Here is a 72,089-nt window from a genome sequence, read left to right as displayed (position 1 = left end):
CTAGTGGTCCTAGTGACGTCATGTCAGATGTAAGGTTTTACGATTTTAACCCTAAGCCAAAAGCCACCATCAACAGTTATACAAGTTTATTTGCAGTTTTAATTATTTTATCGTTTTATTTCACTATATCTAAAAGTTTATGATTGATTTCTAGATTGTTTGGAGTGAAAGATAGATTAATCTATTGATGTTTCTATTGCTAGTAGAGAGTTGTGAGATAAGTGTAATAGTCGAACACCTTATACACAAGTAGAGAACGCAAGACCTTGTGGAGGGATTCTGTGGAGCAATAGAGTGTGAATGCAACACTAGTAAATGGACCAAACCTATATGTTTGATGTTAGGATCAACCTAAATTCACAAACCATAATGCATCCAATTGGGCTTGAGAGCTTATTCATGGTGGCTCAGATAGATAAAATCTGATAATCGAGCACTTCCGTCCAGTGACACAAGGAGTTTTGGGGACAGTAGAGCTTGTTGCTATCTTACGGTTGGTGATATTTGATTATAACGAAAAAGAAATATTTATGTTAATTGAGTTAATGTTTAGTAACGACGAAGGATTCTGTAATCATCTCTTTATTCTTATTGCTTTAATGAAAATCAATTAATCCCCCCTTTTTAGTGCTTGCTTTTATTATAGTTCTGTTAATCCAAATAACATACCAATTAAACAGATCTCTACGGGAACGATCCTTACTACCGCTATAGTACTAGTTAATTAGTAGGTATCTTGATTAATTTAATTGCACCTGCGACACCCATCAAATTTTGGCGCAGCTTCCGGGGAGCAGTTGTCAATTTCTTTGTTATTTTTTTTAGCTTGTATTTATTTTTATGTTTATTTATTTAGTGTTTTTAGGTTTTCTTGGTGTTAACAACTAGTTGAAGGTAATAGACAATCGTCAAAAGCGGGAGGTAAATTCGGAAAACAGGTTGTAATTATCACTTTTAATTTATTTTCGTTTTTATATTTAGCTTTTTTTTTGGATAGTTCATAAACAAGTAAAAAAAATCAAGATCGGCATACATCCTTGGTTGGTAGCGTAGCAACAATATTGGCACCAACCCCTTTTTGAATAGCAATCCCTAATCTATGAAAAATAAAACTACCAAAACCACTACTAGCATCGTTGCTAATTAAACAGTTTTTCAAACTCTTAAAAAAACACAAAGTATCTTCTCCGAGTTCCACAAAGGTAGAGAAGGCTAGAACACCCAGATCATAACCATGTGAAACACATTTGTCCAAGTACTTAGTGCGTTTACGCGAAACAACACTAGAAAAGGGCGAGACATCTGTGACATCCATACAAACATCCTGAACATTTTCCCAATTAAGAACAAGGATATCAGCAGGTCTGGGACAAAGGAGCGAATACCTTCACCAGTAAAGGGAGAGACATCTGTGACATCCATACAAACATCCTGACCATTTTCCCAATTAAGAACAAGGATATCAGCAGGTCGTAAGTCTTTATCATCATCCGACAAAAACCCCAAATAAACTTTCTTACGCGCAAGCACATTATGTTTGTAACAAATGTCAGCGATTACATCACATACATGGTCATGTCGGAACTTACTTCCCACATCCTTAGCACAATTAAGTGCATGATCCCCAAAGACATCCATAGATCTGTTACAACTCGAGAATAGACCATTCTCAACAAACATCGGGATACCAAGGCGACAAAAAAGAACAACACGGAACTGTCTTGGTCCAAGGCATTGATTAAGCCCAATAATTTGTACAGCCAAAAAATAATCATGTGCATGCTTAATACGGTTGCACTGCCATAAAATGGAGTCTCTTGCAGACATAGAAAATTGGTCTGGGATTTGCTTCTTAACCGCATCAAAATAAGTACTACCAGGGAGTACATGGAAGGGGGTAAGTATCATCGACACAATAAGAAGAAGGTAGTCCACATACCTGGATAAAGTTCTGAAGAGCCAACTGATAGGCAGAACCTTTGTCTGTTGGGAATAAGCTACCAAGGATCACCTTTTGCACGGAAGCAGTCTAGCTCTATGAAGCAAGATAACAGTAGGTGCGGGTGTCTGCCATGGTATAAATGCCAAGGACACCATATTTTATAGGCAAGGTGGCTAATCTCTGTTGTAAAGGGCCAAAACCCGCGCCATCACCAGTGAATAGGAGTCTCAGATACTTGAGCAAATGATCATCGAAAAGATCAGTGGCTTGTTTAAGTGCAGCAGGATTGGTAGTTCGCATTGAAAAATATAATCTTGACACACCAGTAAAATTACGAAGTAACATCATCTCACTTTGAGGGTCCCTGAGTTTTTTTTTATAGCGGACATTAGTTGAACAGTCTTGTTCACCTTGCTCAACATCATATCACTAATAATGTTCAAATCAAGACTCACAGTTCAACCCAAAAGTTTAACCCCATTAGACGGTTTACTAATATCAGAAGGGAAAACACCATCAGAAATACCTCTGGGATCAATGCAAGGCCAAAAGACTTCCGTTTTATTTATATTTAGGTACAAACCTTTACCTGACCCTTCAGTTTCTAATATGCGCAAGGCCTTGTCCACCTCAAGTGTATCACCAACAATTGTGCCATAATCAAGGTACCAGGCGCGTAAATCTAGTTTACAACTGGAAGCAATAATCTTCACTAGGGGGTGAAGTGCCAAGGAAAACAACAAGGGACCGAGAGGGTCACCCTGATGGACTCCAAGTGTAGATGACAAAATATATTGGTCGTAGTAAAGTTAAGCCGGTCGCATATAACAAAATTCCATCCAGCGAGAAATACCTGGACAGTGAAGACGAACCTCCTTGATGAGTTGAGATATGCTCACCATGTTTAACGCGTTGGAAAAGTCAATGAGTAGCATTGAAATCTTGTCAAAGTGACCTTTCAGCTCCAGTAGGCTATTTACAGCATGTAAAATACTTTCCCCTCCAGCAGGCAAACCAACACTAAACTGGTAATCCCCCAAATATGAAGTCATGTCCTTTCCGACGGCGAAAGCAGCCACTTTAGAGACCAACCTACGCAAACCGTGCCAACTACAATGGGCCTAAGACCGCCTCTAGGTTTAAGTAACGGTGTCAAAGGCGCACTGGCAACGAACCCTCCTAAACAATCAGGGAATTTTCCGGCCAACCAAAGGTTGATGACCCCCGTGATTGAAGATAGTAAGTCATCAGAGACAGCTGTTGATGCCCCAATCATCGCATCAACCAAATGCTGCGCACATAAACCATCTCGTCCACACGAAGTGCCTTTCAGAAATCCCTTAATAGCTCCCAAAACTGCCCGGTTCTCAACTGTGATAGGGTCCACCGTAACATCCTCATTAAGAACATCAGGGGGACACGCAGATGGATGTTTGTCATGCATCTCGGAGTAGGTACTATAATTGCATGGAGCCACTCCATTAGAAGACAAAACTCTGATGGCAGCAGCAAAATGGCCATAACCCAGTTTTTTGTGGCATACTGTCAAGGTAGCTGCCTGCTTCTTCGACTCCGTTTGCTTGGCCCCAGTATGGACATGTAATTGTAGCAGCTTGTTTACCAGTGCAAAACACCCATTAGGCTCCTTCCAAGTCGATAGACTTTGATGTATAGATGCAACATGTAGACGTTTACGATTCCCAAACTTAGCTTCAGTGGAGCTTCTCGGCCTGTACAAATTTAAGGTGCAGATAGGAAGGAGAAAAAATTGTAGCCAAGCAGACAAGCTGGTTGGATTGATAATGACCTTGTCCAGGCAGGCCTTCAGCGCCCTTGAAAAAGAGAGCCTCCACTGATATGGGATGCATGATACTGTGGTGAATTGTCTTTGAAGAACATCATTGAGCAAATATGTAGATATCAATCCTTCTACAACGTCATCACAAGCTTCTCCTATGGAATCATCACGTACATTAACACTAATATTTCAAAACAAACCTCAGTTACCTCAACAGGCTTAGTTATCCCGTGAAGAAGAAAGTCTGGAACTGCGCCATGGAGAGGACCTGCAATGACGTCTCTATGAACCCCTTCACTACCTTTGCACGACATCTTCCAGGCATGAATATGCATGCATCTACAGCATAACCACATACGAAGACAGTAAAGTACCTTCTCCCAGGCGGTGTAGTTATGCAAACTGTTGGCGATCAATTCTCTGCAGATGGACATGTCATCGTCAGAAAAGAGGTGCATGTCATGTGTTTTAGAAATGAACCTTTGGCATAACCCCTGTCATTAATACCGTTCTGACATCCATCATGATTCTTGAAAAGGCAACGACAATAGCCATTGTCGGATGTAGCATCTGCTGAAGAGGAAGAGCATGGAGTTGAGGATACCTGGGAAGAGGGTGTAGTGATCAAAGTGTTACGGAAAGAAGAATCCCTAGACAATCTAACCATGGGAACAACAGGGAAACCCTAAAATGGAAAATAAAAGTTCGAACCCTAAAAAACTTAAAAACCACGAACAAAGAGTCGAGAAAAGAAAAAAGAAAGCAAAACTCGTGAAACCGTGGGAAGGAAATCAAAAGGAAAATAAAAATGAAAGGAAAACGAGTAGAAACCATGTTAAATCCGGTGAAAAAAATCTGGTTTTCAATCACCAGAATAGTCGCCGGAGAAGAAACCATGGTAGAGTTCAATAAATATCATGTTTCCTTACGGAAATAACATGTATGGAGCACAAGATTACACATTCAACAGTAGTAGTCAGTATGGTTTTCAATCTCAATCTTATGATAACTACCAACCATACCATGGGTATAATCAAAACCAATCTTTTGGATACGATCAATATCCTATGGAACCTTATGGTTATTTTCATGCATATCAACAACCTTATGGTAGGTGTGTAACCGAACAACCAAAAGGATGGGAAAGTAGTTATATTCTAACGTGGTTCAATATACAAGTTACACGCAAATTTTTGAAGACTTAGAAGATATGAAGCATATATTGTACCAGACTAATCCAATACCTAGTTTGAAGAATGTTGCAACAACCGAATATTATTACGGTATGCCTAACCATTCTGATCGTATTTATGATTTTTCACCTATTTAAAGTGATGAAATTTGGGATAGAAATACTATAGTAATTGAGGGAAGAGCACAACCTATCTTGGAAGATGTTGAAATCAGATTCACTCAATTGTTTATGCAGCAAAAGTTACAGAATTCACTCCGAGATCTTCAAAGTACTATGAACAACTTAAGAAGAGACATGGATCAAATTAAGGAGGAAATAAAAGAAGAAGTTTGGCCTCAAAACCAAACCAGTTCTGAAGTTCCCATGATCACTATTGAATATATGATTTGTGAATATCTTGAAGATGAGCAATATCTTGAAAGCCCTTGCAACAATGATACAACTATTCCAACTCTGGATATTTATAATGATCATTCTCCTATTCAAAAGGAGGAGATTGGGTATGACATATCTATTGTTATAAATTGTGTAACGTACTCAAACATATATATTATGAGTTGCATCAATGAACTAGACTTTTTAGTAGAGGATTCTGATTCCGATGACGAGATTGTTGAAGAGATGAAGATTGAGAATGAAACCAAATTGATTGATTTTGTGGAAGTCCCAATTGAATTAGTTAATAATAGTTCAATAGAGGACCACAATACTCATGAGGCAAATAATTCACTGGAGTTAATTAAAAATGATAAGGATCACGTACAAGGTTTGTTTAATCCTTTACATGGTTCGATATATGTTGATACTTTCCATCCAATTGAAGTAGCTTCTCAAAGAGTTGTTAACCCAACTTTTAATAAAAAATATCACTTAGGATTGGAGTTGTGTGCTTCAAAAGTTTTAATAGATTATTTTGTTTCTAAGTATTTACCACTTGATGTGTGTGATTCGAGTATTATACAGGTTTACCAAGATGAGGAACCTTTTGAGGTTCCCGAATTCTATGTTCTCTATCCACTTCCGAGTGTATAAAGGACTAAGCGTGTGGGAAACTTCAATAAAGTGAAGCTTCAATATTTATATTTTGTGCTAATAATTTTATGAAGCTGTTATTGAAATTTCGATTATTGTCTGGACGGACTACCAAATTTAAGATTATCGGTGTATGAACGATAACAATAACGTGGGCTGACGACGTTAAACCAAGCACTACATGGGAGGAAACTCATCGGTTTGTCTCTTATCTTTTAATTTTTGTTATATTTTGCATATCATATTAAATTTCTCATCTTAATTTTACTTTGGATGAGTTACATTGAGGACAATGTAAAATTAAGTGTGTGGGAGTATTTAACAGAGATTTCAGAATTATTGAAATTCTAGATACAGGGGCAGTACGTATACCGGCGTAACTGTTACAGTCCCAGAATCTAGAATGGTACATGTACCTATTATGCATACCGTCGAGCTCATGTTTGGGTATTATATTTGCATGCATAAAAAAAAAAGAAAAAAGAAAAGAAAAGAAATTTCTTCGATTTCATGGCTACTTGAGACTTCAATTTTTGGATTTTGTGAGCTATTTAGGATGACACTAAACCTTCTAGGTTGAAACAGTTCTTAGGCTATAGCTTGATTCCCACTTTGTCATTCTACAATCCTTAATTATAAATACGTTCATAATTGAATGCAAAATTCAGGTGCTAGCAATAGCATGGTAGTCGTTGGAAAAATAGTTCTCCCTATGATTATTGAGTCACTTTCTTTTTTATTTTTGCAGTTATATGTTCTCTAAGTGATTTGATGGGATCCTAGTACTTCCATGATGTTGTAACAAGGATATAATCATTGGTTGAGTATATAAAATCCCCATAGACAATTGTCTTACACTCAGAAGAGTGAGACAAAAATAAAAATAAAAGGCTCGCCTTCATATATCGATATTATTAACAATACAAAGAGAACGTTTTCCCCGTCTCCATCGCCTAAACAAGCGTGGAATGCAGGATCCATCAGAACTAATCATGTAGACTATGAAATTAGTAAAACCTATCATCATTATGTATCAAGTCAAAAAAGACTCGATGAGGTTCTCGACACTTGGATAGCGATATGTGTGCGTTTTCCCCGTATCCTTCGCCTAAACAAGTGTGGAACGCAGGATTCATGGAAATTATCACATATTTGCTGATAGGAGACATGCGCTTAGAATATCTAATCATGTTGTCGAGTAAGATGGGTGCTTATCTCAATTATTGTGCTAAAATGTTGTCGAGTAGGATTCATGGGAACTATCACCTTAGTCAACATTAGCAAACTTCTCTATTCTATTTCCATTGTCTTATCTATCCATGTGATTTCAGTATGCGAGTGTTGCATCAAAAATGTTGAAAAACATTGCAACAAGTTTTCAATGACTATTTGAGTAAAGTTGTGCAATCAGGTTGAATGTCACATGTAAGTAATTGCTTATGTGTGATTATTGGAATTCATGTGGGATATGGATGCAACTAAAGAACGTACGTAGGAGGATTATTTGATTATCTTCTATTTTGTGTCTACCCTTAGTAGTTTCTCCAACGCTAGAAATTGGGGTAGGTTTTGTGGGTATACCTCTTGTAAACCCTCACGAGACAATAACTCGTACATTAGGGACATCTAGGGGTTTAAAGGTTTTAGAGTACTACTCGGTCGAACTCGCAAGCGTTGCTATCTCAAGCTTGTTTGTCAAGTTTAGTTGTCAAACTATAAGTCTTGATTTCTAGTCTACTTATAGTTAAGTCTCGGATTAGGATAGTAACTGTAGTTGAGCATTAGTCTTCACGGCGTTCATCGATTGAAGATGAAGAACTACTAAGGGGAGCTTGTGGAACTTCATCAACAAAAGGTATGTGGAGACTTGAACTCATCCATCACTAAAAAGTCTATCTACTCTATCTCCTATTTGAGACAAAAGTCGTATAGCTATATAGACTTCGATTATACACATTTGATATTTCGAGTTGAGTTTAACTCGCTTACATATTTCTCAAAATATGTGTTGGTAAGCTTTCACTTTAAACAAGTTCATCTTATATTCTTGACGGAAGTCAAAAGATGATCATGTGAAAATCTCCTTGTAACATCTTACATGATTTGCGTGAGACAGTCATTTTATGTAGACTCAGAATGTTTTGTATTAATCATTTGATCACTTGAAAATTGCTTTGAATCTAATAGTTTGTGTGACACATCTATTTTCGTCTTCTAAGAATGTTTCAATGATTGAAATGGGAGATTAGAACAAATAACCATGATTGGATATAACACAATATGCCTACTTGTATGCTAATTTTTGCAAGTTATTCCAAGTCTGGAACCATAGTATGCATACCCGTATGCGTACTGGTTGGTTAATGAAAGTCCGGGAATTTAGTATGCATACCGGTATGCATACTGGCGTGAGTTTCAAGTTCCGGAAATTTAACTAAGTTTGGAGGGTATGCGTACCCGTCCGCATACTGGCAAACACAAACTTAGTCTGGGCACTTAGGTATGCATACCCGTTTGCATACTTGAGTAGGTTATGTTCTAAAATCGATTTGTTTATGAACCAATACATTTATAAAATAAGGAGTGCAATCTTTTGCAAACCGTGGCTATAATGTTCATGAATTGATTCGAGTGAATCAAAATCGATTTTGCTTCAATTGTTTGTTGTATACTTCTATGAGAATATAAAAAATTGAAAAACTCTAGAACTGGTTTCATTTGAGTCATTTGAACTAATTATGGTTAAGATGAATATGGTTGATATGAAAGTGTTCATATGGCTAACTTCGGTTAACTATTGTTGAGCCACCAAAGGTGCACATGTTTAGGTATGGTTATTCATATCTAAATGAAGTCACTTTTCATTTTTGTATAACAAGATAAGTTCTATCTAATGGTTGAAATATATTAGCTTGAGTATAATCAGGTTTTCATCTAACGGTGAATATTAAATGCTTTGTTACCAAGGTAGCATTGATTGAAAACCCTGATTTGAAGACTATATAAGGGAGAACTCTAGCAACTAGGAAACCTAATCCCCACACATCCTGTGTGATTCTAGTTGCGACTAGAGCCGATTCTCCTTTAACCTTAAGTTTTTCCAAAACCCTATAGGTTAACGACTTGAAGACTTCATTGAGATTGTAAATCCATACCCAACTATTTTCTCTGTAGTTGCATTTTCTGATCTTGATGTTTTTTGTTGTGATTGAGTACTATCTTCTCTAAGATTTGCTCGAGATTTAATCTCCGGTAGGAAAGATAAAAAGTAGTAACAAACATCTTCATCTCATCGTTTGTGATTCCATAATATCTTGTTTCGCTACCATACGATTAAGATTATTGTGAGATGATTAATATTTTTAGGATGTTCTTCGGGAATATAATTCTGGTATATCAATTGGTTCCTGTTCACCTTGATTTATCAAAATACGGAACAAAACTCATAGGTATATCTGTGGGAGACAGATTTATCTATTCAATGGACTTTTTTGTGTGAGACAGTTTGGTTTATTAAGTCTTCGACTTTGGGTTGTAGGAACTCTTAGTTGTGGGAGAGATCAGCTAAGGGAATCAAGTGCGCAGAATCCGGTGTGGTTCTAGAGGCGTAAGGAACACGACTGTACCTTGATCTGTGTGAGATTGATTATGGCTCAAGTACATTCCAGTCTGAAGTTAACTTGGAGTAGGCTAGTGTCTGTAGCGGCTTAATACAGTGCGGTGATCAAATCTAGACTAGGTCCCAGGATTTTTCTGCATTTGCGGTTTCCTCCTTAACAAAATTTATGGTATCTGTGTTATTTCTTTTCTGCATTATGTTTGTTTATATAATTGAAATATCACAGGTTGTGCGTAAGTTCAATCAATTGTTTATCCAACCTTTGGTTGTTGATTATTTTGATTGACACTTGGATATTTGTTTTTGATACTGTCCAAGTTATTTCATATATTCAATCGGGCTCACAAATTCCTATTTGTTTGATTGCAGATTGTTGAGAAATAGAGATATAACACTTGGATATACTTTTCTTAAGATTGAGTCTGACTGTCTAGTTGATTCTCTTGAAAGTATATCAGAGTTAGTCCATACATATTGTTAAGCAAAATATTGGGTGTGGTTGTTAGAGTCCCGCTTTTTAAATTGGTATCATAGCATGCAAACACGTTTAAGACCTCATAAGTCTATGTTTGTAGCGATCTGACTTATGGACAGAAGTGTTATCTCTATAAACGTACCGCCAGTCTACGATGGCTCGAATTACTTATGGTAGAAAATTGTTATGCGTTCCTTTCTTCAAGCGCGTGATTTTCAATCATGGGTTTATGTTTTTAATGGATATAATCCTCTGGTTGTTACAGAACGCGATGTAACTTCTCCAAAGGATATTGGTGATTCTGATGCTGTCGAGATTCTTGCCGCAAAGAAAAATTCTTACGGATTAATCCATGCCATCACCCCAGATCTTCAGCACCATATGAATACGTGCACTCGATTTTAAGATGTGTGGGATTTCTTAGAAACCGTATTTGAAGGGAATACCTGTGAAAAAGAAGTTATGCTTCAAAACCTAAATTCTGATTGGGAAAACCTTCATATGGCAGATGAAGATTCATTTGATGAGTTTAATCACAAAATGTCTGAAATTGTTTATGCATCCTTTGCGTTGGGTAAGACAATTCCTGAAAAGGACATTGTGATGAAAATTCTAAGATTATTGCATCTAGATATGATTCTAAGAAACATGTCATCGTTGAAGGAAATAACCTTGAAACTATTTCCAGAAATACTCTTGTTGGGAAGTTAAAGATCTTTGATCATGAGCATGTATCCAAATCTGGAAAGGATATTGCTTTCAAAGAACAAAAGAACACTAAATTACTTGATAAAAGTAAAAGTGTTGACATCTCTGAAGATGATCCTTCTGAGACTGATTCATCAGACGAAGATGTTGACAAGTCAGTCTCTTTGATCACAAGACAGTTTAGATATCTTCTTTTGAAGAAAAGTAAACAGTTCATTAGATATAAACATAAGTCATCAGTTAAACCTCATAATTGTGTTCCTCCTAAAACATGGAAACTGGCGATACTGATGACGAGGATATGCCATAGTTCTTTAAGTGTAAAGATTTTGGTCATTTTGCAAATGAGTGTCCAAATCGTAGAAAATACACTGAGAACAGATGTCTTGCTGCAACTCTTGATGAAATTTCTGATCACTATGATTCTAATGAAGACGAAAAATCAAGTGTCGCATTCCTCTGTGAAAATATTGATTTTGATAATTGTAGCAATACTTATATCAACCTAGGTATTCTTCCGTGAGAAACGTAAACCACTTTGGAGGATAAAATGGATTTCTCTTTGTCTACTGGAAATTCTATTTCTAATTTTTCAGGTTCTACCGTTTGTCTAGCAGCTTGCACAGCTATGGCGTCTGAACCATCTTCTCTATTGACATGTTCTTATTGTACTCTCAAGGGTCACGAACTCTCCAATTGTTTCAAGTACAAACATAAGTTAAAATATGTCAATAAACTTCAACGAAAAGAAAATCGATTAGAAAACAAGATCAAAATTGTTCAAAAGTCGTCTGAGGTATGTAAACTCATCTCTTCTCTGAAGAAGTTAATTTCCAAAGAAAATATTAGACCACTAGAGAAAAAATACGGTCTAAAAATTTTGTGAAACAGGGTTCTAAGAATTCCATTCAAGAAGGTTATGGTGGACAGATTATTGTTCACCCCAACACAACTTAATTATGTTGTTGGTGTATCTTGTCTCAAGTGCCTGGTTCAAAAGAGACAATAATTTGCACATTTCAGGCTTTAGGAAAATAATTTTTTTTGTTTTGTTTTCTTTTCTTTTTGGATTCGTTTTTTTCACATGTTTGGAATTTTTCCATATTTTCATATCTAATTGATATTCAAAAGGGTTTCCCTGTTTGATCATTAAAAGAGGGGTTAAGATCGACAATTCTGCCTTCTTTAGGTTTGTGAGTTGTACGTACGTGAATCCTTTTAGCTGTATAAAGGTTCTGTAACCCTACATTCCTTTTTCCTTCTCTAAAAATCTCTTTTAATCACAAGGGTGCTTGTTGAGCTTCAATTTTGAATTTTCTCAGAATCTCATACTTGTATGGAGATTCCAAGCATCATGTCTTTTGATGGAAAAGAGGTTGATATGATTTTTAAGCCATCAATCATGAAGGAAAAAAGATTTATCTCCGGTACCCTATTCCTTGAAAAGAAAAAGGAGGAATGTGAGGAAACCAAGGGTTGTCCCTTCAAATCTTCAGAAGTTTTCTGGTGTTCTTGAAGGGTTGAAGGAAACAAGAAAGTAGATACTGCAAATAAAGGCTATTTTTTTTATGACTCTTGAAATTCAGAAGGCCCTGGTTTGGCATCAGTCAAGAAGGTTTGTTGGAATTGTCTCCTTTCTTCATGAACCTTATGTTCCAATGGTTGTTGACGACAAGGATTTCAGGGACGGTAAATAATATTTTAAAGGTCTTAATGTCTAGGAAACTTCTTATATGAATTTATTATTGTGTTTTAAGAAGGATAACTAGGGTTTGGAATAGCAATTATTGTGAGTACACATAGCTATTGCCAACGATTTTCATCTTGCAATGTTTTTAGATTTATTTATTAAATTCTAAAGTTTATTTAGAAGATGATTTTGCAGTATTAATCTTTATTGGTTTTATATATTGCAAAAATTTGTTATGGGATATGTGTGTTTACGCCCGTGAACTATGATTGTCCCATATACGTCAAAAGTCAAGCCTATTATGTCATTATGCAAATATTGATGGAAGATAAGATGAAATTTTGATTTCAAACATTAAGTCTATTATATGTATTTATGAAAATATTGATGAAAAATAGAATGAATCTGTTTATATTCCATAGTATTGATCTTTCCCTGATCCACTTCTATGTGAAAGTACTGTGCGCCTCCGTAAGTGCTCTTATGTTGAGCATTTCCGATTAAATTAATCATGGGTTCTCTTATGGTTAATTTAATTGAATTTTTTGGATACGAATTTATGTTTCATATAATCTGTTAATGTCCAAGAAATCCTTATTTTCTTGTAAAAGTAAGGCCTCTCTTGTTGTTCTTTCGGGAATGACATCTTATGGGGGAGAGTTCTTAACTGAACTTGTGCTTAATTTCCAAATATTTGTGGGGAGTGCGTCTGTGGAATGTTGTAGGAGTTTTCTTGTATATTTATTAACTCCTTGATGAATGCATTTAATTTCGACTATATGATTGCATCTAAAAAAAGTTGATATGTTCTCTTTTAGTCATGAAGTATCTCTATGAGAATTTCATAATGATCCCACTAGTTTTCGTACCTTTGCCAATTTATATTGACAAAAGGGGGAGAATTAATGTGTAGTTCACACTACAAATACATATGGTTTACGGATCATTATGTAAGAGGGAGTGGTTTTCATTGTGAGATGAATTGTTGACTAAGGTGGAGTGATATATATCACCATAGTATTGTTGTCAAAGTTGTGATACAACTAGAGTTTGATGCTGTGTAATAATACTATGACATGGTATAACAATACGAAAACATCTTGTTTTTACATATTGTTATAGTTACGGATCTTCAACAACTATGATGCCGAGTTGAACACGTTCAGAATCACTGGAGTACTTGGAAGTGACGAAGATTTTGAGTAATGTTGAATAACCAAGGAAATCAAGCATTTGGATGAGAAGATACAAAGTTTATTTATTTTGTAATCCATAGGTATTGATAGTTTTGTCACTAAAATTGACAAAGGGGGAGATTGTTAGAGCACTGCTCGGTCGAACTCGCAAGCGTCGCTATCTTAAGCTTGTTTGTCTAGTTAAGTTGTCAAAACTATAAGTCTTAATTTTTAGTCTACTTATATCTAAGTCTCGGATTAGGATAGTAATTGTAGTTGAGCATTAGACTTTACGACGTTCATCTATTGAAGACGAAGAACTACTAAGGGGAGCTTGTGAAACTTCATCAACAAACGTATGTTGAGACTTGAACTCATCTATAGCTCAAAAGTCTATCTACTTTATCTCCTATTTGAGACAAAAGTCGTATGTCTATATAGACTTCGGTTATACATTTGATATTTTGAGCTGAGTTTAACCCGCTTACATATTTATCGAAATATGTGTTGGTAAGCTTTCGCTTTAACCAAGTTCATCTTATATTCTTGACGAAAGTCAAAACATGATCATGTGAAAATCGCCTTGTAATATCTTACATGATTTGTGTGAGACAGTCATTTGATGTAGTCTCGGAATATTTTGTATTGATAGTTCAACTACTTGAAGATTGCTTTGAAGCTAATAGTTTGTGTGAGACAGCTATTGTCGTCTTCTAAGCATGTTTCAATGATTGAAATGGGATTTTAGAACAAATAACCATGATTGGATATAACACAGTATGCATACTTGTACGCTAACTGTTGCAAGTTATTCCAAGTCCGGGAACCATAGTATGCATACTCCTACGCGTACTGGTTGGTTAATAATAGTCCGGGAACTTAGTATGCATACCGGTATGCGTACTGGTGTGAGTTTCAAGTTCCGGAAATTCAACTGAGTTTGGAAGGTGTGCATACCCGTTATCATACTGGCGAACCCAAACTTAGTCCGACCACTAAGGTATACGTACCCGTTTGCATGCTTGAGTAGCTTATATTCTAAAATCGATTTGTTCATGAACTAATACATTTATAAAACAAGGAATGCAATCTTTTGCAAACCGTGGATATAATGTTCATGATTTGATTCGAGTGAATCAAACGATTTTTCTTCAATTGTGTCTTGTATACTTCTATGAGAATATAAACAATTGAACAAATCTAGAACTAGTTTCATTTGATTTATCTGAACTAGTTATGGTTAAGATGAATATGGTTGATATGAAAATGTTCATATGGCTAACTTCGGTTAATTTTGCTGAGCCAACATAGGTGTACACGTTTAGGTACGGTTATTCATTTCTAAATGAAGTCACCTTTCATTTGTGTATAACAAGCTAAGTTTGATCTAATGGTTGAAAGATATTAGCTTGAGTCTAATCAGGTTTTCATCTAACGGTGAATATTGAATGCTTTGTGTACCAAGGTAACATGGATTGCAAACCTTGAATTTAAGACTATATAAGGGAGAACTTTAGCAACTGGAAAACATAATCCCCACACCTCATGTGTGACACTAGTTGCGACTAGGGTCGATTTTACTTTTACCTTAGGTTTTTACAAAACCCTGTAGGTTAACGACTTGAAGACTTCATTGGGATTGTGAAGCCAAACCCAACTATTTTCTCTGTAGTTGCAAGTTCTGATCTTGTTGTTTTCTATCGTGATTGAGTACTATCTTCTCTAAGATTGCTCGAGATTTAATCTTCGATAGGCAAGATAAAAAGTAGTCACAAACATCTTCGTCTCATCATTTGTGATTCCAAAATATTCAGTAGACTTTTCTGTGTGAGACAGATTGGTTTATCAAGTCTTCGACTTTGGGTCGTAGCAACTCTTAGTTGTGGGTGAGATCATCTAAGGGAATCAAGTGCGCAGAATCCGGCGTGGTTCTAGAGGCGTAAGGAAAGCGACTGTACCTTGATCAATATGAGATTGGTTAGGGCTCAACTACATTTTAGTTCGAAGTTAACTTGGAGTAGGATAGTGTGTATAGCGTATTAATACAGTGTGGTGTTCAAATCTGGACTAGGTCCCGGGTTTTTTCTTCATTTATGGTATCCTCGTTAACAAAATTTCTGGTGTCTGTGTTATTTCTTTTCCGTATTATATTTATTTATATAATTGAAATATCACAGGTTGTGCGTAAGTTCAATCAATTATGAATCTAACCTTTGGTTATTGATTATATTGATTGACACTTGGATATTGGTTTTTGATACCTTACAAGTTATTTCTTATATTCAATTGGGATCGCAAATTCCTATTTGTTTGATTGCAGATTGAATTGAGAAATAAAGATATAACTCTTGGTTATACTTTTTTTAAGATTGAGTCTGACAGTCTAGTTGATTCTCTTGAAAGTATATTGGAGTTATTCCATACAGATTGCTAAGAGAAATATTGGGTGTGGTTGTTAGACCCCCGCTTTTTCAAAAGGCATGTTATATTAGCTAAGTGCAACTGTATTCTCAACGATATAGAGTTGTTCTATTTAGGATTAACTTATTTAAGTTTCCTCGAGTACTATCCAAATCTAAGTGTAGGGGAATTTGATAAGTGCATAATTCATATGATTTTAATGTCCATTCCAAACTTGTTTTAGCTATAATTCTTGCATGTATTCTTTTTTTCTCTTATTTTTTCATATTAGGTGAATCATCCAAAAATTATCTATGAAGTGCTAAAAATATCTAAGAAAAAAGGTACTCCAAGTATCCAAGTCGAAGTGAAATGGAAAAAGTGCGACGAAACGGAGCAAAGATACTCAAAATCACGAGATGGTCCAAAACCAAGCTTAATTCATTCAAATTCATGATTCTTATAACCATCTTGAATAAAATTCAGTTACAAAAATAACGTAAAAATAATGAGGTCATTCCGAGTTCGGACGAAGAAGTTATTGGCAAAACAAGCTTATCGAATATCGACCTCTACAGGAGGGTACGCGTACTGGGTACATGAACTTCGTGAATTGGAGTGGTAAGCATACGTGATACACATACTAAAAAGTTCCTGGACACTTTTCAAATGAGTGTGCACGAACCTGGTATGTGTACCATGAAGGCCAAAATTCCAATATCCACAAATATTTTAATATAATTACATTGTACTCATGACATGGTGGATCGAGGATGAGTATTCTATAATAACTCAATAGTATCTGATTTTTTGTCAAATACTTGACATATCATAATACATGTTGGTCCATGATCGATCCATCAATCTCATTAGACCGATGTTCATCAATTTGAATCATTCGAGTATCATTGCTGCCTTAGCTGACACAATAATATTTCACAAAATATTAGACTCGACATGTAAGCATCATTGTTGTCGCAGCAGACGCCTATGCTTAATCCATTATTATGATGAGTAACAAAGCATGTCATATTTGTCATCGACAATTATGTTTGAGTCGTCAAATCTAACACTCACGGTCTAGCCAAGTCAATAGTTGACCAAATAAATACACGTCTGCCTTGCAGACTTTACATGAGACATCAATCATGTCACATGGGGGATATTCATTAGGGTTTTGGTTTGGCGGCCAAAAACACGTGCGATGTAGTTGTCCATCCACAATAAGAAATGTGAGTAAGTCGTGTTGGTAGTTGAGGGATTAAGTGAAATAGTGGATGGAAAATCAACCAAGCCTCCCACACAATGCAGAACTGCTTAAACCACGATCTTCCACTTCTCTACATTTCCACTCTCTTCAACTGTGACCTTATTAGAGCTCAATGTGCTAACTACTTTTAGAATAAATAGGTTCATCAACATATGATTTGAGGAAAAAAGAACTCAATCGATCTGAATTGATCAGAACTTACTGTAATCCAACTTACGACTAATTTCTCGAAATCAAGTACTCTTGTGCAGTACACCCGTTAAAGGTTTTAGACGATATAATCGAGGATTTTCCTACTCCACAACTCTCCACTTATACTCAGAAACTAGTGAATCATTTTTTCCCATCAATAATATCATGAAGAAATTGGGTACAATGAACTATGGTGTTGTAAAATCTTTTAATGGATTTCCACTACAACCTCAGTTGTTCTTATCAACAATACCCCTGATAAATTCTTCACCACTATAGGTCTCAGGCAAGGTGACCTTATATCCCCTACCTTTTCTTTTTCTGCATGGATGATCTCTTAAGAATTCTAATCCAAGCTGAAGCGACGAGTCTCATTTCTGGTATAAAAATCTGTAAGAGAGCTTCCTCCATCAACCATCTCATGTTTGCTGGTGACTTCATAATCTTTTGTGACGCTAACAAAGTTGAAAGACGGAAATTAGTGGTTATCTTCAAAATCTTCAGTGAAACCTCAGGTCAGTTAGTAAACTTCATAAATCTGGTGTGTTCTTCAGCAACAACACATATACCGATCTCATCACCTAGCTCAACAACAGTTTGAAGTCCTTGATCAGCTGAATGATAAGTACTTATGATCCCCTCTCTTCACTCACACAAGTAAAAATCATCTTTTTCAGACCGTGTGTTGAAAAATTAAAAATTAGACTAGCCATGGAAAAATGGTCCCCTGATCAATCCATCACGGAGACAAACTCTCTTCAATACTGTCACCTCTATAACTAGCATCTACTAAATGAACTGTTTCAAATTCCCAAAGCAAAACTGCCAGAACCTGAACATGATACAAAGAGATTTCTTCTAGGGGAAAGACAATGATAACCAAAAAGGTTATTATCCTAAATCTTGGACTATTGTATGCAAGCCAAAATATCTAGGATAGCTGGGATTTATGAATATGGAACTATTCGATAGTGCTATATGTTTGTGGATGACAACGTTTTCTACTGGTTTTGGTAAATTCATGTGTGTGGATGAGAAACGAGTCTAAACCCCAAACAATGTACTGCACGGGAGTACTTTTGATTCGAGATATCAATCTGTACAAATCTAGCCTAAACCAAGAAATAGTCGTTGCGGACTTGCTTCGTTCACAAAGTGAAGGAGAAGGGTTGTTCTTAGGGAAGGAAGCGAATAAAGTGTTGAGACTAGAATCGTCGTTCTGGAAATGTGGGTGTTTTGTGACTTGTATCAGAAAATTGGAATTCCTAGCTGAATGAAAAAGCTATCAGGTGATTTTTGAATGTTGTATTTTTCTCCTAACCAAAACTTATTGTTCCCTGTTGAGGGTGGTGTGATTCGAACCAAGCACGTTGTGTGCGTTAGGTGAATGCTCCACCATTGAGACATGGTTGATGTATTTTGTACCTGTTGAGGGTGGTATGATTTGAAACCAGCACATTGTGTGCGTTAGGTGAATGCTCCACCATTGAGACATGGTTGATGTCTTGAGTGTTTTCGTGGGAACATATAGCACTTTGCTGCGTGTGGAAAGTTACAATCAAGGGGATTGCCGCAGGAAAATAACATGTGATGCTAGTAGACTCATCCTGGATGGTCGCCTGAAACTTTCCACAAGCCTTCCAGCTCGGTGGCGAACTTGGATGGCTGAGATTGCATCTCAGGAGGAAGGGTAGCCGTTGATTATGGCAACCTTATATTGGCGCCTGAAGATAGCGCATTGGCGTTTTTGGTGCACGCCAGTGGTAATACGGCATGGATGGCATGGCTCATGCATGCCAGTGGCACGATGGTGCAAGTGGCGCCTGGCGTAGCCATGGCCATTAGTTTTAGGCGGCTAGTCACCTGAATGTTGCCACAAGTCTGTCAGCTCGGTGGCGAACTTGGATGGATGAGATTGCATCTCATGAGGAAGGATAGCCGTTGATTATGGCTACCTTCTGTCAGCGCCTGAAAACTTTGTCTAAATTATGGTTTAGCATGTTGAAACCCTAATTAGCATATATGGCATGCCCTTTGGCATGTGCGCCTGGCATGCGCGTTTTAGCAAGTTTGGCATGTGCGTCTGGCATGCTCGTTTGGAAAGTTAGGGATGTGCGCCTGGCATGCGCGTTTTGGCAAGTTAGGCATGCCGATTGGCATGTGCGCCTGACATACGTGTTTGGCGAGTTTGGCATGCCGATTGGCATGTGCGCCTGGCATGCGCGTTTGGCGAGTTTGGCATGCTGCTTGGCATGTGCGCCTGGCATGTGCGTTTGGCGAGTTTGGCATGCCGATTGGCATGTGCGCCTGACATACGCGTTTGGAGAGTTTGGCATGCTGCTTGGCATGTTTGGCGTGCCGATTGGCATGTGTGCATGGCATGCGTGTTTGGCGAGTTTGGCATGCTGCTTGGCATGTGCGCCTGGCATGCGCGTTTGGCATTCTGTTTGGCGAGTTTGGCATGACGATTGGCATGTGTGCCTGGCATGCGCGTTTGGCGCGGGTTTTGGGAATCCAATTGGCTTTGCGACCATCTGGCGTGGTTTCCTCCTTTTCAACAATGTGGCGAGTTTGAAGCAACCTGATATGTTAATGTAAGAGGGCCGGCGAAGCATAGGCGTGGCTACACTTTTGTGTGAGTGTGGAGAATTTAAAGTGACCTGATTGGTCGATGGGAAGTGGGGCCGACAAGCTAGGGCGTGACCACACTTCTAGTATGCTGTGGCGGATTCAATCGCCTAGTTTGGATAAGCATAGTTTTTCGACCAACAGGGTCTAGTGTACTACGCGGGGCGCGAAACCCTAATTTTGCAAATTAGTCGGGTTTATGAGTTTTTTGTGAGTTATCACAATAATTGGCTGTGTTTTGTATGCTGCCACAAAAATCCTTATCTACAGAATGCAATGTGCTTTCCGTCTGAGCATTTCGTGCGGTGGCCTTAAATTTGGTACTTGGAGGTTCATGCTACTCCGCTGCGAGTGAACACAATCCGTCATGCCATACCGATATTAAGGGTTCTGCCGGGGAACATAGCACATGAAAGTACTCAGTGAGTCTTGTATTGGCGAGGTGCTGAAATTTACAGAGTGTTTGGGATGGTTGCTACATTCGCCAATCTGGATAAATTTCATGTAAATATATTGAATGGCTCAATAAATATGCTGGTGGAGAGGTTAGCACTCACGTCACCGTTTCCTTGCAGAGTGACTTCAGATGCAAGGTTTTACGATTTTAACCCTAAGCTAAAAACCACCATCAACGCTATGATATTAAAATTGGTTGGAGACTGAAAAAATACAAGAACACTCTCTGGTACCATCTCATGGATACCTAATATTTACCAGGAAAAAAATATTCTCAACATGGATACCAAACACAAATATGGTAACTCATGTATTTGGAAAGGCATTCTAGAAAGCATCAACAATATTCAAGATCACAACTTCTACAAGATTGGAAATGGAAAAAAAAATCAACATATGGTAAGACATATGAGTCTCTACCATCAACCCATTACTTCCCATACCTTACAACTTCCATGATGGTGCCTGACTTGTTGAACACCTTCTCACGGACAATGAGCATTGAAATATCCGCATGATTAACACATAGTTCAATCCCATCAATGCCGAAGATATTCTTGACACTGAAACTCACCGAAGGAAGGAAGATCAAATCCAATGGAAGCTGATAGATACATGCAACTTCACTGTCCAATCCCTCTACAGAGATGGACAACCTCTATGAGACTGATGTCCAAACCAGCAATGGAGAGGCTTTATAGAAGATGGATATTGCTCAAGTAATACATATTTTCCTATGGATAGGTTAATAGTGGGGATGATCTCTTTTTAAATTATCATGTTGCTACCCCGGCATGACACCAACTGTTTGGAAAAGATATGGTGAATTTGATTCCACTAAAATTTCTTGGATTGGTTGAACTATTGGTTTTCTCCAGGAAATAAATCCTCTAACCACAACAACATCTATGCTACTGCATGTTGGTATATTTGGAACGCTAGGTGTGATTTTATATTTAATCATACCCATCCAAATGCAAGGAATACCTCTCACAGAATTAAACAATATATGCGCTCTGAGAAAAGAATTCACTACATGCCATATCACATCCTCAATACTTCCCTCCATAGTGAGGAAAATGAGGCAGTGGATGTTTATATTGAACTCCAATATCCCGTCACCTCTAATCGGAGGAATGTGGATTAGTTATAAAAATATTCACTCTCCAAGACCCAGAATGCCTCTATTATTTCACTGCTCTAACTGCTCTTGATTTTGCAGGAAATACCATTCGGACTATAGGATATCCAGGACACTCTGGAGAATGAGGAGCACCAGGAGGGGAAGACCTAGCATTCAACTGAGTTATGGAATGCATCATACCAATGTTGAAATACATGCTGAATAAGCGGAAATAGTAGTTCGTGTTACTATACTCTACCATAATGCAGTACAAGGAATATTCCATCTCAGTTATCATGAAAGAAGTAGAAGATAAAATTATGAAGATATATGAAGCATAAATGTTAGAGCATTGCTCGGTCGAACTCACAAGTGTTGCTATCTCAAGCTTGTTGTCAAAACTAAATCTTGATTTCTATTCTACAATTAGTTAAGTCTCGGACTAGGATAGAAATGTAATTGAGAAAGGGACATCACGACAGTCATCATTGCGTTCTACCATTTGAAGGCGAAGATCAACCAAAGATTTTGGAGAACTTCCTCAACAAAAGGTAAGTGAAGACTGAAACACCTATATCTCAAGTTAAATTCATCTTTGTATACTTGAGACATTTTCGTGTAACTACTTAGACTATTGTAAGCATATCAAGAATTTCGAGTCAAGATTCTTCTTGTAATCAGTCCTCGAAATATGACTAAGCTTAATGAGCATTTCATACTTGATGAATTTCGGTTAAGAAAAATTTATTGTTCGCAATCAAAATCATGATTCAAGATTATCATTCAAAATTATCCTGGAACAGTGATGTGTGTCATTGATGTTATTCGGGAATGTTTCGAATCAATTTAGAGAAATATAGAACTACTGTCAATTTGTACATAAGAGAGTGTACATACCAGTCTTACAAACTGGAAAAATTGTTTTAAGTCTTAAGCCGTAATACATGTACTCGTACACAAAGTGGAATACATATATGTCGACGAACAGATGTTTGGTACGCATATTAGTGTGCACACCTTTAAAAGTCTGTGAACTCATGAATCTGAATGGGTACGCAAACCAGTACGCTACTAGAAAGGTATTGTTGGTTACTGAACCGGTGTGGTAACCATACTGGTACATGTACCAGGAAAGTTCTATAGACTCCGGAACGTGGCTATGTTTAAATGGTATCCATAATAGTACGCATACCACAAAAGTTCTGTGGACTCCGGAACTCGTTATTTTTAAATGGTATACATACTAGTACGCATACGAAATAGTTCTGTGAACTCCGGAACTTGGTTATGTTTTAAGATTTACATACTGGTACACGTACTGTGACATAAGTGTTCACGAACAGGTTAACTACTTCTACTTTGTACTAATACTTACCATGTCGATTAAATTCATATGCACATAAAATTATTTCTCCGAGATAATTAGTATTTGAATAATTTTTGTTCATATTTAATGAAACACCATAGACATATTTGATCACATGATTGTGTTTCGAGTTGAGTCTTAAGTGTTCATGTAAATGATCAAGCTTATAGTTCAGTTGGCTAGCTTAGGCTAACCATTCGTGAGCGTGGTCTTATACACGGTTCCGTTACGGTTCATCCTAACCAGAGTGTATATTTTTATTATGTAAATTAGATTCAAAGACTCATCTAACAATGGATGTTGTTTGCTTGGTTCCAAAGCTATATTAGCTTAAACCTAAAGCAACATATGCTTTGAATGTCTATATAAGGGGAACTCCAAGCAACTGGGATCTTTGAATCTCGACACTAGTTTTTGGTGTGTCCTAGTTATTACTAGAGTCGTCCTCTACAGAAACCATTTTAGGATTTATCGACGACAAAGACTTCATAGGGATTCGTGAAGCCAGGTCCAGTTATGTTTTCTTGATAACTCGAGTATCCTGATCTTGATCGATTGTTGAGATGCTCACTTGATCAAGATAGAAAGTAATCATCAAAGTTTTCTTCTTCTCAAACTTTGTTGATTCCACAAGTTTTATACTTGTGAGGTGAATAAAAAAAGTTTTATACTTGTTGATTCCACAAGTTTTATAGGCTGCACTGCGGGTTGCATAAGTCCGGATTTTGAGGTTATCTAGAATTTGTCTATTGCTATCAATTTACATTACCTTGATCTTTGATAAAAAAGGGAATCACATATATATGATTATCTATGGGAGGAAAATTGGTTTCAAGTCTTCAATTGAGTTGAAGCAACTCTTAGTTGGTGTGACGTCAGCTAAGGGAATTAATTGCGTGGAGCTCTCCTAGGATTCAAGCGGTGTAAGGAGCGAAACTGTACCTTAATCAGTGGGATACTTGGTTAGGTCACAACTATATTACAAATCAAAGTTAATTGGTAGTAATCTAGTGTCTTTAGCGGCGTAATACAGTTTGATGTTCAATCTGGATTAGGTCCCGGGGTTTTTCTGCATTTGTGGTTTCCTCATTAACAAAATTTCTGGTGCATGTGTTATTTCTTTTTCGCATTATATTTTTTATCCTTATAATTGAAATATCACAGGTTGTGCATTAATCAATCATAGTAGATACGTCCAAGCTTGTTTGTTGGATACGACTTGATTGATTACTTGGAAATAGATCTTTGGAATCACCCAAGTACTCTCACTAGTAAATATGGTTCACAAACTTATCTCTGTACACTTTCTGATTGTGAGAGACAAAGATATAACTCTAGGTACTATTCCTTGATTGAGATTCATTAAGTTGAACACTCAGAATTGTGTTGAGTTTGTCCATACAAATTTCCTACGAAAAAGTTGGTGGTGTATTTTGGTACCCCCGTGCTTTCAATAAACAATATCATTTGTTTTTTCTTAGTTGGTTTCAAAACTATTCACAGACTTCAGAATTTGGAAACTTTCAGTTTAGCTATGGCATGTAAAAACTCTAACACTAGGAGTAGTGACCTTTTTTTTTTTGCTACTAACTCTACCATGTAATTATATTAGAGCAAGCATTTACGTCTTTTAACATGCTATTTAGAATATCATTTTCTTTGGATTCCACACACCATTCCACAATACCATGGAACATTGCTTGGAAAAAGTCCGGATGGTACCAACTTGGAATCCATCAGACATGGCATTCCACATTTTTTCCTAGCTTGCAATATGTTGGATTTCATAATTTTTACTACTTTTCCAACTAACAAGGGATACCCTTAAAGTTTTTGGGGTATGCCATATAGAGGAAGAGCCAAAGGAAAGAAAAAAAAGAGAAGAAAAAATGATCACGTTGGAACCTGTTGAAATATGTAATGTCATTGGACAATCTCTCAATCTAAATTTCATTGATCTTATTCTCTCATTCTTGTTACAGAAACAGACACTGAATCAGGTATTTAAACCTGTCACAACTAATGATCATTTCATGACCGGTACCATACACATCAACTACCAGGTGCCAGTTACTACATGCATGCACGACACACTTACAAAAATACAAATGACATAACCACTAACATCATATATGTCACAGAAAAAACATGACACAATGTATCAACAACAATTGTTGATACACACAGAACCGAATCAACAACAGTTTTTGACACGCAAAACAACTGATAAATAACAACCATTCTCTAACACCCCATCCCCCGCAAGTGAAGGGTCAATAGAGGTTCAGAGACACTAAGCTTGATTCTTAGATGATGAAATCGTTTAGTTGAGAGTCCCTTTGTAATAATATCTACAATATGTTCTTTAGTATAGAGAAATTGTATCTCCAAGCATTTAGCATCAAATAGCTCTCCGTCAAAGTGAAAAGTAATATCAATGTGCTTCATCCTGTTACGAAATATTGGATTTGCAGTTAAGTATGTTGCACCCGTATTATCATATTATAAAACATGAGGTCTAGGAGATGGAATTGCAGATCAGAGAGAAGTGACTGCACCCACACCAATTATGAAGTAGCATATGTTAAAGCTCTACACTATGTTTCTGTACTTGATTTGGAGACTGTGTTTTGCTTTCTACAACACCATGAGATCAAATTGGGACCCATAAAGATAGCCATACAACTGCAGGATCTTGTGTCACTAAGATCACCAGCCCAATCTGCATTAGAAAATGCTTGCAGATGTAAAGAAGATGACCTTTTGAAACGTAACCCCAAGGAGATAGTTCATTGTAAATATATGAGTATGCGCTTCACAGCTGACCAATTTTCCTCAGATGGAGCATGCATATGTTGGCATGCTCTATTGACTGCAAAAGCTATGTCTGGTCTAGTGATAGTAGCATTTTGGAGAGCACCAACTGTACTTCTGTATAAGAATGCATCTTCAAAAGATGGTGATTGATCTATAGAATATGTAGCAACAAAAGGAGTATAGTAGGATTTTGACACACTCATCTTTGTCTTGGAAAGTAAATTGGATACATACATTTCTTGAGAAAGAAGAAATCCATGAGGAGTATATTTTTCCTGTATTCCTAATAAAAAATGTAGAAGACCAAAATTTTTGATTGCAAACTCATTGCCCATAACAAGAATAAGATGATCCATTTCAGATTAACAACTGCCAGTTATCCAAATGTCATATACATAAATGAGAATATATAAGGTCGCAGAAGCAGTGACTCTGTAAAAAAAAAGTATCAGTCTTGGATGATTTAAAGTCATGTGCCAATAAGAATGTGCTGAGCCTGTCAAACCATGCCTTGGGTGCTTTAAAGAGCCTTCTTCAGTTTGCATATATTAGTAGGAAGTAATTTGTCTGAATATACAAGAGGATGCACCTTGTATACAGTTTCCTTTAAGTTCTCACGCAAGAAATCATTCTCAACATCAAGTCGTCTTATTTGCCATCCTTTATATAGTGAAATAAATAAAATCATTCGCAATGTAGTTGGTTTAACCACTGGACTAAATGTATCCTGATAATCAATGCCTTCCACTTGATTATATCCCTTTGCAGCCAGTCTAGCTTTATACCTTTCAATGAAACCATCTTCTCTCTTTTTAATCCTAAAGATCTATTTATAACCAATAACATTATGTGTACTATTAAGAAAGCATTAATATCTTCATCCATTGCAACTCTCCATTTTGGATCTTTGCATGCTTCATAATAACAAGTAGGCGCACTGATATCTACACAAACTGTTTGAACTTCAGAAGCAAATACTTTGGGCTTAAAAATTCCCATTTTCCTTCTTATTTTCATGGAATGCTCATTAGTGATGACAGGAGGTGATGGTGACAAACTTGACAATGCAGGAAATTCTCTTAAGTCCTGAAGAGGTATATCAACAGAATCAGAGACCGTATCAACTACAGTTGTTGACACAGGAACAGTGGTATCAACTGCAGTTGTTGACACACATGATCTTAAAGGAACAACTGACATTATAAATAACGTAGCTGAAACTGAAGTTCCTCTCCTGAATTGAGTTGCATATGGAAGCCGAGTCTCATCAAATTTTACATCTCTAGAGATAATAATCTTATTTGTCTAAGGATTGAGGCATCTATAACCTTTATGGAGATGACTATAACATAAAAATATGCATTGCACAGATTTTGGCTGCAACTTGTGACTACTGAATGGTCTCAGACATGGATGGAAAGCACATCCAAATGTTTTTAACAAATTATAATCAGGTTGAAGATTGAATAAACACTCAAGAGGAGATGACTTCTGTAAATTCCGAGCTTGAAGTCTGTTGATGGGAAAGTTGGTAGTCTCAAATGCATAAGACCAATAAGACAATAGGAAAGATGCATTAGAAATGAGAGATAATCCAGTTTCAACAATATGTATGTGTTTTCTCTCAGCTGTACTATTCCGATCATGAGAATGACGACAACATACCCTATGACGTATTCCACAAGAGTCTAGATAAGAAGACACATTTCTGTACTCACCTCCCCTATCTGATTGGACAAAATTTATTCTTCTACTGATCAAGTTTTCTACATGTGCTTTGAACTTGATAAAAATTGCAAGAACTTCAGATTTGTATGCTAAAGAATAAAGCCAAGTGAGATCTGCTTAAAGAGTCAATAAAAGACACATAGTATTTATAGCCATTGACAGAACACAAAGGAGATACTGATACATCCGTGTGAATTTGATCCAAAGGACCATATACATTATTTGAAACTGGAGGATAAAGAAAAGCATGACTCTTAGCTACTTGACAATAATGACATACAGTAGTAGATAAATGATCATCTATAACTGCATCCACGGATGCCAAAACATTCTACAAAATAACATAAGCAGGATGTCCAAGTTTCTTGTGCCAGCTTATTGTTGCAGAGATACTATAATTGAAGGCTTGCTTAAGTTGTGCAGCAGTAAACTCCATATGATAAAGACCATCTTTAACAGGACCATGGAGAAGAACCTTGTAAGTGAGCATATCCTTCACAAAGAATTCATCCAAATAAAATTCAAAGAAACATGTATTTTCCTTTGTAAACTGATGCAAAAATATCAAATTCTTTTTAATAGAAGGAACATAAAGTACATCAGATAGAGTAAATCTTGCAGTATCAGTATCAAAAGTAGAAGAACCTATATGAATTATATGCAAATCCATTTCCAACTCTGACTTGATCTGTGCATTGATACTCAGAATGAAAATTCAAATTGGACAGTTCAGAATAGTATGTTGCTCCTGAATCAGGTATCCAACCAGAATGAGATGTAGAAGCATCCTCATTATACACAACAAATGCCTCAGTTTCAGGACACCAGAATTCCTCATAATCATCATAGAATGCATCAGCTGAAGTATAATATGCTTGTACCTTAGAATTATCATTTGTTGCGTATCTGTATCTACATTCATCATCTAAGTGTCCAGGCTTCTTGCAAATTTGACCCTAAATGTAGTAATTGTACTTCATGGAAGGAGGATAAAAATTACTGAAATTAGTAGACCTGCCATATCTACCACCAGCATTAGGATTTCTACCACCACGAAATCCTCCTCTAAATCTACCTCCAGTTCTATTACCTCTAAAACTATTGGATCTGTTAAAGCCACCTCTTGCATGATATTGATTCCAATGATTAAAATCATGAGAGTTATGATAAGATTGATCATTATAGGGAGGATAATTATGTCATGTACCTGGAAGTACAGTGACAAGATTTGGATAGTAAATACTTGATTAAGAGAATCATGTTTCTCTGGTTCTTGTGAACACAACCTAAAATCGAATAAACGATTGTTTTTTATTAAAATTAGATAAAAGTTTCATTACAGGTTCAGAAGCTTAACCCTCACCCCTACCTAACATCCAACGGCTACACAGCCTCCAGGTGGTTACGTCTGCCCACACCCCTTACAATTTGTAAAGACATCCAATAATAAGCTAGGTACTACTAATAAGCCTAATACTAAGTATTGACACTGGATGTGATAAGGGACACCCTTTTCTTATCATGTCGGTACATGACATTCCCCACTCTTTGAAAACATCCTTGTCCTCAAGGATGAGAACTAAGATGCCATGTCCTCGTCTCATCATGTTGGGTATAGCATAATATCCAGATATGGTTGCATCTCCAAAGACGCAATGAAGTATAGCTTCTTGTCAACCGAAAATGATCGTCGATGTTGAAGTCGCAGCGGTAGTGGTTCTTTAATGGGCCAATAGCCGTGATGCTTAATAAATGCCTTGTAAGGTCCCGGTAAGAATTGAACTTGGAGTAAACCCTTTTTGAGATTTCTATGTGTGCAGACAAAATACCAACACAAGGATGAGTTCCCATATTTTGGATCTCAGTAAAGAACCCATTGATTTCCCATCTCATGGAAATCAACAACTGGAATGGGGTATTTGCGTCAAAAGTTGGGACATAGATTCCTATTCTCAGATAACTCCATACAAAGGTTTCATGTCTTTGATCAACCCATTTGTGTGCCTTCTCAACCGCCGAATCTTGGAGGACCAACATGAACGCTGAACTTAAGGCTGCAGTATCCCATTGAAGCATTGTACCTAGCAGTTCAAAGTTCTGGAATACAATCGAATGGACAACACCAGAAATCGTGTTATGGAAACTCCATAAACTTGGCAGACACAGATTTTTCATCTAAAGAGTTGCTGCAATTTGACTGTGGGTCACAGCTTTCCAGAACAAGGTGCTCTTAGAATGTATGTTGAGGCACACCACTGAGAGAAAATTATTATTTACCAAATTAACATTTCTCACAATCCACAACCGAGGTGGAACAAATCTGAACTTCCACCTCAAGTAGCCTACCCACAGCAGTATCTTAAAAATCCGAAATGCCTCAATTAAGATCTGAGTTCCCATTATAATACCCACTGGAAGTAGAAAAATACTATAATCATTAGGTGCAGGTAAGAGATAATGCACATATAACCCCTTTCCGAAAATGCTGAACTTACAAGAACAAGAAAATGTGTGCAGAGAACTCAAAATGAACTGCGTAACTCCCTCTTGAATCATAATTCTGCCATAATTTTAGACGTGAGCAATGGAGAGTGCTGAAGAGATAACATAGTGCAAAGCTCTTGCAGAAGAATCAGGTGCATATCATCTGCCTGTCTATCAGTGATAACCCTGAACAATTCCACCCTAAAGAACCCTGCAGAAGTAGGTAATAGAAACATAAATTGATCTATAATTGCCTCCAGCAGTTCACATGTTAGCTGTAAAAAATAATTTTCTTCTCCCTTCCAACCAAGCACTTGAACCGAACATTGATGAGTCTTCTTAACAAACAACACTCTTGCCAACAAGAGAAAGAAAAACATACTCATCGCGCGATTGCAACTAGATGTAAGGTACTGAGTACAACAAGACATGTGCCTTCTCGAAAGAATCTGAAGCACAAGCCTATGTCCCCCTGACATTTCAAAGTACAGCGTACCACTACCACCCCATTGTTTCAACAAGAGATGAGCAGAATTATTCAGATGTATTTGACAAAACCCATTATATAAGATAGAGGATGTACTGAATGTATGTGGTTGTATACATTTCAACCATAAATTAAAACCCTCGCAGTAGTAACAACGATCTCTTTTCGCTTTCCTCTTCGTAAACTAGCGACTCTTAAGTTGTAACAGTAAGTGGTTTCCATCCTAAATAGTACCAGAAACACTAGAGCCAAGTAAGTCCATGAAAAGCAATACATAACCTCTACCTTGAGAATCATCATCATATAAACCCATCAAAATTGACCCAATAAGAACAGTCACCCAAGAAGTAATTGTATCAACACCAAATTCATAAGTACCAGCAAAATATAAAGAAGAAAACTTTTTAGCACTATCTAACACCTTGCCACGATCGTATATATCCAGTGAGCAGAACTGATGATAAGGAAGAGACATTCATCCACTATTATCTTGTAACTCATTTACGCTGTATTAAGAAGTAAGATAAAAACATCTCTACCATCACACAGACACCAAGCTTCACTCTCAGTAATTATACGAAATAACACCAAAGAAGTATCAGTAAAACCACCAGTAATTAACAGACAAGTAACTGTTTTACTAAACAACACATCTGGTTCATAACCGTATTTGCTAATCATCAATTGAACAAGTCTCCTATAGTGGATATCCTACAATTTGAAACCCACAGAAAATGTAAAATACCTTCCCATAAGTTGAATTTCTTTCCCACGATCAGATACTACATCACTAATGATTAAATAAGTGTAAGAAGGAACACACAGTGGCCATTTGAAACACACAACATCCAACAGAAATAATTTTCTATGTTTAGCCAACACAAATACTATTGATTTCGTAACCCACCCTTTAATTCGATGCCCAAACTGAAAATCAAGTTTAGCTAAATAACAAATCCATATAATAAGGTCTATCTCCTTTCCGCGACCAAACACTCTACGGATAGAATCAATAACAAGGGAAGGACATACATCATAGTAAGAAATCTTACACATTTGGAGCTGCAAGAGGTAATCAAATCCAACACCCCACAAATTCGAAACTGCACTCTCAGCCAATTTATCAAACAACAGGCCTGCAATATTAGTAACACCACCTCTAGTTAATATATCCATAATTGATTCACTAACCAACCAATCTAACCGGTACCCAGGTTTGTGAAACAAGTCATGAACAGAATTTCCATTGTAGTTGGCCATCAAAATAGAATAAACAGATAATACAAACAAACATGAAGTAGGTGTATCAAAACCAAATTTAGAAATTCCGAAATAAGAAAAACTCTTAATGATTCTGAATGCTTTTCCTGGATCAAATATGATACGAGAATCATCGAAGAGAAGAGTAAAACATTGCTTACCAATTAGTTTACTGTTACTAATGACCATTTTCTTCGAGCATTCAGGTTCCGCAATCTCAGAACTAAGAATTTCTTTAAATTGAAAATTCAAGCATCGGGCAAATCGTCCTCTTCGTCGAAGAAAAACGAAGGAATGAGAATTTCGAAATCTAGACAATCACCATCTTCTTCAGTTTCAACAAAGAAAAATTGGGGTATCAACTCTAATTCGAGAGAATCCTTTTCTTCATAAACACCAGGAGGAGTTGATTCGATTTCCGCAGATGGAGAGAAGTGAAATCCTCAAGTGAATTAGTAGACTCTTCCATGTTTGATGGCTAATGTGGATCGCTTCCTAGCAGATTTAGAAGAAGATTCATTTGGGTATTCAAATTATTCACAGCTAACTTCACATTGACAATATTAGATTTCAATTTATTGATCGATGCACCTTGTTGATGAACTGTGTTTGAGAAATCTGTAATTTTGTGTGGTAGCCATGGATACAGGTCCCATTAAAGGACTCTGATACCAATTGTCATATACCTGGAAGTACAATTACAATATTTGAATAGTAACCACTTGATTCAGAGAATCAAGTTTCTCTGGTTCTTGCGAACACAACCTAAAATCGAATAAACGATTTTTTTTGATTAAAATTAGATAAGAGTTTCATTACAGGTTCAGAATCTTAAATAACCCTCACCCCCTACCTAACATCCAACGGCTACACAGCCTCCAGGTGGTTACATCTTCCCACATCCCTTATAATTTATAAAGACACCCAATAATAAGATAGATACTACTAATAAGCCTAATACTAATTATTGACACCGGATGTGATAAGGGACGCCCTCTTCTCATCATATCCGTACATGACAAATTACCAACTTGTGAAGGAGTAGAACCTTGAAATTATTTCCTAAAATGAGGAGAAGAATAAACCTGACTCTGTTGTTGTGAGACATTAGCAGAAGCAGCAGTTAAATCAACATTGATATCTGAATTCGTACAAGTCTCCTCAGAAAGAAGTAGTCAAAACAATTCAGAGTATGTAATGAGGTTTTCATTTTTCAGTTGTTGTGTACTGATAGAAGTTTTGAAAGCATTAAACTCATAAGGTAAGCCTTGTAATATATGGAAAACAAGATCCTCATCAGTAATTGGACGACCAATTTGAGCTAATTGATATGATATGGATCTAGCCTTGTTGAAGTAAACTAGGATAGAATCAAACTTTTCTTCAATGTCACTAGATATGATTTTAACAACATCAATCTGGATTTAGTTGTAGCATTATAATTGTTTTCCAAACGAATCCATACCTCATGAAAGAAAGTACAATCAAGAACCTGAGAGTGTATTTATTCAGTGCAAGCAGAAAATAGCCAGGAGAGAATCGCTTGATTTTGATTTGTCCAGTAAGCATATATCGGATTCTTCACAAAATCATCATCTGGATCAATATCTACAAACGCAGGATCATCAACAATTACAGCACCACTTGTACAGTTATTAGGTAAGTGATTCTGTAGGTAAGTGATTCTGTAGTTGCCAACTTGTACAGTTATTAGGTAAGTGATTCTGTAGTTCAATGATGAACACTTCATAAGTTCCCCACTAGGAAATCTTATATGTGATATAGTTAAATGATGAACATTCCATAAAACTAATCAAGAAATGTGGTATAGACATTTTGTCTTACACAAGCAAATTCGTATGTGATATGTCTGGCTTAATGCTGTTCTTGCATTTCCAGTATGAAATTAGAACTTAGGTTACCATTGTTCATTGATAACTTGACATACTGAGATTGTTATTTCGGTCATTCTCTAAACACAATATTGAGTTGCCTGTTTTCTTTTTGATAACTAGCGAAAACCATGTTGCACGGTTGTTCGAACATTGTTAAAATTGATAGCGAAGTTAAGAAGAATGAGGGGATGAAAAAAACGTATATGTTGAAATATTTTTGTTAAAAACAACTTGTTAATGATAAGTTAATTGATTTTTAACATAGCATTTCCCAAGTAAGGCAATTCACAACTGTCTCATTTGAGTTTCAGAGAAAATGGCTTGTGGTTACGGTTTTTGGAATTATTGTGATTTGGAGGCACGATGCTCTGGCCATGTGGGCTGCAATGGGAGAAGTTGCAAATGCATGGCTTGCAATCACGTTAAAAAGAATACTCAACCAAGAGCGACCTGTTGCTATATTAGGATCTGGCTGATGAGTGCCTAATATTGTATATATTTATCCCTTTTTGTTGGCATTTAACTCATTTTTTATGCATTAATTCTACATTTTATCCCATATTCTGTATTTTCATTGTTTTCAAGAATAAATATTTTTATTAATTAATTTTGCATTTTTAGGTAATAAATAAAGTCTGGATGACTTGCGGAGCAAAAAGAGCAGAAAAGTAGTGAAAAAGCCGGGAGAAATCACGCAAGGAAGCCGCGAAGAATGGTGCGCACAACCTCATTTTCTACACACAAAAGCGCCTCCGTTCTCAGGCATCAGATCAGTTCTCAGAAGCATCCGACGGTCGCTCCTTCATAGATCATCAAAATCTGAAGTCTCTGCCGAGCACCACATCGCTGAAATTCCAAGCCTTCAGATTAGATGGTAGTTGAATCCAACGGTTGCTCCTTTGCTGTTCATCAAAGTTTGATATCCCCGCCTTACACTACAGCACCTAACCTAATCTAGCACCGTTCGTTTCGTTGTATCCATTAATCCGACGGTCGCTCCTCGCTTGCCTCCGCATCACCGTCCGATCTACCTACCAGCTCCACATCCCACGGCTCATCCTCGCTGTTCATCCAATTTGATGAAGCCGCCTAACACCCTAGCAACCGAACCTATACCAGCTAACCAAACACCCCCCTTCTTCCCAAAACAGTCGAGCCCCCCTTCCTTCTCCTCTGCAGAAAATCCACCGTACACCACCACCTTCTCCACCTCTGCCACCAACTCACTGCCACCACCACACCTCCACCATCATCACCCCTATCTTTCTACATCATTACCCCCTTGTTCTAGCCTCCTATTATATAGTTTTCTCCCCTAATTTCTCTCTAAAAACCTAGGGAAGAAATCAATAAAATAGGACGAGTTGGAAAGATGCAATTGAGGCATGGGACGGAGCAGGTGAACAAGGAAAATAATGGGTCGACGATTGAAGTGTCAAATCACATGTTTGGTGAGTAAATTTCGAAACCCTAATTGTACTGTCATTGGAGAAAATTGGGGGAAAACCCTAAATGTGTCTGTGGGTATAAATTGGGACTGTGGGTGTGTGTGAGAGGGTATGCTTGGAATAGCCAGCATCCAGGACTTTCATGTCCTGTTAATTGTTATGTCCTGTTAAATGTTCAATTTCAGCTCAATTTAATTTCATGTTCATTATGTTCTGTTAAGGTTTTCATGTTAATGTTCCATTTTAGTTTCACTGCATATGTTAAAAGTGTTATTTTCCTGTTAGTGTGCTCATGTTAAATGTATATGTTTCAATTTCTTGTTTTCAATTCCTGTTAGTGTTGTTTACTGTTAATGTGTGATGTTCTTGTTTACATGTTATCCTCATTGCTTTGTCACTGTTAATTTGAAGGAATGCTAGGCTAGATACATCTGTGAAGCTTTGAACTAATTGTGCAATGGCAAGAAATCAGTGCTCATAGCAAGCTGATTTTCTTGCCATTCTTGTTGTATGCTTAGGTTGTAGTGTTGGTTGTGCATTGGGAGAAACTAGTGCTTATAGCAAGCTAGTTCTCTTCCATTCTTTTAGTATACCTCCTGTTTGCCTGTATGCTGCCTTAGTATTGCTTCATGTCAGTTTCTCCACAACCCTGCCCTTGGCCTTAGGCCTTGGTTCATTCTTGTTTTGTTTTGCTTTTGTTTTGTTTTTGCTGTTTAGTTCTTCCATTGCTTTTGCCTTGTTGTTTCTTCCCTGCCCTGCAACTCTGTTGCTTCTCTGGTTTGCTTCCAATTTGGCCTAGAGCCACTGTTTACCACTCCTTGTGCTGCTGTTGCTGTTGCACTTGCCCTGCAGCACTTTCCCTTCTGCTGTTGCTGTTGTCTGCTGCAGCTGCACTTCTACTACTGCACTGCTACATTGCTTTCCACCGCTGCCTCTCTCTGCAGCTGCTGTGCAGCACTTGTGCAGTCTTGCTACAGCTGCTGCTGTTGCTGCTCTCTTGTGCTGCTGCCACTCCCAAGCTGTTGCAGCATCCCTGCTGCCACTTCCATTGCTGCCAGGCTGCTGCTACCCTGCCACTTCTTCTCCTGCCAAGCCAAGTCCAGTTCCTGCAGCCAAGCAAAGACCAAAGCTCAACTCAAACTGAAGCCCAATTCAACCAACCTGTGGGCTTAATCCATAAGCCTAAACTCAAAAGCCCAAGACCAAACCAACTGAGTCCAAGGCTCAGTTCAATTCAAAGGCCCAAAACCTAAAGTATTTCATTGTTAAAAAACAAACCCATTAAGCCCAACAGTTCCAAAGGGGTATTCAAAGCCCAATAGCAAACTAGGAATCCAATTAGCTAAAACACTTCCAAAACACACCCGATCTCTGTGGATCGACCCGTACTTGCACGAGTTACAACTGACGACCGTGCACTTGCGGTATTACTGTAGGCCCCCGTTTTATCACGCTTATTTCTATACCCTTTCAAGGCCCACCAAGTTTTTGGCGCCGCTGCCGGGGACTATCAAGTTTTTGGCGCCGCTGCCGGGGATTGGTGCTGTGTTTTATCTGTGTTTTTCGTAGCTATTTTGTATTTCATTTCATAGCATTTGCATCTGCATCTGCTTCACTTCATTTGCTGTTGGACCTGCTGTTCTGAACCTGTTTTTCCTCTGCTGGGACGCCACCAAGGAAAAGAACCAAAGCCCAACTGGGTTTTTGCAACAATATCAGAGCAGCTGGGCTGTGCTAAAAAGGTAAGCCTAAACCCATTCCATTAAGAGAACCCAACCTGTGGGCTTCCAAATTTCTTTAATTGTGGGCTTGTAATAATTAACCCAATTTTTTGGGCTTTTTATTTTTCTATTTTGGGTTTGTAATAATTTATTTGTGGGCTTGTTGTTTAATTTGTGGGCTTGTATTTATTTTGTGTGGGCTTGTTTAAATTCTTTCCATTGGACTTGTATTTTGGACTCTGGGTTTAAACCCAGCTGAGCTTATAACTGATTGTGGACTTGCTTCCACTCAGAGTGGACCTCGAAACCAAAGTTTTAAAACAAACGTCGGGCCTTAACCAACTGGGCCAAATTAAACTTTCAAAATTAAAACTTGGATTTTCGTAGGCCGCAGCCTTCATTCATTAGAGGCTTGCACAGTGGGCTTGCTCCCATTTCAAAAACCAAATTTTATTTTCTTTTTATTTAAAAAAAAAAAAAAAAAAAAAAAAAAAATTCTTTTGCTCCCATTTTAAACCAAATTTTCTTTTCAATGTCTCCCACCAAAACCAAAATTTTCCCAAAAATCCAAACCCTTTAAAAACCAAATTTTGGGCTTTGTAACATAGTTACTTAGCTTTTGAGCCAATCATGTCTGGATTTTGGTCTGCTCCTGGAGATGGAAATAAAACTCTTAGAGAACTTGCTTATGGACAAACTTCACGTTATGAACCTTCCACGACCATGATGTCAATAGTCATAGGAATTATTATGGACATTTTCAAAGTCCCGAGCCGCAATACATGAACCCTAATGACTATTCATACATGCATCATTCATCGCAACGTGAAAATGAACATTTTGCTAGTGCCTCACTCACCCAATCATCACTTATGGATCAATAGAAGCTCGAATCACAGCTTTAGAAATGCAATCACATGAGGAATCTGTCACATCTAATTTTCTTAGGCAACCTGAAATCTATGCATGTCCCGCATGTGGTAGTTTAGACCACCCTGTTGAGCATTGTCATATTTTGCATAATTTTAGGCCATCTAGAGAAAATCCAATGTATGAAATGCCCATGAATTGTGAGAATGGTAGTCATTGGGACCATAATCAATCCTTTGAGGGTTGCGATCAATATTTTGTAGACCCTAATGACCATGCACACATGTACCATTCACCACAATTTGAACATGAAGAATTTTGTACTCCCATGAATTTAGACTCCACCACAGAAGCTTTAAGACTCTGTAAGCAAGACTATGATAGATCTACAGCACGAATTCATGCACATTTAGATCAGATTTTGCTTCACCGACAAAAGGAGGAAATTCATGAGGAAATGTATGTTGTCCCTAATGAAGTGTCTAGTCCCATTCATGTAAATAATGTTGAATATGAACCTAATTTAGAGGAACATGAATCGACTAATGACACCACCACTGTTAATGAGGACCAATATGCATGCTACCATGATGATGATTATGATGATTTAGAGAACATGAAAATATTGTGGAACCTGTTGGTTCAATAACATATGGCTTCTCGCCCTCGACCTTCATGAATGTTGTTCTTTCTAATACTCATTGTAATTCATATGATTTTGATATTGACATGGGATTCGTACAATTATTCTGTGAAGATGAGCATGACATAGGAATAGTTGAATCTTCTGTAGACACTAATATGCATGAAAATATATTTGATGTGTCTGATTCTCTACCTAGGTCACATTGTGATATTTCTCCTGATTTGCCGATGCATGAGAATAAATTTGTTGATGATGTTGATGATTCTGAGTGTGAACTTGCCAATGTGATTGATGATTGTGAGCATGATGTGACATGTGTAGATGATTTAGGAGATTTTGATTTGATTGATAATGATATGCCTATTCTCCTACATGAGTCACAATCTGTTGGCCTTCCACCCAACCTAGATTTGGTTTGTACCCATATTGTAAACCAATTTTTCTGAAAATTCCTAACCTAGGTTTGGAACTGTGTGCTTCCCAAGTCCTCTTGGACTATTTTGCTTCCAATATAATACATTTGAGGAACCACAGTTGGAATTAGCATGTTTGCCCGTCCCTAGCACAGTTCATTTCGAGCTAGACCTTTTGCATGATGAACCCCCAAACTGCGCGATTTTGTTTTCAAAACTATATCTTCTGTAAAATCCAGGTTTGGGGGTAGCTCATTTTGTTTCACAGTTTCACTTGCGTTTCTTTCCTGTTATTATGTGTGAAGCTGTTGAAATGTCTACACTTCGTCTTTTGGGTTGATCCTCAACTCTTTAGATTGTTAGTGTATGGTGAATTTTTTGTATATAATCCAGTTTTTTCTTCCCTTTTGTTCCTTTTGTATATATTTTGCTAATCCAATATGATCTCGGCTGAAATATGTTGGATTTTTGCCTTGTAACGGAGTTTTTTCTGCTTTCGCCGAAATCGGGTCTCTCTCCTTTTACTCTACTCAGCATGTCCCTTTCCCTCCATATTTGCATTTTAATTCTTTTCCATATTTTGAAACTTGAGGACAATGTTTAGTTTAGGTTTGGGGGTATAGAGTAGATACCATGATAATATGCTAATTGAAAACGAACTCCTTCTTCTTTTGAAAAAATTGAAAAAATCAAAAATTCAAAAAAAATTAAAAAAAAAAAAATCATAAAAATGGAGCTCATTTACCTTGAAATGTTGACTCTTGTGCAAATATGTATTTTTATTAGGAGTCTTAGTCTAGATATTTAGGCACCCTGATTCTAGCACAATTCACATAGTGATAAGAAATTTGCACGCGCACGATCTACCAATACATGTATGGCCTCGATCTTCAAGGTGTTGGATAGGAAGTTACGATTGCCAATCACTTTAGAATACTGAACGAAACTTGACTAGCTTGTTCTTTGGTTGGTTGGGATAGAAGGTGGAGGTTACATTAAGAAAGACAACCATCGAATTTAACTGGGTGCATCAAAAAGGGCTACCTCTTGCAAAGTGTCATGTAATCTTTTGTTTCTTTTTGTTATGTATCAAAAGTGTTTCCTTATGTTAAAAAAAAAAAAAAAAAAAAAAAAAAAAAAAAAAAAAACAAAAAAAAAAAAAAAAAAAAAAAAAAATATCAGAAAAATACAAAAAAAAAAAAAATCAAGTATTTATCAATTCCATCATCTCTTGTTCCAAAAATAAAAAGAGAGTAGTCAATGTAAATAAGAGTCATGTAAATTGTCATCTTTTGTTGTTTTTTAATAAGCAAGGAGGGTGTATGCCATTGATGTACAACGCGAGTAATTGTGAAATACCTCCAACTCATTCACAATTCTCGTAAAGTCCGGACAGCTAGCTAGATTTCGACCTCAGTTCTTAGCCTGAGAAACTATCTCTTGGTGATTAGTAGTCATAACTTCAGATCTTTCTTTACACATGTGTAGATACACTTTACACTCTTATCACATGTCTTTTTTGTTATCAGTGCTAGGATTGTGCCTTCGATAGCTAGATTGACATCTCCATTTTGCTGTGAGCTTAACTGTTTTGCACATGTCACGTTTGATGGAATCTGAGCTTATATTTTGTCCTTAGGTTTTGTAGGCACACCTCTGGTAAACCTTCACGAGACTTCAACTCGTCCACTAGGGACACTTAGTGGTTTAAAAGGCTTAGTGCATACGCTAAATGCATTCGAGAGACCAGCGACAGTGGTATAGTTAGGATTTCCTTAGTTTTGTTTTACTTGAGGACAAGTAAAATTCAGGTTTGGGGGTATTTGATGAGTGCCAAATATTGTATATATTTATCCCTTTTTGTTGGCATTTAACTCATCTTTTATGCATTAATTCTACATTTTATCCCATATTCTGTATTTTCATTGTTTTCAAGAATAAATATTTTTATTAATTAATTTTGCATTTTTAGGTAATAAATAAAGTCTGGATGACTTGAGCAAAAGAGCAGAAAAGTAGTGAAAAGCCGGGAGAAATTACGCAAGGAAGCCGCGAAGAATGGTGCGCACAACCTCATTTTCTACACACAAAAGCGCCTCCGTTCTCAGCCATCAGATCAGTTCTCAGAAGCATCCGACGGTCGCTCCTTCATAGACATCAAAATCTGAAGTCTCTGCCGAGCACCACAGCGCTGAAATTCCAAGCCTTCAGATTAGATGGTAGTTGAATCCAACGGTTGCTCCTTTGCTGTTCATCAAAGTTTGATATCCCCGCCTTACACTACAGCACCTAACCTAATCTAGCACCGTTCGTTTCGTTGTATCCATTAATCCGACGGTCGCTCCTCGCTTGCCTCCGCATCACCGTCCGATCTACCTACCAGCTCCACATCCCACGGCTCATCCTCGCTGTTCATCCAATTTGATGAAGCCGCCTAACACCCTAGCAACCGAACCTATACCAGCTAACCAAACACCCCCCTTCTTCCCAAAACAGTCGAGCCCCCCTTCCTTCTCCTCTGCAGAAAATCCACCGTACACCACCACCTTCTCCACCTTTGCCACCAACTCACTGCCACCACCACACCTCCACCATCATCACCCCTATCTTTCTCCATCATTACCCCCTTGTTCTAGCCTCCTATTATATAGTTTTCTCCCCTAATTTCTCTCTAAAAACCTAGGGAAGAAATCAATAAAATAGGACGAGTTGGAAAGATGCAATTGAGGCATGGGACGGAGCAGGTGAACAAGGAAAATAATGGGTCGACGATTGAAGTGTCAAATCACATGTTTGGTGAGTAAATTTCGAAACCCTAATTGTACTGTCATTGGAGAAAATTGGGGGAAAACCCTAAATGTGTCTGTGGGTATAAATTGGGACTGTGGGTGTGTGTGAGAGGGTATGTTGGGATTAGCCTGCATCCAGAACTGCTAAGTTCTGTTAATTTTCATGTCCTGTTAAATGTTCAATTTCAGCTCAATTTAATTTCATGTTCATTATGTTCTGTTAAGGTTTTCATGTTAATGTTCCATTTTAGTTTCACTGCATATGTTAAAAGTGTTATTTTCCTGTTAGTGTGCTCATGTTAAATGTATATGTTTCAATTTCTTGTTTTCAATTCCTGTTAGTGTTGTTTACTGTTAATGTGTGATGTTCTTGTTTACATGTTATCCTCATTGCTTTGTCACTGTTAATTTGAAGGAATGCTAGGCTAGATACATCTGTGAAGCTTTGAACTAATTGTGCAATGGCAAGAAATCAGTGCTCATAGCAAGCTGATTTTCTTGCCATTCTTGTTGTATGCTTAGGTTGTAGTGTTGGTTGTGCATTGGGAGAAACTAGTGCTTATAGCAAGCTAGTTCTCTTCCATTCTTTTAGTATACCTCCTGTTTGCCTGTATGCTGCCTTAGTATTGCTTCATGTCAGTTTCTCCACAACCCTGCCCTTGGCCTTAGGCCTTGGTTCATTCTTGTTTTGTTTTGCTTTTGTTTTGTTTTTGCTGTTTAGTTCTTCCATTGCTTTTGCCTTGTTGTTTCTTCCCTGCCCTGCAACTCTGTTGCTTCTCTGGTTTGCTTCCAATTTGGCCTAGAGCCACTGTTTACCACTCCTTGTGCTGCTGTTGCTGTTGCACTTGCCCTGCAGCACTTTCCCTTCTGCTGTTGCTGTTGTCTGCTGCAGCTGCACTTCTACTACTGCACTGCTACATTGCTTTCCACCGCTGCCTCTCTCTGCAGCTGCTGTGCAGCACTTGTGCAGTCTTGCTACAGCTGCTGCTGCTGTTGCTGCTCTCTTGTGCTGCTGCCACTCCCAAGCTGTTGCAGCATCCCTGCTGCCACTTCCATTGCTGCCAGGCTGCTGCTACCCTGCCACTTCTTCTCCTGCCAAGCCAAGTCCAGTTCCTGCAGCCAAGCAAAGACCAAAGCTCAACTCAAACTGAAGCCCAATTCAACCAACCTGTGGGCTTAATCCATAAGCCTAAACTCAAAAGCCCAAGACCAAACCAACTGAGTCCAAGGCTCAGTTCAATTCAAAGGCCCAAAACCTAAAGTATTTCATTGTTAAAAAACAAACCCATTAAGCCCAACAGTTCCAAAGGGGTATTCAAAGCCCAATAGCAAACTAGGAATCCAATTAGCTAAAACACTTCCAAAACACACCCGATCTCTGTGGATCGACCCGTACTTGCACGAGTTACAACTGACGACCGTGCACTTGCGGTATTACTGTAGGCCCCCGTTTTATCACGCTTATTTCTATACCCTTTCAAGGCCCACCAAGTTTTTGGCGCCGCTGCCGGGGATCATTTTTAGGACCTTTTAGAAGCCTACCACTGGCCCAGGCATGCCATCTTCACATGCTCAGTCCATCTTCTTCGCTTCTGTCTATGCTATCCTATCATGTGAGTTGTTGATTTTGTCTTCTGAGTCTTATGAAACTTAAGCTTAGTATTTTCTGGACGCGACTATCAGAAATAGTGTGTTAACATCTTCAACTACTACAAAGTTCTCTGAACCTGTTCACTTTATCTATGATGTACACTATCTTTACGAGTTTTTTTTCTTTCCTGAAACTGGATGACGCTATATAAAATGAAGTTCTATGTTCTGTTAAATCATATTACTTCATTCTGTTCCCTGCTACTTTTCTTGTCAAATATTTCTTATTGTGATTATTTCTGTGGCAGTGGTTAAATCTCTAGGATTGAATGGAGTTACAGTGACCATCAGGGTGCTTGTCTTGGCTTTCAGATCATATCTTGTAAGCATAGTCTCCATGTTTTTATATTAATTCAAGGTTAACATCGAAACTAAGAGAGAAAATATGGATTAAATGTAGCAATCTAATGCCGTGTTGTATGTTTTGCTTATCCAGTCTTGGTTACGTATATCACAACGACATCATACCATCAGTCAGGTTGTGGTGGGTGCTATTTTAGGAACCATTTTCTCGATTTTATGGTTTCAGTCTTGGTACTGGTTCGTGCTACAAGCCTTCCTTTCCTTTTTATGGGTATGGATTATTATTGTTGTTGGGGGCGTCACATGCTGTGTGATCTTTCTGTTGTATGTCATTAAACATTGGCTTATGGATGGTGAATGAAGATTAGACTCTGTAAATTTAGGCCTGATAAATTTTGACGTCATGTATCCAAATTCTTTTGTGGTGTACTTGCATGTATAGTTCAGGTTGACAGCATAGAATTTTTCTCAAACCATACCGTGGCATATGATGTTTCTGTAAGTTCTCTTGAATTTTCAGGTGACTAGTTTGTTCATTTCATTTTTATAAATCCAATGGGTTCTCATTTATAAACCCCCTGCAAGTACTAACGAGACCCCTTTATCTGCATACCCTCTAAGCCAATCTTCCTACCCCATCAAAAACATTAGCTTTTGTATAGCCCCGAATACATATGACCGATATATTCTTTCTGGGAAATACATTAAACTTTCTTCTCACGGGTCAACTACATATTCTTTCTTCGAAACAAAATCTATTTTACGATCATCAGTTGGGTTCTTGCGGTGTTCAAGTTGACATTGAGAGAAACACTGAGATTTGATGCCGAGAAAGTTTGATTCTTGCAGTTTTAGCAAAGAAGATGGGTTTTTTTTCTGCGAATGGCAAGGGATTACGAATCGAATTAGCGTTTAAATTGAATCAGTAATGAGTTTTTGTTGGAATTCTAAATTGCAGGTGAACTTAGTTAAAAAAGATGAATAACGGCTTAAGAAGATGATAAGTCTCGACTTCCGCAGTCTTACGAACTACAAATCATCCAAGAGTAATCAAACCGATGTGTTTAACTTCTTTAATTCAAAACTAATAGTAGAGCATTAGTATCAAAAAAAAACTTTATTCAAAAAAAGAAAAAGACCAGACAATCTCCAAATAGCGCTAGTACAAAGAAAAAGAAGAGGTGCAACAAAGTGCATCAATCAAAACATGAAAGAACAGAGATATTCAGAAAAGCTAACCACAAGTGGAACTGCATCTCTGCCAGTATCCAAGTCGCAAGCAACCCAGCAACGGTACAGCTCTTGGTTAGCTACAATTCCTACCCGAGCTCCACCAACATATGATGCTTCTTTCATTCGTTAATGTGCCTGTACAAGAATAGACATTAAACAAATTCACTGTTAAAATATTCCCCCAAAATAACTAATTTGTTTTCTGAAGACTACTTAGAGACCTTACAGACTATGGAGTTATCCAGCTATACATAACAAATTTATCATGAGATGACCGATTAAACTTACGGTATTCACGGCTGATCGAGGTCTATGTCCTCATCGACGTCTATGTCCTCTATAATCTGCAAACCTTGCCCGAGTTGTTTTTGTTCTATATTTTCCCATCCTCGATGCATCTTTTCCATGTGTGGAGTCCACAATGTAAGGAAACATGGGTTTCTTAGTTTAGGTTAAATTCTTAGTTTGAGTTAATTACCATATTAAGATGGGATACCTAAATTGATCATGGTTTCCTAGTATGAGTCGGTTTCCTAATCCAAGGAGACCAAGACTTGGGAACCAAGTTTGTGACTCATATATAAGGAGCTCTAGGCTAAGTGTTTTAGTCATGAAATCCTCAATGTAAATCTTGTGGAGATGTGAGGGATTCATCCCACCTATTGAGGTGGTTATGTGAGAGACCTAATGGTGGAAGGAGTACACCATTATGGTGTTTATGGGATACTTATCGATGTTGGAAGATATGTCGTTATGGAGTATTCGTATGGAGATGTTGGTATGACATCTTGTTGAGGAGAAGATCATCTTGGTAGTGCTGGATTAGATTATTGGTGTTGAGATAAAGGCGTCCATGATAATCTATATCAGGGTGTGCAGAGAAGATCGTCTCGTTGTGGTAGATAATGTGGTAAACATTATCTCGTAGGGGTGAAGATGCTACTTTGGAACTTGTAGGGTGCTTGTGAGATTTCTTATGTTCGGTCACGTTGTGGTGAGTCGATGGATTAATTTAGTCAATCAGTTGTGTAATTCTCAGTGGTGATTCTATAATGAATAAAGAGGTCGTAGCCATTTGGTGGATGTAGACAATATTACACACACTGTGTATATTGTTGAACCACGTTAAATCGGTGAGTACTTTACTTCTTGTTGCTTTGTTTATGGCTTGCATCTATGTGGTTCTCTTTCTCTTCTTCTTATCCTAGATCATAGTAAAGTTCATGGAGCAATCCGAGAGATCAAGTGTTTCTTGTTAGCTAATATTTTTCCGCAAGATTAGCACGTAGATGGCTCCGAATCCCAACAATTGGTATCAGAGCATTAGGTTAGATACCAATTTCCCCAACAATTGGTATCAGAGCTATAGGTTGGGTAGAAGATTTGAAGAGAAAGTTTTGGATTTTCTGGTTGGAAGAAAATTTTGAAGACGAAGGATTTGGTTTCATCAAGTATGTGGGGATTTGATGTTACATCTTCAGAAGATGCAGATTTTGATGTTTTCAAGTTAATATGAGATTTGATTTCATCAGTTTTGGGAACAAAGCAAAGTGAAGTTTACTTCGAAAGGAATGGGATTATATCAGGTGATCTACATTCGATATGGTCAAGAATTGTTGTCTTGATGTTTATGGTGCTCTACATTGGAGATTTGACATTGATACTTATTGGAGCGTAAACCCTATGCATGGCTTCAAGTAAGTTTATTTATTCTCTATACTTCGTACTATTCTTGGAACAGTTTGAAAGACCTGCGTAGATTGGTTTTCAATTAATCGGTGTTTGCTTGGCAAGACACAAGAAGGCAAGAATATTGTAGTTGGGATACAAATATTGATTTGTATGTTTGCGGAAATAAGACGGAATATAAGCATGTCAAAGTCTCATTATTGTTCCAAACCAAGGAAACAATAATTTGGTTTTCAATCGTCATCAATTGGATTATGTTGCTGCTTGTATTTAACCTGAAGTTGAAGAATGTGAAGATGGATTCATACTTGTTCTGCCTTAGTTGTTTATTACAATAAGAATATGGGAAAATCTTGTTGTAGGTTTCGTTTTGGAAGTATTGCCCGTTGGCCAAGGTTTGATATATTCCAGTTGTGAAGAGTTTGATTTCAGTCTTACTATTTGAAGCATGTGGTTACAAATAAGTTGCATGACAGTGATCATCGGATGATATGTGATATTGGTTGTGGTGTATCTATAGATTCTTCTTATTTTATAAGAAGCAGTTTGTCGACACAGTTTTATAGGGTTTGTTTGTGTGTGTTGAAGTTTGACATTGTTTCGGGTAGAACAATATTTTGGAGTTTCTCTCGTACTGTTTCCGATGGAGAAGCTAGATAGTTTGTGATATTTTAATTCTTGTCGATGACGTTCAGTCGAAGAGTTGTTTTTGTTATATACCATTTGAAGTCGATCGGAGCTAGTTGAAATGCAAGACCGTTGTGAGAAACAGGTTGGTCTATTTGTGTTGCGGATACGTTCTTATTTTGGTAAACACCCATTGTGAGGAATTAAAAAGGTATCGCTTGGACACTTCAAGAGTTTAAAGAATAAAGATACAATACTACAATGTGTATGGTGGTGTGGCTACGGGAGATAGCGCATACTAATTGGAGAAAACACGGTGCATGAATTCGAGTGGGCTACAATTTCGGCGTGTTTTTCCATCAACCTTTTATTATGCATTGGCTATTTGATTTCCCGATGATCAGTGTGAGACTTTCTGTTGGAGAGAGCAACATTATAGCAATGATAATATTTGGGGTTTGCTCATCTGCTATAGCTATTGAAATTGATTTCAATAGTGACAGAGCTGTAGAGATGAAGATAAAGATTTCTATTGAGAAATTTGGTTCAGCAACGATATAGTTTCCGTCAAGTTATTCTCTCTATGTAGCATGAGAAGATAAAAACAACAACGTCTTGAATTACTTGGAGCTTCAGGAAGTTACCAAAGGTTTCAGATTATGGCTGGGTGTGATTGGGTCTTTATGTGAGGACAGATTATCATATTTCGAACGTTGGTGTACGTGTTTGGAGCAAGATTAGAAAAGGGATATGCATAAGAGAGAATGTGTGACATTATGTATTGTTACAATGGTAACAGTAAATTCTTCGACAATGGTCACAGTTCTATCCGAGTCCGATTGTGTTGTGGTTTGACTGTCATGAAGTCGAAACTACATGCTTGCTATGAAATTGATAAAAGACTATGTTGACAATTATGCCTGTAAAAGGACATTGTTGTCAAATCCCGTTGAGGTTGCTGAAGTGGTGAAGATGATTGGTGTGTCAGCTGTCGAAGTCTCTGTGAAGTTGGACACGTATTTTATATTATGAAAATTTTCAATATATGATTAGCTTTTTGAAGGATTAACAACTCAATTGGTGATATATGGTCGTAGAATCATGATCCAGTCGGAGATAGGCTCGTAAAGCAAGATTCATAGATATGAGCTCGAGGTTAGCACACAGTGGCAATGATCCATGAATTAGTTGCATTTGGTGCCAGTTAGAGTCATGCTCCATATGCTTTGGTACATACAAGATAGTTAGTTTCTCGGAAGCTAACATGGAGGCTGGTTTATTATAAACTAACCTGAAGTATCTCGTTAACTCGCTTTCGTGGACATGCTCGTGGAAAAGAGCAAGTAAGTGATCAGTTTTTTAAATAAGCAATTGACTCGGCTGGAGCTTAGAAAGAAGATGAAGACTATGATTATGATAAGGTAATGCTTAGGCATATGTATGAAGGCTACTGTGGTAGTTTTATTTGTTGATCGATTAGTTATGGATGTTAACCCTAACATATTTGGTGCGCAACTTGGAGTTAGTAGCTTAGAAGAGCGGAACATTAACTTAGGTGGAGCAAGGTAGGCCAAGACGGAGCTGTGTTCGTAGTATGGAACAAGTTCGAAGGTATCTAAGTCTCAAAGGCGCATAATGACTGTAACTAAGATCGATTGGTAGCATATGGAAAACGATCGTGTATGATCTGATTGAGTTGGCATGCAATACACTATAATGATGTCAATCAATGTGGAGTTGTGAACAGAAAGGAGTAAGGTGTATTTTCTCAAGATGTTGCATAACTGATGATCATATAATGATTGTTGGTTTGATGGTCAGGATTTTCACCGTGGTGGAGATTTGTACAATCACCGGTAGGTTGGATTGTTAAATCTCAGTTGGTGACGTTCAATTTTAGTTTGCTCTCTTCTGGTGGAGGTTCTATGGAAAAATTTTGGGTGAACTACATTTCGGTTTGATTCCATTGAGGATATGTAGGCAACCAGTGATGGTGCAATCGATATTCAGAAGATGGAGGGATAACAGTTGATCATCTCATGCATGAATGCATGACCCGAGGTGGAGAATTGTAAGGAAACATGGGTTTCCTAGTTTAGGATAAATTTTAGTTTGAGTTAATTACCATATTAAGATGGGATACCTAAATTAATAATGGTTTCCTAGTATGAGTCGGTTTCCTAATCCAAGGAGGCCAAGACTTGGGAACCAAGTTTGTGACTCCTATATAAGGAGCTCCAGGCTAAGTGTTTTAGTCATGAAATCCTCAATGTAAATCTCGTAGAGATGTGAGGGATTCATCCCACCTATTGAGGTGGTTATGTGAGAGACCTAATGGTGGAAGAAGTACATCATTATGGTGTTTATGGGATACTTATCGATGTTGGAAGATATGTCGTTATGGAGTATTCGTATGGAGATGTTGGTAAGACATCTTGTTGAGGAGAAGATCATATTGGTGGTGCTGGATTAGATTATTGGTGTTGAGCTAAAGGCGTCGATGATAATCTATATCAGGGTGTGCAGCAAAGATCGTCTCGTTGTGGTAGATAATGTGGTAAACATTATCTCGTACGGGTGAAGATGCTACTTTGGATCTTATAGGGTGCTTGTGAGAGTGCTTATGTTCGGTCACGTTGTGGTGAGTCGATGGATTAATTTAGTCAATCAGTTGTGTAATTCTCAGTGGTGATTCTGTAATAAATAAAGAGGTCGTAGCCGTTTGATGGATGTAGACAATATTACGCACATTGTGTATATTGTTGAACCACGTTAAATCCGTGAGGACTTTACTTCTTGTTGCTTTGTTTATGACTTGCATCTATGTGGTTATCTTTCTCTTCTTCTTATCCTAGATCATAGTAAGGTTCATGGAGCAATCCGTGAGATCAAGTGTTTCTTGTTAGCTAATATGTTTCCGCAAGATTAGCACGTAGATGGCTCTGAACCCCAACACACGATAGCGCCTCCTCGGTTCATATAGAATTCCATCCATTAAGAACAGGTGGAAGGGGAACACCAGGTTTCAGTATTGCCTTTAACGAAGTGTTCATTGTCGAGATTAAAAATCGTCACAACCTTGAAATCTTCTGGAGGTGGAGTTCTCAACGGTAACCATGTTGTGCATCCCATATTCGAATACGATGAAAAGATACATTTAAATGAAGAGGAAAATATATATCCCATTCTGGGAAAAACCATCCAGTACCTACGGGTTGCAATGGGTTGTTTATACTGGAGAGAGCGGAGTATACTGTTGTATTCTATCATTCCACCAATTATCGGAATGTACAGATCTAGATACTATATACTCTGCTATATATGGTTATGTAAAGAGGGGGTATGGTTAAACAAAATTTGAAATAATTAGAAAATCTTTATGTTAATCAACTTATAACTATCATATCTAACTGTAGGGGGTACCGTTAGTGTTTTTAGGGGGTATATAAAGGAGCACCCAATCCAATTGAGGTATCATAAAAATCTAGGCTTTACAGCTCAGATTTAGCATCTATTGTTGATTTCTTGATTTACTATGACGAAACTGAAGTGGTTTCACTTCTTGGTGTTAAAATTCTTAAATATGGTGACAAGCATGCATCTTAGGCCCAATATCAACTAGTTTTTCTTTCTTGTTTTGAAAGTAAAGGTATCGACTATGGACTGGAGCCTCCCTCTTCTTTTTTCACAACCAAACGACCAGACAAAACATACGCGACTCGGGGTGAATATTTTGATCTTATTTCAGGTTGAAGTGGTACTTTAACATAATCAAAACCAAGGATATTATGTCCCATTCTTGACTGTTAATCGAGAATTCTTGACTATTGTAGGAGCGAAATATCGCACATTCATTATGTATGCGAAGTAATGGTCATGTAATATGAGCGAAGATTATCGAGTATAGCCAAATTAAGATGACGTATTTGATGATGTCAACATAGTCATGAAAAAAGTGTGAAGATCTGTGCGAAGTATAAAGTGTGCGAAGGTGAAAGAATGAACATGAGCGATATGTCGCACGACGATTCCGAAAATAAAGGATCCATTAGCTGTCATCCACTATTTAGTACCATATATAAAGGGAAAGTTTATCATGTAATAGAGAGATATGAGTGTGTTAGATAAGAAATTAGGAAAAAGAAAGTTTATTGAGAGAGCAAGTAAAACCTCCAATTGAAGATTTGAATGAGTAAATATATGATTTTCACCATGATTTCGTAATACATTTCTTAGATAGTTATACAAGTGTGGTTGTAGGATTTCCTGCAACTACGTCTGGTGCTAGAAACAGGGATGAGTGATATATCATCCTGTTGGTGAATTTGCTTAGAAATCAAGTTTACAAAATTTTAGATCTAATCTTTTTGTTTAAACAATTGAGATTTTCATCGTTAGAATATTTCAACTCTTCTTAAAATAATCTTTCATTTGTTAATACAAAAAAGTAGAGATGGTACGCATTGGATCTACTGCTGAACAAACGAAGACAGCTAGGAGGAGTAAAAGAATTGCTGAAAGAGGAAGAGGTGAAATTCCTGAAGAACCAGAGGAAGGAGAAAGAGAAAATCAAAGAAAAGCAACTCTAATTAGACCTCAGCGTACACAAGGGCAGAATACTGATATTGATTACGATCGAGTGAGTATCCGTACTACACGAATGAATTCAACCGAAGAAGAGGAACAGAGAACTGGAGATGCAGGAAGGATTGAGGGAAATGAAGTTGATTGCACAACGGCGAAGAGAAGAGGAAGAGCATGCGAATTTGATACGTCAAAATGAATATCTGAGAGAAGAGAACCTTAGATTACAAGAACATAGATCAAGAAGTGATAAACGGTCAAAATCTAGGACAAGACGAATTAATCATCACAAGTATATTTGATGGAAGTACATGTGCAGTACAACACATTAAAGCTTATAGTCGATCTCTGTTGCAATGGGAAGAGAATGATGCAGTGTTGTGTAAGTATTTCCCTTCCAGCTTGACATGGGAAGCCTTGCTATGGTTTGAAGGGTTTCCAGTAGGAACCATTAGATCATTTCGTCATTTATAGAACGTCTTTTTGGGACAATATATCAGTAATAATATGTCAAGACCCGGGATTGAGATAGCCTTTGGACTTCGCAGAAGGATCAATGAGAGTTTGCGTCATCTAACCACACGTTGGAGAACCATGTGTAGTGAAATGGCAAGAAGGGTAGATGAACGAAATCTTATACTATCTTTTATCAATGCTCTTTTTCCTACAGATTTATTATATACACAAATCTTCAGGATAAAAGACACCATAACAATGTCAGAGCTGCACGAGTTTCAAGAGGAATATATAACACTTGAGGAGAAGTAGAGAGAAATGGAATCTTACCCGGTTGCGATAACCAATGCGAATAATGGGAACCCAAGTTTTCTCCCAAGAATAACAAATTTGGTTGAGAGTACATCTCAAGGAAATCAAGTAAAGAACATTAAGGAGGTGGAACAAAAGCTGGTAGCATTGGGTAGTGCAGATCAGGAAGAATTCGAAAGAGAATACAAAGAAAAACAATTTCAAGATCGCGGAGGAAATAATAAGATTCAAAGAATGGAGAACCCACCAGAGGGTTACGGGAGTCAACCACCATATTATAATAAAAGACAAGGAACTGGAAAGGTGGTTTGGGAAAAGATAAGCTTGCCAAACTTGAATACTACAGTAGAAAAAATCTAGGAAGTTGTTATATTAATGGAAGAAATTCCTGAACCACATAATGTAGGAGATGAGCCACCCCGTGGGATAAGGAACAAAGAATTCTGTGTATACCATCGCTTTCATGGTCACACAACAAATAATTGCAGGAACGTGAGGAAAATCATATTGCGAATGATTGAACAAGGAAAACTGAACTACTTCTTAGCAAAGCAACCACATAATTTACCACCACCACCACTACCAGGAGGAAATGAATATTGTGCAGAGAAAAGAAAGAATACATATGTAATTGAAGTTGGTGCGAAGGCAAAAAACTTATACCATAATTCAATTACACATACGTTCAAGAATATAGAAGACTTTCATGACAACATCTTAAGTCGGTTGCATGCGAGAGATAGTGATGGAAGAGAGATCTTTAACCTTGCGAAGGTATCACCACTTAAGGATTGCCAAAAGCAAACCATTTCATTCAGTGCGGAAGAAACACCAGGAGCAGGAGAACCACACGAATGTCCATTAGTGGTGAAGTTAGGGATTAACCCGAAAGCAAGAGTAGAAGATGATGAATAAGATGAAGCGAATACTTGGGATATAAATATAATACTCATAGATCCTGGGAGTTCTATTGATATCCTTTTTTATCATACATACAAGACTTTGGGTTGAAGATATGACGAATTAATTCCTTCAACTTATAAAATTTACGGCTTTAATGGTGCTGCGAATAAGCCAAAGAGAGAAGTGACAATGCGAATTCCACTACAAAGTCTTCCAACAGAAATTGTATTATGTGTTGTTGACGTTGATTCACCCTAGAATGCTCTGATTGAGAGACTATGGCTGCATAATATCTTGGGTGTGGCTTCGACATTTCATCAATGCATAAAATTCCCTTTACCTCTTGGTCTTGGAATAATAAGAGGAGATATTAATGAAGGTAGAAACTGTCTGGGAATTGATATTAACAAGTGTGAAGAGCGAGAATGCAAGCGAAGAAATTGGAAGAAGAATGTTAAAAATAATCAAAGAGGAGAAAGATTAATGGTGGATGTGGTGTCCACAATTGGAAAAGCATATAAGCAAGGTACTAAGGCAGAACCTTCTGCGAATAATAATACCAAACGAACCAGAGAGAGTACTCCTGAAGAAGGACAAAAAACGCAGAGGAAGAAGTTATGTTCTTAAGAATTATGCGAAGCTTCTCGCACAGGGGAGATTAGTGAAATCATGCGAAGTAATACTCTGAGGAGCATCTGCGAACTTAAAGAGATGCAAAAGGCGAATGAAGAAAGTGAATAGTACGAAAGGCGCAAATGTTTTTCTTCATGAGTAAGAAATTAATAAGAGTTCTATGTACTAGAGTTGTATAACTCGAGCATAAGAATGGGAATGAAAAATTTTATATGATGATGTCATATCAAGAGAAGGCAAACGTAATACCTTGAATTAAGACCTTAATAGAAGGTAATAGAAATAAAAACTCTAATTAGGGAGGCTAGGCATCCGAATGTGGCGTGTAACCTAGTTCGCATAAATGAAAGAGGAAAAAAGTAAGACCTATCGCACGTCATAGTCGGGGAAAACCTGGTAAAGCATGACTCAAGGGAAAGCTACATCGACCCTGGAACTTGAGTCATGGAGATTTGGGGTGAGAAAAACGAAAATGCCCATCCAGGAAAGGCACCTAAATCAAAATATTGGGGTAATAAGATCTTTCCTAAGGAGTGAAGAAACTCGATCAGGGCACCGAGTTACACGGTTAAGTCAAGAGTGCCCGGGGCGTCTGGAGTGTACCTTGCCACTCTTGACAAGTCCTGACTATGATGCACTCGATCCTAAGACACCCCACTTAGGATGCAGTCTCATAACCATAAACCCTATCGGTGGAGGGATAAGAGACTGCGAAATCAACTGGTTGTTGTATTACCGGATGGGAGGAGCCAACCTTAACCCGGTAGAGATAAGCTTCCTTGAAGGGGAAACCAGGGGTAGATAAGGACGACACCCTCCATTAGGGAGCTGATTTGTGTCAAAATACGTAAATGTCATGAGGCTTTTTACTCACGGGAGTATTAAGGATTGTCATATTTACGCACATAAGAAACCTGAAGAGGTAACAATACAAGAGTATGATAAGGCGAGATCAATGGGTCTTTACATTTAGGTGTAATGACCGCCTGCGATCTCGTCGCACAGAAATAAAAGATGCATTCAGGAAAAATAAGACCTTTACTTAGGAAGGAAAAATAAGACCTCAAGAGAAAAGTTATATATAAACTAATGATGTTTTGCAGGGAATCAAAGACTTCGAAGAAAAAATAAATTCGTACACTTATTTCTTACAAGAAATATAATAAGAGGCACGTATAGGAATTAAAACAAAGTGATATTATCCTTCTTGATCAAGAAACAAGTTCAAGGTATGTCAAAATAAAAGAGGGGAGTTCGGATAGTTAAAAAATAAAAAGATTAAACATTGCCAGAAGGTAAATGTTGTTCAACCGAAGATTTTTCAGCATCGATTTTGCTTGGGGTCTTTAAACTCAGCACCAGCCTTATCAACAGAATCCACATTGCCAGATTTGTTCTTTTCAAGTTGCTCATGTTCATCCATGTCATCTTCTTGATCTTTTTCATCGTCACTTACAAAATCATAGTCACTATCTGCCTCAGGATAACCCTCGTATTCGCTTACAATAAGTGGAGGGACATTTACTGGAGAAAGAGAGTTGCTCAGAAGGATCTGGTTAACAAGAGTTTGAGCCCTAACATGAGCTTTGCGAATAACATCTTTTTCAATATTTCTGGCATTGATTTCCATGAAATTTTGAAGATATGCGAATCTCCTTCGCGCCCGGTCCCGCGAAGAGTGAGAGAAACCTCAATATTTGTATAAGATATCTCCAGGTTCGCACGATCTTTGAGAACTTTAGCTAAGTCAGACCTTAGTTGAGAGATAGTAGATTGATTCGATTTTCCGGAATCTACAAAGAGTAATACGGAATCATGATTTAGAAGCATGATTCGCATTACTAAAGTATAAGGTAATAAAAAAATAAGAAAAGCAAAATAAGGTAGTCAACCTTAGCTGACTACCTTCGCAGAGTTTAGAAAAGGAAAGAGTGATATGCTTCATACTGTTCATAGCTTTATCAAAATCGTCACCAACTAAACCATTGAGACGGGATCGAATTTTCTTTTCATTAGCGGAGAGGGAACTATTATTTTTCTTAAGGACATCATGAGAATGCTTCAATTGATCATACTGTTCTTGAAGCTGGTTCATCTTCACGGTCAAGTTTATTTTACTTTGGATGATTTTTTCATTCTGGGTAGTTAATTCTTTAAATGGTTCTCCGTGATGAACTTCTAGCGTGCGGAAAGCTTGTTCTTGATCTTCATTTATTTTCTGAAGAATTGAATACTGACGCGAAAACATTGCTTCTTTCTTTAGAAGGGAGCGTTTCTCCATCGAAAGAATATGGTTTTCTTCTGATAAGGTTCGATATCTTAAATCAGCACTATACAATAATTTAGATAAATGGGAAATTTGAGTGTTTAATATTTCAGTCTCTCGAGTAAGATGACTATTTTCATGAGTTAGATTGTTAATATGGTCAAGCGAGTACGAATGTTGGTTATGTAATTGATTTAATTAGATCTGCAAGTTCTCATTATTCGCACGGGTATCTTCAGCAAGAAATTGAAAAGTAAATCTCTCTGCAACTCGTTTCTGGTTTAAATCTTAATAAATACATGAATAAGTTTAAAAGAAATAAATAAGCGAAGACATGCACTATAAGATGCAGCAAATAAAGAGAAACATACCTCTAAGTTTTTGGTTTTCATTGCGAAGATCTTCAGAATCAAGAACTGAAACTTGGAGCTAAGGATAGTGATAGAGATAATACGATCAAGAAAACATATACAAGAGGCACTTACCAAGACATCTAAAGAAGTATGAAAGCTTGGATCAATTTGAGAATGAATCTCATCCCTAATAGCTTTGTCAGAAGGGAACCCACATAGCAATTTACTCAAGGTAGAACAAATGCGAAGTTGTTGAGGATCATTAGTGGATGCTTGAGAAGAATTTATGATGCCAAATAAGGTATGAGAAGCAAACCTTACACTATCCAAAGCTTTCTTATCAAGAGAAAGAGGATCCAATAGAAAAGAAGAAAATGAAGAAGGGGAAGCAGGAATAGAAGGAGAAAGAATAGTGAAATTCGTAGGGTTAGGAATATTTATCAAAGGTTCAGTGTTTGAGAGCAAAGGAGTGTTCGCAAAGGTTGAGATAGTTTGAACAACGTCCGAAGAAATCGCAGAGGAAGGAGCGGGGGTATCTTTTATTCCTTGATCATCAGCTTTTGGAGTAGGGGTATCCTTTGTTCCCTGATCAGCAATTTTCTCTTCGGAAGGAAAAATTTCTTCGAGAGTGACGGAAAAATTCGCATCAGTAGGATGAGTATTAGCTTGAGTTGTCTTTTCTGCGAGAATAGGAGAGGAGACGTTCGCAACACCAAACTCAGGAATAACAATATTTGATTTAAGAGTTGTAGGCTTGCGAATTCTCTTAAGCTTTGGTCTTTTTCCACCACCCATCTCACAATCGGAATCCTACGAGAACAACGAAGATAAGAAATAGAGGCAACAATATTGTTTGATGAAAAATAAGATATTTCTTACTCCTTTGTTAAGCGAAGTCTTCCTCTTGAGAGATTCTTTATTATCTGAAGAAGATTTAGGGTTGGGAACAGTTATTTTGAAGCCGCCGGAGGATGAGTTTTTCCTGCAAAGAAAAACAGTATGGGAATAAAGTTAATCATAAGATCAACAATCATGATCAATAATTATGATTATCAGAAGAACAAGAGATTGATTCTGGTGAATTATGCAAACCTGGAGTCAAGATCCATGAAGATAATAATGAAAGAACAACAATAACGACAGCAACAACAACAACAATGAATCAGAGAAGCAGTAGCAGAAAAATAAAATCTCGAAGAAGTTGGAAAGAAAAAACGGAATCAGAAGAGAAGAAACTATTTCTTTAGGATAAAACAATAAATAGATAAAAGAGATGACCGGTTAGAAACTGGCTATATCGGTAAAAAGGAGAAGAATTGACACGTGCAGATGAATAGGATGAAATTACGCAAAATGTCGGCAAAAGAAGGATATGAAAAGTTGAACATGTGCGATACTTTAGGATGGAGATTTCTCATATCGCTCACTCTATGAAGAGAGTGAAATGAGAAGAGGCAAAATGTAGGAGTGAAATATCGCACATTCATTATGTATGTGAAGTAATGGTCATGTAATATGAGCGAAGATCATCGCGTATAGCCAAATTAAGATGACGTATTTGATAATGTCAACATAGTCATGAATAAAGTGTGAAGATCTGTGCGAAGTATAAAGTGTGCGAAGGTGAAGGAATGAACATGAGCGATTGTGTCGCACGACGATTCCGAAAATAAAGGATCCATTAGCTGTCATCCACTAATTAGTACTCTATATAAAGGAAAAGGTTATCATGTAATAGAGAGATCTGAGTGAGTGTGTTAGATAAGAAATTAGGAGAGAGAAAGTTTATTGAGAGACCAAGTAAAATCTTTATATTATCTTGTATCCAATTGAAGATTTGAATGAGTAAATATATGATTTTCACCATGATTTTTTAATACATTGCTTAGATAGTTATACAAGTGTGGTTGTAAGATTTCCTACAACTACAACTATTATTGACCGTTATATTCAAACGGCCAAGCTAACTGACATCAGATCTAATTAATAAAGGATTAGGACCCCATGGACATGTTTGGATTAACACCATCTTTACATGATTTGTAAGCTATCTATTCCATGGTGTATATGCTATTTTCCGGTGAATGAAGCTGTTATTGAGTATCACATAGAAAAATTAGCGCATTCAGTCATGCGCAACTTTAACATCTATCAAGTTAAATTTCAACTGTGGATTATCACTGATTGAGGGTCAAACCGGTAGATTGGTAGGTTTATTTGCCCATATATTTCCTATACGTATAATTCATTCTTTCTTCTTCTCTTTATCTAGAGAAATTGATAAGCTAATTGACTTCCGAAATCATATTGGTGATATGATCGCAAGGAAAAATAAACTTTTTTCACTATAAAAACGAAAAACACCTCAATATGTTAAGACAAATAAGGTGTTTCTTTAAGCCGGTCCCAAGACTCGCAACATACTCAAATAGTCGCCGTTCACGGGGTGGCATTGTGGCAAGAAAATGGGGTGGTTAACAAAATATGACGTTTTTGTATGATGCCCGGGGAGAACTCTGGTAAAGTTGCAGTGGTGGATCCAAGTACCCGCCGAATGGGTTCTTTTTTTTTCTTTTTTCACAGCATACGTCTTTTGAATTTTTTTTTTTTTTTTTTTTTTTTTTTTTTCAGTTTTCTGAATTCGTATAAGCCTTCGTCAAACTAAAATAAATAACTTCTCTTAGTATTGCATTTTCTGAAACAAATACATATACGATTCATACGACGAACTACAACTGGTACATGCATAACGTAGTAGTCTAGTAGGCCAAATGTTTCACAAAATGCAGTTTTTTTTTCCTAATAAGTAGCAGCTGATAGTATCTAATTAGCTACAATAGAGTAGTTAACTAGAAATACTGCTTTTATTTAAAAGCAAATGAGTTAACGGCACTTAGTAAGACAGCACGGGGGTGGCGTCGTTTGAGGCTGTGATGGATCGGACTAGTTTTCCCTATTCCCGCGCAGCTTCTCCTCCATCTATTATTATAAAATGAAGCAGCATGAGCATGCATCTACTCCTGCTGAAATGAGACCAGGCACGCATAGGCTAGTGCTCAATACTCGGGTTGGGCTTGATGTCTTACAGATCAGATTACAGTCGATGTTAGGGGAGCATCCTCCAGCTACTTCGACTGTCACTTATAGACCCAAGCATGGAATTGGAACCCCTGGTAGTTGAGCTGATGCCATCTCTGTGTACAAACATATACAATATGCATGGTCAGTCATTTGTCTTTGATACAAAATGATTACTATTGCGCGCTAGTGCAAGATACTAATACGCACATTGAATTAAAACAATCTTATACAGTATGTAAACACGCACACCTCCTGTATATATACATAAAGAGCACGAGAGAATATATATTATGAGACCTCGACGTTTATGATGAACAGGAAAAGACAACAACGGCAAATACATAGCAAACCTCGTAACTAATTAATTATATACAGTATGTATATACTTACGCAGATTGGCAGAAATAGCGATCAAGGCAAAGAGAAAGAGCACCAACGAAGTCTTAGTAGCAGCCATTACGACGGACAAACAGAAAACTCAAAGTTTTGCTAATGCTTAAAATTGTGTATGTAGATGAATGGATGCTTAGTTGTATAACTTGGGATGAAGATTGAGAGCCAATACTACCTTCTATTTATAGCAAGCAAGCTTCATAGCCTTCATTAGGTTAAACAAAGAAATTATTTTTTTTACGTTTTAAGAGGAGGTCCCCAGCCTCAAATACACAGTCGATCCGTTTATGGTGGTGGTATCCATACGTCGGTAAGCTAATAGATAAACGTACACGTGATATATTCATTTAACTAGGTTTAATCAAACACTAATTAGTTCCAAATTGGCATGTTAAGTTGTCAAATTAAGAGTGTTTAGAAACCATCCCCAAATTTAATCACCATCCCTAGATTAAATTGCTTAAACCGGTAACAATATCATTTAAATAAAGTTAATTTATTGTAATTGAGTCGGTAATGTGGATGAGCACCCCAATGTGGGACTCACCCAATCTACTATACTAGGACACGTATGCTTTGGTGTGTCACATGTAGGGATAATTATCTCTTAGCCGTTCAGAGATAATTGTTATCTATACCGACTTAGTTTATTCCTCGCCTATATATAGATGTAGTTGCTCGTACTTTGCAAGATGAATTGAATAGCAATAAAACTCCACCCTTTACATTTCTCTATCTCGTTCTCTGGCTTTGCATACAATTCATTTGTATAAGTAGTTCTTGCAAAACAGTTAAAGCAAACGCGAAACACAACACGTTATCAGCACGAATTGCTCGATAGTTACAGTGTGTTCGGTTGATCTATCAGAGAAGATGGGAGCAATATCTATAATTGGCGGAGATGATTATTTTTCCTTCCTCAATTCTTTATGTTTTATGTTTATTCAATATGATCTTAACTTTGTACTTACCTATATTATTTTTGTTGTGGTCAGGATACCATAACGGATTAAAGTTTCGATTTATACAGTTAAATTGAACTTTATCCTAATTAAGGCGCATATATATATCAACGTGATATATATTTTAATTTGTAATTGTTGGTAAGTATGGGACGGTGAGTATCGCAACTCCGTGAACTTTGTCAATTTTCTTTATCATTTTATTATGGTACTAACGGTTTTAATACCGGTAAAGCGAGAAATTATCGCATCCCTGAAGGATAGCGTAAATTTGATTTTCTCAGTTTTGATAATCTCCAGAAATTTTGAAATAGTTCCACCAGAAGATGGAACGTCGTGTGGCATAATATGGTTACAAAATGTGTGCTCCGCTAGCCCGTTGGTCCCAGAAGTGACCCGTTACAAAAGTGTTAGCCGTTTCTATCGGCGGTCCCTGAAGCGACCAATTAGGCAACTTTGTCATAAATAGTTTATCCATTTACGCACTTGTAAACCAATATTTTGTTGACCTTGAAGGAGACAAAATTGGAGATTTGTTGATATTGTATTAGTACCATATTTGTTTGGAAAAATCATATTAGACTCCAGAAGTGGTCTTTGGGTTCCAGGAATAAGCCATTAAATTTTGGGTTCCCGAAATAGTCCATGGTCACCAAATGTCTTTGTTGGTGGCACTACTATTTTTCTCTCGTCTATCTGTACTAACGGATATGGATCCCTGAAGTAATCTATCCATTTTTAATAGACGATAGAGATATTTGTCTCAAAGACAACGAAACAACAAACACAAATTTTCGAACCAATTCTGTAACCTTGTAGAGGTTTTGGGAAATGTGAAATACCATTTCGGGTTCGAATAATATAATATACGGCTCCGGAAGAGCGTGTATCATTTTGGTACAACAATCATCTTAATTAACGCCTTATAATATTTCGGATTCTTGAAGAATCTGTTGAGTTTTTGAAAATATTTGACGTTACCACCTTGAAATGATGAACGAGCATTTTTATGGAGTATTTTGTTACTTCATCTGTTTTTGTGCCAGAAGCACATCGTAAAGAAACGTAAGGCTCTCTTTTATGGGGTGTTCCATAGGAGTATTCGAATAGTCGAGTTTCATGTTGTCATTAGCCAGAAGTTTAATGACCCTTGAATTATTCATGCTCAGGCATGATCAGTATGGACACCAAAGTTCTACCAAGATAAGTAGACAATTCAAAATGCTCATGGACATCCTTTACAGAACCTGAAGCTTCCATCAAACAAGGATGTAAATGGTGTTGTTCTTATGGTAACCCGTTGCTGGATCACCAACATTAACTCCTAGAAAGGATTCAAGGTGGAAATTGCAGGACTTATTTACCCTGCAATATGGACAATTATTCCAATACTTTAATGTATTGATAGACACATCTACTAGATGGTCTCTTGTTATATTAACACGTAATGTTAGATTTCGCCGAACTGTTTGTGCAAATCTTGTGGTTTCTTATCTATTTTTGGACTTTCCAGTTAAGTTCATTTATCTTGATGGTAAATTTACGGGCTTCTGATGCTTTCCCTTCAGTTGTTATTATATCGAGCATATAGTTAGCACATGTGCACACTCGACATGGTCTAGTTGAGTTCTTTGCTTAAGCATCTTTAGTTCATTGCTCGACCAACTGGTTACCATCATTATTGTTTTTGGAAGCAACCTTACATTTTAAATTTACATGTTTGATCCATAGCATCACCTAACTATATATGTTGGTTTCGATTTATAAGACATTTAAAACCCTGAGCTGGTAATGTCTTATTGAAGATGAGACTGTATACCCGCCGTTAGGGGGAGGAAGTAAGCCATCGAAAAGAAACGGCGTGAGATGTCTCAGCTCTTGTCGAGCCTGCAGCTGTTTTTGGGTACTTTTTTGTAATTAAATTAAAACCCAAAAACTATCATGAGCAGAATTGCCTTTGAAAATCAGGCAATTATGGAACCAGAAGTTTCCAGAAATGAGATAGTAATGTTTCCGCCCTGATCAGGAAAACTAAAATGCCACCATAAGTTTGGAAAGAGTAGGGTTGATAACCTTAAAGGTTCTCCCACTTTAGTCAAGGGGAGAAACGTCACCATAAAAGGATGGTGCAAATTATGATAACCTAAAAGGTTTTCCCTCCCTAACCAGGGGAGAAAGACTACCATCTGAAGATGGCACGTATTATGTCAACAACCTTAAGGGCTTCCCCTTTAAGTCATAGAGATGACAGACACCACCTAAAGGTTGCAGTAAGCAATGTCGACAATTCAACAGGTTATCTGATTAAGTATTTATCCTGATCAAACAAAGTTTGGCTGCCGCTATATATTGGCGTGAAACTATCTCAGTTTGTTTTCTCACACCAAGATATTGGATGTAATTGAGGTGTTGGATATTACTCATGATTAAAACAAATAACTGCAGTAGCTCTGGGAAAATATTGCTCGTCACTTGCTTGAGGATGCAGACACAGGAAGTTGTCTCAGCAGGTTAAATCATGCATCTCGCAGTGACAAAGTCGTGTGATAAAACACGCTTGAGGCCTGAATAATTGCCTCATATATGCCTCTTAAAATAAATTCCAATCACTTTTATAATATGTAGTGCTCTTGAAGAGAGACACATATAGTGCTCGTGGAGACTATCAAAATATGATCCACATTCTCTAAGTTTGAAACTCCTTATTGAAGATGAGGATATGATAAAGCCCCTGAAGTGGCGCTGGTACCAGTTTGTGAAATTTTCTTGAATATGCACGCAATAAAGAATGTGTTAGATCGTATATGATTGTCGATTACTGTTTACAATAGTGGTTGTGTACCCCTCTGCAGAGGAACATCGACATTGTGATTGGTAGGCATATGACATGTTACCTCAAACTAAGGTAGAAGATGGAATCTCTCGAAAAAGCGCAAAAGTTCGGATCCGACTCACATCGTAAAATTAGGAGGCCTGAAAATTACAGGTTGGTGTTTGAGATTAAGCGCAGAGAGAATAGTATTATCGTTTTACGTGCGACTGAGGGTTTCCTGCTGAACCCCAGGATTGGTTCTGTAAAACGAAAAATATTCTCCTAATATAGATGCAATTTAGCGTGGTAGTCACTGAAGGACTCATATTGCATCTTGTTATGACTAGTAATTGTAATGAATCCCTGAAGGATTCGAGGTTCTCTGACTCAGGCAGCCAGCCACCTGACGTTCTGAATTATGTCAGGCTTGAAATTTAGTCATAATCACCATTTTGAATAGGAGAATCTTATGAACAATCCTTTGTGTATTTTATGTTCTTGGTATAAGGTTAAAATCCGGATGAAATGATGATATCATTTTTGACTTCTGAAAGAACACTTCGTAGCGCTAAAATCCACGCTTGAACTAGATTTTTGAGATCTCGCTGAAATCAAAATATTTGCTCGACCTGAAGTTTGAGGACATGCTAGCATAATAAAACTCGTCTGTATCTAGTTTTGACACTCGTAATACTTATCGTTCTTCTAAATTAGCACAATTACTGGGAAGTGATCGATCTATCTGATACGTACGTTAAATTTATGGTCCAGAAGTACCATACATGGATATAATGCATGCATTATCTTGTGTTTTCTAACTTTTGTTTTGTAGGTTACACTTTTAGATGCTAAAACTGATTCTATGGTATTTAGGAGTTTACAAAAGACCTTTCATTGTTATGCCTGAAGTTAAAGCGTAAAATAAATTGTTGTGCAATGGACTGAGGATTTAAATGCGAGGTGTACAATGACGATTGTGCCCCACAATACCTGCAGTCAATCCTCCATAAACAGCAAATGGTAAAGTGGTTTTCTGAAGGCTATATAATATTTGCACCACCAGCCGCTTTAAGAATGCTTCAGGGGGAGTAAACTCGTAGAATCTTTGGCTGTACTAAAACGCGCTGTACTCTTTTTCCTTCGCTAAGGTTTTGTCCTTATGGGTTTTTCCTTTTCAAGGTTTTAACGAGGCAGCATATCCGTGTTCAGCACCATTATCGAGGGACATCCGTTGTACTCTTTTCCTTTGATCTGGTTTTGTCCCACGTGATTTTTCAGACGACGTTTTTAACGAGGCAACATTAGCATTGACGTCAGCATTATTATGAACTTTGGGCACTCAGGTTTTGTCCCAAGTGGTTTTCCTGGTGCGGGCACTCAGGTTTTGTCCCAAGTGGTTTTCCTAGTGCGGATGTTCAGGTTTTGTCCCAAGTGATTTTCCTGACACATTTTTGTCAAAGAAAATATTTTGTGGCGGCGACCACCCTCATTCTAAGCTCAGGTTTTGTCCTAAATGGTTTTCCTGACGCAACTTTGACAGAGGAAGCATTTCATGACGGTGACCATCATCACTTTAAAGTTACCAGTATTGTACCCTTTTTCCTTCGACCAATTTTTGTCCCAGTTGGATTTTTCTGGCAATGTTTTTCTTTGACGAGGCAACAAAATTTTGCTCGGGTTTTGTCCTATCAGTTTTTACCAGCAAAGCTTGACAAGTACACATTTTATCAAGAACGGTGGATCATTCAAAGGGGGAGTATTGTAATTGAGTCGGTAAGGTGGATGACCACCCCAATGTGGGACTCACCCAATCTACTATACTAGGACATGTATGCTTTGGTGTGTCACATGTAGGGATAATTATCTCTTAGCCGTTTAGAGATAATTCTTATCTATACCGACTTAGTTTATTCCTCGCCTATATATAGGTGTAGTTGCTCGTATTTTGCAAGATGAATTGAACAGCAATAAAACTCCTCACTTTACATTTCTCTATCTCGTTCTCTGGCTTTGTATACAATTCATTTGTATAAGTAGTTCTTGCAAAACAGTTAAAGCAAACGCGAAACACAACATTAATTAAATTCTAATCAATCTCATCTTGTTTCTTTCCGTGCAAAGTCAAATTGGGGAGCCAATAGTGTCCAACTTGGGGCTATTAAAAAACTAAGGTTGTGTTAGTATGAACTTAAAGTATATTATTAAACCAGGAGATTCGTATCAAAAGATTCAAAGGTGCCTATATGAGCGAGATGGGGAAACTGGTAATCAACCATATCAACTGCGAGGTAGCTTATATAGTGTATTTGTTTTTTATTTCTTCTAAATGATTGATCCTAAGTGGATGACTCCTCCCTATCGACATTAACTTTGTTTTGATCTCAAGTTGGTCTGGTAAGTCCAGCTCTCAAAGAAAACTTGTATGTGCTCAGGGTTTTACCACCAGCAATCCGCTGGTGTTTGTGGAATGAGCGAATTATATGCGATTGTTTCGAAATTTATCTACAAATACACCTCTTGAAATTATTGATTTTAGGAAGCCAACAGTTGCATGCATATTAGCTTCATATCAAAGGTGTCTCAGGATTTTCTTTGGAGCACTTTGTGATTAGTGGGAAGGAGGTGGTTTTTTGAACGTTGGCAGTAAATGGTCTGGTTTGCAAGTTCATGGTTGTTGTCTGTTTCTATGTGTTGTAGTTTTTATTTCAATCTTGTTACAGGGGCGGCAGGTTCCATTAGAGGGGCGGTAAGTGTGATAGCAATGTCCCTCCTATTGGTTATGGGGTGTCCTATAGGGGTTGTAAATTGACTAGATTACCCTTTTCACCTTGAATGGACTAATTTACTCTTGTTTTTTTGGTTGAAAATACTGAATTGTCCTCCCCTATTTTTAACCTAATAGAAACTGAAAATCAAAACAATTTTTTTTTCAACTTCATCTTCTCTTCTCCTCCTCTCCACCATTAAAACTGATTTTTCATTGTCCTCTTCGATTAATCGGCGATTTGAAAAATTGATAATCGTTGATTGAAAACTATATTAGAGATGCCGAAGAAGAAGGTTGACGAAGATTGTAGCCGTTCTAATGAACCAAATCCTCCATTAGGTCAAGAACATCAATTTGAGACTCCTCAACCGTCAAAATCAAGCAGAATGACTTATTTGAGGTATGTTTCGAAAACTAGTTAGGGTTTAGTCTATTATATTTGATTTAAGTTAGTTTTGCATCAAAAATTAGGGCTTTGGATCGAAATTGAAACTGGAATTTGTGTGTTGTATTTGAGTTACGGTTGGTAATAACCCAGATACCAGCCGTAATTGTATATTTTGATGAACTTACGGTTGGTAACAACCCAAATACGAACCGTAACTTTTAAGTTTTGAGAATTAGGTTAATGTACGGTTGGCATCGAAACCTTAATTAGGAATCGTAATTCCTTCTATATGTTGCAAACATGTTTTACGGTTTATATTTTCATCTCACTTACGAACCGTAATTGTGTTACGGTTTGTAACTCAATTAAAGTTACCAACCGTACATCATCATGTATGTTAAGAATTTTTGAAGTAGTGATGTACGCTTCAAAACTATAGTTGACTTACCAACCGTAGTTCAGTTACGGTTGGTCTCGATTCATTACTTAACAACCGTAATTGGTTACGGTTTGTAACTGATGTCATATTACGAACCGTAAATTAACCTACTCACCAATTTTTGTGTGTTTTGTTTTCTATATTATTTGTTCTACATTTAGTTAATCAATCAATTTTAATGCTTGTGTAAGAATCCTGATAGGGTGAAGAAAAAGAGAGGAAATGACTTAACCCCGATTGATCATATGCCCACCCCTCGCGGTGAAAAGAATTTACGTGTAGATAATATAGGTACCCACAAGAATGAGAAGAAGAAGAATAAGTTTGAAATTAAGTTGAGGGAACAACCTGTGGATGAATCTGGAGTTGAGTTAGAAGGAGTGGAACATAATGATCAAGAAGAGGTTGGAGCCGAAACTAACCGTGAAGGCAACGAAAATGAAATTGTAGAGGAAGAAACTAATTATGATGAAGATGAAGAAGAATCTAAAGAAGCCGATGATGATGGAGAGGAGGAAGAGGAATCAAATGATGAAGAGGAGGAAGAGGAAGAAAATGATGAAGACAAGATGAAGAAAAGAACAGAAGGAATATGATGAAGAGGAAGAAAATACCAAGGGAAAAGAGGTAGTTGTAGCTGCACCTCCAAGGCAAAAGAAAGAAAAGAAGACGAGAAAGGAGCCCGCACCGAAAGGGACGCATATTACTAAAGGCAAAGAATTGTTGTTGCCACCGAAAAAGAATAAAAGACCTTGGGTCGAGGCCCTAGATAAGTCTTCAATCTTATTTGGTTATACTGGTTCCTGGTCCACAAAAGTCTGTCAGACAAGGATATGCTTTTTGTTACTTTTCTTAAAACATTCATTATTTTGATACATTTTGTTTGTTTATTTCAGTTCACCATAATATGCTTATATATTTTTTTATATTTGTTTTCTTAAGACCACGCAAGATGCATAAAATTGCTGAAGCGTCAAAGGGATAAACATTGGTCATTAAGTCAAGAATGTGCTTCGGTTCGCAATCTAGTGTCTAGTACAGGACTAGAACCTGGAATTATTCATTTGCAATCGGATTATGATAGTGTTGTGGTCTATTCCTTCAGGGAACGATATTGGCTTGAAACCGATACGTTTCATCTTCCATTTGGATAGATGACAATAACACCGGACGATGTGAAGCAAATTACTGACCTTGAAGGACAATCTGTGTTTGAAGGTTTCGACAACAACATGTCTTGGACTGACCTTTACATCCTTGTTCAAGAAACACTTGGGTGGGAGAAAGATGAAACTGAGATGGAGTTTCAGTTGGCTGGTGGTTATGACCCTGCTGAACCACATAAACCAAAAATCATCAAAAAGCTATTGTTGAAGAATTTGAGGAAGAAGTTTGAAGGAACAACATCAAAGGAAAGGGCAGGTGAGGTGATGGATGAAACAAGAGTTAGGCGTACAACCACAGCGTATTTGTTGTATTCTCTTGGGACCGTATTCTTTATCGATAACTCGGGAAATAGGGTGAATTTTCATTACCTACAACTGTTGAAGAATTTGGACAACATTAAAAAGTATTCGTGGGCCACTACAACCCTTTCATATTTACTTGACAGCCTAAGAAAGGCCTCTAGGGTTGGAGCTACTGAAATTGCCGGGAATGTTGCGCTTCTAATGGTAAGTTTGGTTACATTTTTCTTATTTTGTTATATTTTTAGTCATATGCCAATTTTTTATACTTAATTTATTTTTTTGGTATGGGTTTATGACCACTTTTCGAGCCTGAGATCTCCTACTGAATGGGAAGAACATGATTATGGACCTACGGGAAAGAAGTTCAAGTTCACTGACAGCCAACTAAGGAACAAAGAGGAGAAGCTCATCAACATGAGGGAGCAAATAAATGATTTCACTGATGAAGATGTTATCTTTGACCCCTATTTGAATATTGAAAATGGAGTTGATGTTCGTAGGTTCACAGAGATTGCAGGCTATAACGGGCCATTGTATCATCCCACAGGTTACGTTATGACCAATCCTCGTCGAACTCTATGCCAAATAGGTCATATTCAACAAAGGGTTATCAAGGAAAACTTCAAATTATCCAAGCAAGAATCCGAGACAAAAGGCCCCACCATTGTACTCAACTATAGCCCAACTCCAACGGTTGATGTTTGGAACAACTGCCATCAAGAAACATACCAACTCGCAGCGGGAGAGGCAATTCCCTGTAACAACACAAAAGAATCCGTTGCTGATTACATGTCTTGGTATTCTCATTTTGGTCATCCATATGTGATCAATAATGATCCGGAGGCCCAACCATATATGCAAGAGGTTATTGCTCAAAGGACGGCGGTCGACGAGACTAAAGAGAAAAATGTCTATTTGGTTTGACTTGGAAGAAGCTATATTTCATGTCGGTACGTAATTTTGTTTTCCTCATGACTTTGGATCTGAAGATTAATGATTATTATGAAATAATCTATTAACACTCTTTTTGATATGTGAATAGAAAGAGCGAGTACAAGCTTTGGCAAATAGCATGACTTCATGCATCCGTCGTAATGGTGTGACTAAAGCTCCTCAACAAAAGATCTTGCAAGAGCAAATAAGGAACATGCATAATCCAAACATGGCAGAATTGTATGAGGGGTTGGTCACGGAAGAAGTAGGCTTAAAAAGGAGTAGAAACTCTCTTGGAGGTGCGAGTAGTAGCCGTCGTCAACCTTCACCTAGCAGCGAAGAGACAAATGATGAAGAGGAGGTGCACGGTATGGGCACTAACCAAAGAGGTGGTCGTGGTAGTCTTGGTGGTCATCGTGATGGTCCTAAAACTCGTGGTGGTGGTGGTAGCACCAACAAAAGGAGTCGTGGTGGCCGCCATGCTTAGTTATTGATTTATCTTAGTTGTGTGTGGTTGGTTATGAATATCGACTTATGGATATTATGACAAACTAATAGTTGTGTGTTAGTTATATATATATATATATATTAACTTATGGAATTTATCTTATGAACTTATTTGTGTTAGTTATGGATTTGAACTTATGGATATTATCTATGAATTTGAAGTTATGGATATGTGTTTGTTTGTGACAGCTTATGTTTGACAATTTTAAGTTGCAGAGCCAATTACGGTTGGTAACTAATTTTTGTTACGAACCGTAAATAACACTGGAACCAATATTTTTCACAAACTTTAGTTACGGATCGTAACTAATTATCGAGACCAACCGTATTTTAAGTTACGGTTCGTAACTCTTTCACCTTAACCAACCGTAAAAAATCCTGATAGTTTTGGGATCTCACCAATTACGGTTCGTAAGTATTTATGTAACCAACCGTAACTCTGTATTTTTCTTTTTGGCAAATTTACGGTTTTTAACCTATGCGGGTAATCAACCGTAACTCTGGAATTTAGTTTTCTTCAGAGTTACGGTTTGTAACTTCTAAACAGTTTCCAACCGTAACTATGTAATTTAAAATTCTTCAGAGTTACGGTTCATTTGTTGATTATAGTTACCAGTCGTAACTCTACTTTTCCCACAAAAAAAAATTGTTTGCACTCACATGTCCTTGTGAAATTTGAAAATATAGCCGTTGAAACCTTCAACAACTTCATTTTCAAAAAATAGACCCGTTATTGAAGAATTTTTTTTTTTTTTATATATATATATGCTTATCCTCCTTGCTAGAAGTTACACCTCCACATGAATCATCTCTTACCTTAAACTAGATTATGGATCCAAACCCTGAATTCACTTTGGAAGAAGATTTATGTATTTGCCGCAACTTTGTTCTATGCTATCCAAAAAGAGGAGAAGAACGACGTCGATGTGGTTTTATGAGTACAAGTTATTTGAGAACTCTTTTTGGAAACTTTTGTTCCGAAACAGGTAACCCTAATCACCGCGATGGAATTATGTTGTATGTTCGATATGGAACTATTCGGGATAACGTTCAAGAATTTATGGGATTAGTTCGTATTATGGGTCAAATACGATTAAGGGGTGAAACTGACGCTGAAGTTTTAGAGATCTCTATTCAAGAATGGAGACGAAGGTAAAGGTCGAATTTTCAATACTTACCTCATTTCAACATCCTTAAAGACTTCTATCGCACTCGTAGACCCCGTTATTAGTATCCTTTTAAGTCGCATGAATGAATGAGTTGTAATGTCATTTATATTTGTAATGATTTAATGGTTGTAGTGTTGGTTTAGTAATGAACATGGTTTAATGGTTTTAAATTACTTATCATTGTCTTGTATTTGGTGTCAAGGTAAGTTACAGTTGGTATCGGTACTATCGAGACCAATCGTAAATGACAATGGAAATTAAAATTTGTTTCTGAAGCTAGTTACGGTTGGTAATTAAATCTAGTTACCAACCGTACATAACCCTGAAACCTTGCCTCATATGGATACTAGCTCAACATACCTGGATTTGATATATATTAATTGAACAAAATACTTCATTCATAACATGAATAAACTAGATATTATATTGTCACTTTTAATCATATCACATTTAATCAAAATACCAAAATACAAAATATAAAATGTATTTCACCAAGACTTGAAAATATTTAAGCATACTCTTCATCATCAGTC

General features: G+C 37.3%; 2 protein-coding genes across 2 annotated transcripts in view; both read left to right on the top strand.

The window, feature by feature from the left end:
* The first annotated feature begins 33,665 nt into the window (after positions 1 to 33,665).
* On the top strand, positions 33,666 to 43,941 carry LOC113291236 (lipid phosphate phosphatase epsilon 2, chloroplastic-like). The gene is made up of 5 exons (XM_026540793.1): positions 33,666 to 33,670; positions 34,006 to 34,206; positions 43,170 to 43,240; positions 43,526 to 43,599; positions 43,714 to 43,941. The coding sequence occupies exons 1-5, from the start codon at positions 33,666 to 33,668 to the stop codon at positions 43,939 to 43,941; spliced, it is 579 nt and encodes a 192-aa protein (XP_026396578.1).
* Positions 43,942 to 71,216: 27,275 nt separating this feature from the next.
* LOC113291235 (lipid phosphate phosphatase epsilon 1, chloroplastic-like) overlaps positions 71,217 to 72,089 on the top strand; it is a 17,210-nt gene continuing 16,337 nt past the window's right edge. Inside the window, exons 1-2 of the mRNA XM_026540792.1 lie at positions 71,217 to 71,256; positions 71,374 to 71,539. Coding sequence (XP_026396577.1) covers positions 71,217 to 71,256; positions 71,374 to 71,539 — 206 coding nt within the window. The remainder of the gene's footprint in view (positions 71,257 to 71,373; positions 71,540 to 72,089) is intronic.

Source organism: Papaver somniferum, chromosome 6, assembly GCF_003573695.1.
Source record: "Papaver somniferum cultivar HN1 chromosome 6, ASM357369v1, whole genome shotgun sequence".
NCBI classification, from domain to species: Eukaryota; Viridiplantae; Streptophyta; class Magnoliopsida; order Ranunculales; family Papaveraceae; genus Papaver; species Papaver somniferum.
The sequence above is the reverse complement of the archived record's forward strand: the minus strand, read 5'-3'. Positions and strand labels throughout refer to the sequence as shown.

Coding starts and splice junctions, on each gene's coding strand:
- LOC113291236 (XM_026540793.1), top strand. Junction 34,207..43,169: donor CGACCTGTTGCTATATTAGG/ATCTGGCTGATG, acceptor TTAGAAGCCTAC/CACTGGCCCAGGCATGCCAT. Junction 43,600..43,713: donor TGGCTTTCAGATCATATCTT/GTAAGCATAGTC, acceptor TTGCTTATCCAG/TCTTGGTTACGTATATCACA.